The sequence below is a fragment of the Haemaphysalis longicornis genome, unplaced genomic scaffold (genome assembly GCF_048455015.1).
Source record: "Haemaphysalis longicornis isolate Haplotype H1 unplaced genomic scaffold, Haemaphysalis longicornis Haplotype H1 scaffold_16, whole genome shotgun sequence".
NCBI classification, from domain to species: Eukaryota; Metazoa; Arthropoda; class Arachnida; order Ixodida; family Ixodidae; genus Haemaphysalis; species Haemaphysalis longicornis.
In genome coordinates, this window is record NW_027526266.1 from 12,939,273 (window position 1) to 13,011,361 (window position 72,089).

Genomic DNA, 72,089 nt, shown 5'->3' on the forward strand with positions numbered 1-72,089 from the left:
TGTAACATATCCATTTGTGAACGTCAGGTCCAGATTGGGGTAAATAAACTTTCTCGCTGGGCAGATGAAAATGGATTTAAACTTAATCCTTCTAAAAGTACCTGCGTTGTATTCTCAAAAAGGCGGGGCATCCTGCCCGATCCCAACGTAAAACTCTTTGGTGACTCGATTCCAGTAAAAAGAGAACACAAGTTTTTGGGTGTGGTGTTTGACGAGAAACTCTCATTCATACCCCACATAAAACGACTTAAACAAAAATGCCTAAAAACAATGAATATTCTAAAAGTCCTGTCTCACCAATCGTACGGTGCAGACAAACAACTCCTGCTTCGACTTTATGCCGCGTTGGTAGGGTCACGGTTGGACTACGGAAGCGTTGTGTATGGGTCAGCCACAAAAACAGCACTTAAAATGCTCGACCCAGTGCTTCACTTAGGGCTTCGCCTGTCTTGTGGGGCGTTCCGTACCAGTCCTGTCCACAGTCTTTATGCAGAGTGCGACAAATGGTGCTTAGCGTACCAGCGAACTTATGTTGGCCTCCTATATGCCTCCAAAATCTCATCAATGAATAACCATCCCTTTAAACCGGTTTTTAATGATACGTCCACAACTAAACTCTTTTTAAACCGCCCATCTATTGCTGTTCCTTTCTCGCAGAGAGTGAGGGACGAGATGACTATTCATGACGTCTCCCTCTTAGACACATTCAAATCATCTCACACTGATCTTGTAGCACCATGGCATCTTCGTCCTGTGGCATGTGACTTGTCTTTCGTACAATACAACAAGAACAGGACACCAAGAAGTGGGATTTTGCAGCATTTCATGCATCTACAGAATAAATACAGGGCTGCAGAGTTTTTCAGCGATGCATCGAAAACGTCCACTGCGGTGTCTTGTGCTGCGCATGGGCCTAATTTTGAAGCATGTAAAACAATGAATGTTAATACAAGTATTTTTACAGCAGAGGCATATGGCATATTTCTAGTTGTAAGTCACATAGTTGAACATCATATTCCTACATCCGTCATTTATACAGATTCGTTGAGCGTCGTCCGTGCATTATCATCCGGAAAGTCATCAAAAAACCATGTCATTAATCTTATCTTCAAAACGATTATGGTAGCTTATTCTTCAAACCTTGGGTTGACTGTGTGTTGGTTGCCAGGCCACTCTGGCATTGGCGGTAATGAAGTGGCGGATGAAATGGCCGCCAATGCTGCACTCCGAAACACAGTCGACATGGCAACACTACCTTACACAGACCTCAAGCCACACATTAGACACCAACTCCGTAAAACTTGGCAAGCAGACTGGAGCGAACAGACAGACAACAAACTACACGTAATAAAACCACACTTGGGACAATACATTACTAACTCACACAACAGGCACATTGAAGTTACCTTAGCTAGGTTACGGATAGGCCATACGCATGTAACGCACTCGCACCTGCTCACGGGATCTCCAAGACCCCTGTGTAGCAGGTGTGGGGAGGGCCTATCCGTAGTCCACATACTCATACAATGCAAGGCACTTGATACAACACGACACAAACACTTCAGAGAACTCTACAGACAACATATTCCCCTACACCCATCTCTGTTTCTAGGTGACGATGCCATGGTTTCTGTGAAACGCGTTTTTAAATATTTGTCAGATGTTAAGTTTTTAAACCTCAATTCCTATCATGCGTAATCATATCTGGCCCTATACACCAGCCATCACCATTATCTTTATTGATCTTACTATGTCCAGTTTACACATTTTATACATAGCTTTTGTGGTAATCACTTGTTTTCATTAAATAACTTCTCTGGCGCTCTTTGCCCTCGTCGGCCTTGCGCCATTAAACACCAACCATCATCATCTGGTCTGCTGCTGTCGTACTCGTAACAGGAGTTCAAGGACCGACCGCTCCGTTTCTAAGCGAGCTGCCGCTTCGCGATTCGCTTCCCGTTCCGCTGCGCGTTCTTCCCTGAGTCTGGCACGCTCTCTGTCAACAAATTCTTTCAACTCAGTGCCGGAGAGGCCAAATTTCTCCCCTAGGCTCACCAACTTCTCGAGCTCCATTTTTGTCCGTCACACACACCGTAACAAGGCGAGGCTCTTTAAGGTGGAATTAAGAGCAAAGTCCTGCCGTGGACGCCAGATTGTGATGGACTCGTTTGGCCTTGTAGGTGTACGACGCGTAAGAACGGTACTCGAGAAGGTAAGGGAAAAGAAAGTATATTCACAGCGCCACCAGAAAACGAGACAGCGGAAAAGCGGTACAATTGCGAAGCACAACAGCAACAAGTCACTAGTCCGATACCCCTAACCAGCGTTCAATAGAGGGAGGAAAAAAAAACGTTCTCACAGCCGCCTCGACGGTGGATGTTCGGCGACGTCGATGGCGGGTCGTCGCCGGTCCGAGACACGGTCGAGCGCTGGCTGTCTGTCGCCAGCTCTGCCCGAACGAGACGGAAGAAGGTGCACCACGTCCTACGTGGCGGGTGCAGCGCTGGTTCCGCCCTGGGCCGTGATCCCGAGCCTCGGCCAGTCGCACGATCGCGCCCCGGTCGTCTGCGGGTCCCACACGGGTCGGCGGGCCCCGACTCACACGCCTCGTACTACTCGAACGGGATCACAGGAACTGCGGGTTCGCCCCCGTTCCTTGCCCGCTCGTCAGCTCCGAGTCTCCGCTGCTGCCGGCACCGCGTTGCACCTCCAGCCCTTTTCTTCCTCCTCCACGTCTTCGTGCGCCAGCGCGTGGTCCACTTTTTCCAACAATGATGGCCAATCCTCACACTGGCCATTGTGGAATAGCCGGGAATGAAACCGCAGATTAAATGGCAACTGCTGCTACACTCTTGAATTCAGTGGGCATAGCAACACTGCCGTACACAGATATGAAGCCACACATCAGACACCAACTTCACAACACGTGGCAAACACACTGGAGTGAACAGACAGATAACAAGTTACATGTAATAAAACCTCACTTGGGACCATACGCTACTGACTCACACAACAGACACATTGAAGTTACCTTAGCTAGGTTGCGGATAGGGCACACACATGTAACACACTCACACCTGCTCACTAGCTCTCCAAGACCTGGGTGTAGCAGGTGTGGGGAGGGCCTATCCGGAGTCCATATCCTAATCACATGCAAGGCACTCGACACAACAAGACACAGACACTTCAAGGAACTATACAGACAACACATTCCGCTACACCCTTCGTTGTTTTTGGGTGATAATGCCATTGTCTCTGTGCAACGCGTTTTCAAATATTTGTCTGATGTAAACTTTTTAAACCTCATTTCCTATCATGCGCAATCAAAACTGGCCCTATACACCAGCCATCACCATTGCCGTTAATTGATTTTACTGTTATTCTGGCTTTAGTAGCCACTATTTTCTTATAGATACTTATGTTTGGCGCTCTTTGCCCCAGCTGGCCTTGTGCCAAAAAACTCAACCATCATCATCATCAGAATGGGGTGGGGTGCATACGGCAGACATTCTGAGATAATGAATAGTAGCCTACCATTGTCGCTAAAGAAGAAAGTGTATGACAGCTGCATCTTACCGGTACTCACCTACGGGGCAGAAACTTGGAGGCTCACTAAGAGGGTTCAACTTAAATTGAGAACGACTCAGCGGGCAATGGAGCGGAAAATGATAGGGGTAACATTAAGGGACAAGAAGAGAGCGGAGTTGGTCAGGGCGCAAACTGGTGTTAAAGACATATTAGTAGAAATTAAGAAGAAGAAATGGACGTGGACAGGGCATGTAATGCGAAGGCAAGATAACCGCTGGTCATTAAGGGTAACAGAGTGGATCCCTAGAGAAGGCAAGCGTTGCAGGGGGCAGCAGAAAGTTAGATGGGCAGATGAGATCAACAAGTTTGCGGGGATAAATGGCTCACAGTTGGCACAGGACCGAGATAATTGGAGAATAATGGGAGCGGCCTTTGCCCTGTAGTGGGCGTAGATAGGCTGGTGATGATGATGATAATGAATCTTTTAAATGTTTAAAATTCCTTTCTGCACCTTACATAGGTGTGAGGTTATTAAGATGGCCCTGCCGTTGGAAAGCAGCTATTGATCGCCCGTTTTAAAGAAAAGAACCTTTGCATGTTTCGCTGCTGTAGGGACAACGCCGGTGAAGAGCGATTTTCGAAAACCGATAATGAGCTAACGGCATGCCCAAAGCGAGTAGCGTACGAGGGATGCACTTGGGGTATAATTGTTTCCAGCCCCTTTTTGGTATCTAAGTGCAATATAAGGTTTTATACCGCTTTCTCAATCTCTGAAACATCACTCAAACAATCTCTGAAACCTACAAAGTTCAACTCGAAAATGACGGAACAATAGCGTTATCATCAGTAAAGACCTAATTAAAATGTGTGTTGAAATACTTGGATACTACATTACATTGGAGATTATTTGGACTCCTGAAACAATAGATTGGATGAAGTGGTAAATAGCGAAACTGGTATCTAGAACTTACACGGGTTAATTTTCATACCCCTTCAGCTGGCAGTGAAAATAAAAGATTTAGCCTATTATAATTTCGGCATAAAGAAGCTCGTCGCCTTTTCAAAGCGGTCAGTGCCCTAAGCATTCTCGAAATTTCTCCGACGGCGTAAACGGTAAACGTTTAGCGATGCATGTAAAATGTCGCGTTTAATTCAAGATATGTTATGGTACTTTTCTTTGTTTTAACAAAAACGAAGCGGTCAGTATAATATTCAACGACACTCTCTAAGTAATTTCTCAGATTATATACATCGCCATTGAGATTAGCATGACAAAATCGATAAAAGAGGTATCAAGAGCCATGGTTGAGGTCCATAAATGTACGTGGTTTAGGTAATGGACAGAGAATAGAAACAAGAAAAGCTTTGTGGCCCCAGAAACCATCAATTATATCTAAGCAAATAGTCCGTATCTGCCAGGAGTTTACCAAGAGCAGGTCAAGCATTGCATTCAGTCTATTGGGATCACCGACAATCTGAAAAAGACGAATACACCAATTGGATGGCGACCAACTCGCTCACAATTTCTGTGGAACTGCCAGAAAACTTTAAGGAGGCCAAGTCAATGCCTCGGATAAAATTATTAATAAATTATCCCGTTCAAAGTTGTGACTGAGACAAAAAGTGCTTATGTTTTGCAATGTACAATTAGAGAGCGAGATCCCTGGGTAAAAGAGGCCTACAACTAGAGATTGTTGAATTAGTCACCAACATAGTGGTGGCGCCATCATGAACGGTTAGAACGGCGGAAGGCAGCCGGAGGCATTTGCGGTGGAAGAAAATGTCGGAAGGCGTAAAAAAATAGCGGCGTCAGCAACAGAGGTACAGTGCAGAGGCACGATGACGGAGGAGCTGGGCGCAACGTCGATGTCTTCAGCGATGAGAAATTTTTAGGGGCATCACACGAATCGTTGGAAAGAACAGAAAAAAGCACGACTTCAGCACGGGAACAATTATGGGTAGACCTATTGTGGGAAAGAAAGTCCCACTCGAGGATGATGTCGTGACAGCAACTTGGTAGCACGATGAATTGAATGGTATACGAGATTGTTCTGGATGACGACACGAGCAGTGCAGGTGGATAGCGGCTTAATGGGCTTTGAACTGGCCGTGCGTAACAAGAGTCAAGAAAGGGACGTCATGACTTTTTGAATAGAACGGCAGAGGTCGGCGTGGATGAAAGAAACCTCGGATCGAGTGTAGATGAGAGCAATGGAAGGGACACCTTTCAGAATTACGCCGATCACATTTTTAGGCGAGAAATGAGGACTTCTGTGATTCTATGGTGACACAGTTCTTGTCTCCGGAACAGCGGCTTTTAGTTTTCTTCTTCGGCATCAGTGGGGCGGCGACGCATGGGAGACATCGAACAGCGACGTGGAGAAGCTGAACTGCGGCTCGCGGAAGTTGGATGGTCATTTGGCTGAGAGGGTACATACTACGCGACTGGGTGAGGTGCATACGATAGAAAGTAAGGTGTGGCGTAAAAAGCCACCTGGAGATAGCTGGTGGCCGGCGGCAATATGCGGCGGCGACAGTAGCGGGAGACATGACCTGGTGTTCCACATGCGAAACAAATCGGACGACTTTCCTGCGTGCACCATGCACCGGTTAGCTGGGGACTGCTCACCGGGCTTATCGGCGGTCGTGCTAGTAAAGAAGCGCGGACACGGGGCGCTGGTGAAAATGAAGCGGCAGGAAAGGAAGCGGCAGGTGGGTATCCAACAGTTCGGCGAGGAAACGAATCAGGCTGGTGGGATAGCTGTCCTGCTACCGAGGCGTTATGCTGAGCCGCTGGCAGTGCCTCAGCGACCTCTTCCTAGATAACATGCTGACGTGAACGCGCCAGGGTGAAAGGCGGGTCTGAGATGCAAGGAAGGACGGAGACTTGGCGGGCCACCTCTTCGCGAATGAAATATTTGACTCGCGCAAACACCGCAAGGTCCCCTTCATACACTGCGTCCACACTTGACCCGGGCTTTTCCCGAAGACAACCTTGCCGACTGAGGCCTCGCTGCCTTCGCAGCTCGTCAAAACTGGCAAACGTAGATGACGTCAGCGACAGTTCGAGGGTCCGTGGCTAGTAACATCTGCAAAGCGTCGTCATCAACTCCCTTCAAGATGTGTTGGACCCTCTCTGTTTCTGTCATGGAATATTTGACGCGCTTGCCCCGGTCGATGACATCCTCTATGTACCTAGTGAATGCCTCCGTAGCCTGCTGTCCTCGCACGTGTAAAAACTGCTCTGCACGAAGCTTGCTCACCATCGGGCACCCGAAGACTTCGACGAAGTTATAGCGGAAGGAGGACCACGTCTTATTGCGGGATTCGTTATTTTTGTACCACGTTTCCGCGAGGCCGTTGAGAGAGAAGGCGATATTGATCAATTTCTGCTTCGTACGCCATTGATTGTGGTTACTCACACGTTCGTACAAGGAAGGCCGGTACTCAGTATAATTGTCGTCTGTGCCGTTGTATTTGGGTGGATCCCGCTGGAGCTGTGCGCAATAGCAGATGACGGTTGGTGCCGACTACGAAGACTGCTGGATGGATTTGTGGTTCATCGTGGACAGCGTTCGGTTACGTAACTCCAGGGTGGGACCGAAACACCTGACCTCCACCACTTGTAAGGGATATAGTTCACCCTCTGGTAGTGGACCGAAGGTCGTGTATTGGCAGGAGCAGAAGCGTGCTCAGGTACAAGCGTGCAGTCGATTGCCGAACTCCCGCGACGAGCACATTCGGCCACACTTCTTTCGCTGCTGCCACCATGCGTGCATACCGTCGTGCAGAGATTGAACACTATCGCATGGCCCTCTTCCTTGATGTGGCGCATACCCTGATAATGTGATGGCGTTACAAGAGCTGCTCATTAGCCTTGCTACAATATATATAAAAGAAAACTTCGAACAAGGTACAAATCACGATGGTTGTCCACGTTTGAGCAGAGACTTGTCTTCGTATATATATATATATATATATATATATATATATATATATATATATATATATATATATATATATATATATATATATATATATAACCCCATGCCACGATTCGTCTCACCTGCGTCCTCCCGTCTCGTAAGAATATATATATATATATATATATATATATATATATATATATATATATATATATATATATATATATATATATATATATAGTCTGAAAAAATAAAAACTCACACAGAGCGCGAAAAAAATAAGGTTAGTAGAGACAGAGACAAAAGAGAATGACGTAGAAAATAAAAATAAGTTTACTGACGTTTCAGGGAGAGGACTCCCTGAAGAAAGGGAGACTCTGAAGAAAGGGAGTCCTCTCCCTGAAACGTCAGTAAACTTATTTTTATTTTCTACGTCATTCTCGTTTGTCTCTGTCTCTACTAACCTTATATATATATATATATATATATATATATAGATATATATATATATATATATATATATATATATATATATATATATTGTTACGAGGCGGGAGGACGCAGGTGATACGAATGATGGAATGGGGTGAAGCGACCTATTTAAAGAATGGGCATGGCAGCCTTAAGATCGCGCGCGCTTGGGCACAGCCACTTCGTCGTCTTTGTCGTCTCCGGCCGGTAGCGGGTGGGTTACAGGTCTAGTGAGGGAAATTCATTTATATTTTAAATGCGGAGCATCTCCTGCTCCAGGAGATGTCACTGGTCAGTAAGCCATCCGCAGCGCCTCTGATGATGATTGTGGCAGGATTCACATAGGGATTGGCCAACCAGAAAACCCATCACGAGATAGCTGCGCGTTCAACCAACGTTGTCGTCTTCCCGTAGGGGAACTGCTGAAGAAGAAGGAGAAGACAAAGGTGCGAAGAGGAGGGCTTGTACGTTGGTCTCAGCCGGTACACCAACGTCAACAACCTTTACCTCACCAACGCTTAGATGCGAAGCATCTCTTGCTCGGGGTCATGTCAGTTGTCCATGCCCGCCCGCAGCGCATCTCATGATTATTGTGGCAGGATGCCCCTAGGGATTGGCCAACCACGGAATCCATCACGAGATAGCTTCGGTTTCAACCACCGTCGTCATCTTCCCGTAGGGGAACCGCTGAAGAAGAAGGAGAAGAAAACAAAGCTGCGAAGAGGAGGGTGTGTACATTGCAATCCATCACGACATAGCTTCGCGTTCAACCACCGTCATCATCTTCCCGTAGAGGAACCACTGAAGAAGAAGGAGGAGAAGACAAAGCTGCGAAGAGAAGGACGTGTATGTACTCTCAGCCGGTGCAACAACGTCAACAACCTTTACCCCACCAACGCAGACGGAGTCTACCGATTCTACCACAGAGACAACAACATCGACAAGAACATGATGGACGAGTTTCGGCGCCTCGAGAACCACCGCCTACTCACCGTCACACAACAGTACTTGCGTGCCTTTGCCACCGGTGTTGGCCGGGACGTGGAATTACCTCTGGCTCTACTAAACACCAGATCACTCACCATAACGGTAACACAATGGAACCCCACGGAACCCCCATGATGCTTCCCATCCTCAGCGGGGTTCCCCATGGGAAGATGGTGTAGGCTTTTCATTAATAATTTATTTATTTAATTTTTCACTTTTATTTATTGATTGATTTATTTGTTTATTTATTTCTTATATATTTATTTTTGTTTTTTATTTGTTTATTGATTTATTTATTATTACAAGAAACTTCACCTTTGCTTAGGGGTATAGCAGAAGTGGGTGTACAATATTCTGTACTATGAGGAAAGATGATAACGCACAATTGATGTTTTTACCTACGCCCGTCTGAAAAAAGCGATAAATGTCAAATGATTGAAAAAAAAGCAAACAACCACAATGAACAACCAGTAGACAGGTTCAGAGACACCATGCACAGAATGAAGTCGGATGGAAAAACATGTGAGGGGGTTAGCACTAGTGCGTCTGCGCGCCTGTCAAAAAATGTTGCTGTGGCAGTGCACGAACAGTACCAGACAAAGCATTCCACCCCTATATTGTGTGAAAGAAAAAACTGTTTGAATTGTGAGTTGAGGCCAATATTGGTGTGACACTGCGATTGTGATGTCTCCGCGAGGATGCGGGCATCAAATTGTGATTAAGGAGTGAGTGATGTGGCGAATATTCGACAGGATGTAGAGGTTTCAGCGACTATATGCGCCTGCGCGTGGTAAGCAAGGCTAGATTTAGCAACAAAAGTGCAAGGGTGGCCGAAAAATATCTGCTGTATCAACGGCGTATAACTCTAAACGTTACATTTCATTTCATTTATTTGCTCCTTGAAGGCCCGAAGGCATTACTTAAGGAGGGGGGGGGGGCTTGCGCCAAAGTATAAGAATACATACACCGAAAATAACAACAACAAGAAGACTACAATAAAAAGCAACATCAGTTAGGAATAGCGAAACTATTGTAAACATAATTAGAGAGAGAGAGAGAGACAGAAAAAAAGAGAGAACGTGACAACGGGATTTTCACAATCGATTCGGCAGGGGTATTACGTGAAGGCTGAAAGGTTCGCCGTTTCAAGTTTTTTGCGAAATAATTTTCGGTTAGGGCATGAAGCTATGTCTTTGGGTAGAGAATTCCAAATTGCTATTGCGTGAGGAAAGAAAGAACTATTCATTGATAATGTATGGCACTTGATTCTAGAGATTGGGTGACTTTGGTTCTTGTTTTGACAGATCTTGTTTTGACAGATTCGATTTTAAATATTTCGAGCTGCTTGTGCGGGTGCCACAAGGGTGAGGCGTATTCGATAATAGAGCAGAATTATGTCTTCTACATCAGCAATTAGGTACCTTTAAAAGTTCTAGCTAACCTGTTTCTTATATAACGAGGTGGTTGTACGGCTAGATCTCGGATCTAATATAGTTGTATTGCTCATGATAGTTTGTGTCAAAGATAACACGAAGATACTTGTAATTGTTTGTCCTAGAGAGACAGCAGTTGTTAAACCACTAGAAGAACTGAAAAGGAGATAAACATGTACTGAAGGCTAAGATAATATCCTTATGAAAGTTAATTTGCGTGTGCAAGTTCTTGCGCCAGGAATAGAAGCTAGCAAAAGATTCGTTTAGAAGTCGGTGATCCTTTTGTGAGCTTATGACCCTATATAAAGCGTAGTCGTCTGCATAAAGTCGTATACTGAACGTTACATCACTCCTTGGGTCATTATTACATAGAAAAAATCAGTGGTCCAAGGGATGAGCTAGAGCACGAGAAAACCATGAACGGACATCCGCAGAAGAATATTCGGCAAAGTTAAGAGACAGTTTGCGTGTTCTTGGAAAAAATGTATAAATCCCTTGAACATGAGAAGGTTTTCAGTACTGTGTTTCACACAGTAACAGTAAAACTTTGAAGAAACGCTGCAATAAAGAACGCGACACGAGCGAAGGGAACACAGGACGAGCGCTTGCTCACAAATGAAGGTTAATCAGAAAAGACGCAGAACATATCCCCTTCCAGTGAGCAGACGACACATGCGTCTCCAATAATCAGTAGGGAAGAACCCAACAACCACAAAAAACTATAAAACTCTACAAAAACAAAAACAAAGCAGCTTCAACGTCTGCCACAGGGTGTGAAACTCTATTCTTACCAAGATACGCAATCTTTTTCGCGTGTAAGGCAATAGGTTCGTGAGTGACACAATCGTCCCCTCTCGGGCTTATCTTGAACGCCTCAGCTATTTCCCTGGACACAATTTTTCTATACTAGAAAAAAGGCCTGCAACCACCAGGATACCGGGATTTCCTTCAATGCTCCGTGAGATGTGACCACACAGCCTCTTTCAGGGACACTTCATGCCCTCTGAGGCGCAAGTTGGCGTATTTTGTCCTACGCATTCGCTACCGCAAGCCAGTGGACGCGCGTAAAAACAGCCAACATTGCACATGACATGACTCGTTTCGTGTTTCACTCTTCATTCATTCCTGCGTGCGCGATGGTCACCAGAAAATATTTTATCGAGCAAGAACAAACCGTCCAAACTTTGTTTTATGCTGTCAACAGAACCTTAACATTGTACCTGGAACCAACTTTTTTCAACGCGTGTGACATTACTTCTGGCATCCTGTTCCTACCGGCCAATACTGAAAATATATCAACTTAATTATTTTTTTCGTATACTGAGGCTCTTTCTCTGTTCCCTTAGTTTGTGTCACGTTTTTTAGAGTTGCGCATTATGAAGGTGTTGAAAAGCAATATTACCAACTATCCTAGCTTTTCATTCCGCTGGAAGGCCTGTAAATGTGGTATCAATTTGGCTACCGCAGTCCATACTGCAAAATAAACCTGAACCCTTGGTGATAACCACGCTGCAGCTTTCAATTGATGGCGTTTGATTAAAAATACTCCCTTGTATGTTTATAAAAAATTATTCCTCCACCTTCCCTTTCTCCCTTTCCTTAAATCTCGAATTTTTTTCGGGTTGTCGATGATCCTGCTTTGCTGACTGCAATGATTTAACTGCTTTTTTGTAAACTCTAGACGCGTATAGACTATCTTCTTTGATACTGCCGCGAACAATGCATAGGATTTGTTTATTTATGTTCTGTCTTTTGACGCCCGGCTGGTCCAGGCTGTGTTATCTGTGTCCTGTATGAAGCGCATGTTCCATTCTTTCTTGCTGATGCCGCACGGATCATCCCATTTGAGAGGGAGAATGTTTCGCCCAATCACCACTATCCTAGAATTGTCTTAGTTTATCCACAGTGTGTTTCATGTAATTCGACGGTTCGAGAAACACCCACGCAAGAAGATGAATGGCCGCAGAGCAGACGCCGCGGCGTTCGATTCGCCGAAACTCGCTTGCGTACGTCACTTTGTTGACTGCTGCTTGGATGCCTGTGGATTTTTTTAGTTGTTAAGGGAGCACAAATTCAGTCAAACAAACTTGTTTTTCCTTGAAGGCAGCTGCGTCATTTCTGGCCTCGTGACAATATAACTGATGGTACCTTGGACCACAGAGGTGTTCTTGTATCAATTCTCTTTCCATTATCTTAACCATGTACCCTCTTCACAACGTTTCATGACATCAATCGCACTGACGATGCCTCTACTATCGGTACTTTAGCTTGCATTACTCATCACTTTTGTGGCGTAAACCTCCATAGCGAAGTGTATATTCTTATATATTACTTTGCAAGTGTCGTTAAATGTTCCATTGACCGCTTCGTTGCTGTTGAAACAAAGAAAAAGAAACTTAACATACTTGGGTGAACCGCGACCTTTTTCAGGCATCACGAAAAGTTTACCATTTACGGCGTCGGAAAGATCCCGGCAATTCTCCCCGCATTCATCGCTTTTTAAAGGTCAATGAGCGTCTGCATGGCAAAACTAAGAGAGCTAAAAATTTCTGTTTTGCTTCAAGCTGTAGGGGCTATGGAAGACTAACCCACGTTAATTCTGATAATCTGTTTCACCAACTCACACATAATTTACCTGATTTTTTCCTGGAGACCGATTATTCTCCGATTCCATAATAATATAGATGGCCTTGAACGCCTGTTTTAATTCAGTGTTCGCTGACGATAACTGCGTTATTCTCTCATTTTTGAGCGCTTCTTGCATAGCCGATGTTACAGCAGTAGACAAGGGATCCGAATCTTTATTCACAGAAAAATGTGCGAGACTTGGCAATATTTCGAGTCGATCTTTCGTAACCTACATACTTTGCGCATCGCGTTATCCCATTATCATTTTTCGAAAATCGCTCTCCTCTCCACTGGCATTGTACCTACAGTATGGAAACCGTCAAAGGTATTACCTTTTTTTTCAAGTGGGCGATCACAAACTCCTTTCGAACTACAGGCCGATGTCTATAACCGTACACTCAAGTAAGCTCCTCGACCCCGCACGGGGCACCTTGAGTATTCATGGTGACGGTGAGCAGCGACACCGCGGACCCCGAGCTCCCAACATAAGCCGTGTCCAACCGTGGCGATGTGTTTAAAGGTGAAGGGTAGAAGCCGTAAACGGTGGCCGTCGGAGCCTTGGTCAAGCTCCGGCCGATGGGCTCCCTGCCTGTCTACCAGGCAGGCAGCTCCGGGACCTCTTTGACTACCAGGGTAAGGTCAAAGGAGAAAGTATCCCCGTCTCCCTGCTTTCCAATGTATCATATGGCATTTTCCAACCCCCCCCCCAGACGTGATCGGCCCCCGAAAAGGGGCCGCACCGAAGTTTCCTTTCCACCACTTCCTGACTTGAGTCCTCAGAAACCGAATAACTATCCTCGCTTCATCGTGATGGAATCTGTAGACCAATCAAAACCCCTTGCTTCACAGTCGGTATTTCTCATTTCAAAGTTTCTTGACGGTATTGTAGGAAGGTCGTATAAGGCCAAAAAACATCGAACCGGTGAAATTCTTGTCGAGGTCAGTAGCCAGGATCAGGCCAAAAAACTTCTTGCTCAAACCAGCATCGCCGATCTGCCAATCAGAGTCACGCCCCACCGCAGCCTAAACAGCTCCCAGGGCGTGATTTCCGACTATGACCTACTGAATGAAACTGAAGCAGACTTGCTGGAGGGCCTTCGTGGCCAGGGCGTAACAGCGGTCAGGCGAATAACTATACGAAGAGATGATAAACACATACCAACAAAGCACCTCATCCTAACGTTTGACAGGTCGAGCCTTCCGGAATATATCAATGCAGGTTTCGTGCGATGTCCATTCCGGCCTTACATCCCGAAACCGCGGCGCTGTTCCAAGTGCCAACGGTTCGGGCACGGCACGAACTCCTTTCGCGGCCGACTTACCTGCGCGAAATGCGCCCAGCACGACCACGCGTCCGAAAATTGTAACGCGCAACAGTCTCTTTGCATAAACTGCCAGGGTCCACACGCGGCCTACTCCAGGACATGTGAAAAATTTCAACTCGAAAAGAAAATCATAAACATCAAGGTAACCGAAAACATCACCTTCTCAGAGGCGCGGAAGAGGTTCGCCTCCTTCCCTCTGGGCAGGTACGCCGACGCAGCTCGCCGGGGGGCGGAGCGGCGTCTGGTTTCGGAGGGGACCCAGTATCGCGAGTCGGACTTGGTCCCGCCCCCGCCCCCCCCCCCCCTGGGTTGCCTCTGGCAGCCCAACCCGCCTCCGCACCGCTCGCTGAGCCAGCAGCGGTTGTGGTGGCAACCTCTTCCGTCGGGACCGGTGCCGCTCCCGTCCGTGCCTCCCCATCGTCCAGTGCGTTGGAGGGTGCCATGGACACCACGAGCCCCGCACCGGCTCCCACCGCCACCACACAGCCCGTGCCACTTCTGGTGCCTCCGACACCACCGGCGGTGGCGGCTCAAACGAAGGGCCCCCGAAGGGGGGCCAAGTCCGGGGGGCCCGGTTCGACGGGCACACCCAGGACATCAGACGACGAGATGGACGTCGTGCCGTTCTTGCCTGCAACGCAGCGCAAGGAGCGGCCTCCGACGTCCAAGCCTTCAGATAGGCCGCCCAAAAAGCCCAATCCAAGAGTCACAGCCCCGAAAGACGACACATAAACATACACACTCCAGTAGCTCTCACACTAAATAATGGGAATAGAAAATATTGTTCAATGGAACTGCAGAGGCCTTCTGAATAATCTTGACGACGTGTATTTGATTCTGCATACCAATCAGCCAAGTGTAATGTGTGTTCAGGAAACACATTTTAATTCTAAACACACAAATTTCTTGAATAGTTACCTGGTATACAGGAAAGACAGGGATGGCTGCACACACTCTTCTGGCGGTGTGGCCATAATCGTCCGGAAATCCTTAGCATGCCACCCTGTCACCTTGAACACTATCCTTGAGGCTGTAGCAATACGCTTAATAATATTTAATAGGTTGATAACGGTATGCTCCATATACATTCCTCCTGATGTTTCACTTACGAGCTCCGACTTCGAGGCGCTGGTTGACCAGCTGCCCGAACCATACATCCTTACAGGCGACCTTAATGCTCACAACTCTCTTTGGGGCTCTTCCAGAACGGATGCCCGAGGTCGCCTGATAGAAAAATTCCTTACATCTTCTGGAGCATGCCTTTTCAACAATAAACAGCCTACATACCATAACATAGGTCACAACACATACTCATGTCTTGACTTGGCTATTGGCTCCGCAGTTCTCTTTCCTCTTGTCGAGTGGGGAGTGGGAACTGACCCATATGGCAGTGACCACTTCCCCACCTCGGTCACATACATAGGTAAAGGCCCAAGCAGTCCATCTTCCCGTAATAGGTTCAATGAAGCACGAGCTAACTGGAATACATTTACAGAGACATCCAAACTACGCCACACAACCATAACACACCTACACGTTGAAGAAGCTACCCAACTGCTCACGGCGCACATCCTCGACGCCGCCGAAAAGTCCATTCCCCACGCCTCTGGTGCCCCGCCCAACCAGAGGAGGCCGTGGTGGAATGAGGACTGTAGGCGGGCGCGAGAGGCCCAGAACAAGGCGTGGGGTGTCCTTCGTCGGTACCCCACGTCGGGTAACCTCATTTTGTTCAAACGGGCCAAGGCGTTAGGAAAACGTGTGCGCCGTGAGGCAAAACGAGAGAGTTGGCGTTCCTTCATAACATCAATAAACTCCTACACTGACACACGGAAAGTATGGACAAGAATACGCAAACTCAAAGGACAACAAACACACAGCCTGCCTCTGGTCCGCACAACAGGGGACACACTCGAAGACCAGGCTGACACCCTCGCACAACACTTCCAACACGTGTCCAGTTCCGCACACTACACAAACACTTTCATGAAACACAAACAAACGGCCGAAAAGAAGCCTATACTAGATAACAATAGGTCAACATCTTCTTATAACTCAGAGTTTTCATTGCATGAGCTGAGGGCTGCTTTGAGCACGTGTAAACCCTCAGCTCCAGGCCCAGACAACATCACATACACAATGATACAACACCTGCACGCAGACACTCTTCTAACACTCTTACACCTATATAACAAGATATGGCTTTCGGGGCACATTCCAAACTCTTGGAAGGAGGCTATAGTTGTAGCTTTCCTGAAGGAGGGAAAGGACCCGTCATCCCCCTCAAGTTACCGTCCTATTGCCCTGACGAGCTGCCTGTGCAAGCTCTTCGAGAAGATGATAAATCGCAGGCTCGTGTACTTCCTTGAGTACAACGGTCTTCTCGAGAGCTGCCAGGCAGGCTTCAGGGTGGGGCGATCGACGAACGATCAACTGTTAGCTCTCGACTCGTACATCAAGGATGCCTTCGCGTACAAGCAGTATTGTTTAACTGTGTTTTTCGACCTTGAGAAGGCATACGACTCCGCTTGGCGTTATGGGATCCTTAGGGACCTCAAGTCATTCGGTGTTTCGGGTAACATGTTGAACGCTCTTGTCAGTTACTTGTCGGACAGGACGTTCCAAGTAAGAGTCGGTGGTGCACTCTCAAAGGTTAACGTGCAAGAAAATGGCGTGCCACAAGGTGGCGTGTTGAGCTGCACTCTCTTCATAGTAAAAATGAACTCTCTTGGTAAGGCACTGCCACCTACAATCTCTTTTTCCATGTATGTAGATGACGTCCAGATATCCTATAAGTCATGCAATATGTCAATCTGCGAACGTCAAGTCCAGCTTGGTGTAAAGAAACTTGCCGGCTGGGCAGACAAGAATGTTTTTAAATTGAATCCGGTAAAAAGCTCCTGTGTTGTGTTCTCCAGGAAGCGCGGTGTCCATCCGGACCCAGACATTCATCTTAATGGCGTGTCGCTTCCTGTGAACAAGGAGCACAAGTCCTTAGGTGTTGTGTTTGATCACAAACTCACATTCATTCCCCACATCAAGGAACTTAAAAATAAATGTCTCAAAACAATGAATATACTTAAGGTTCTCTCCCACCAATCCTACGGTTCCGACAAAGAACTCCTGCTTCGCTTGTATACTGCATTGGTTGGGTCTCGTTTAGACTATGGCAGTGTGGTATATGGGTCGGCGACTAAAACAGCGTTGCGAATGCTTGACCCAGTGCTACACTTGGGGCTTCGTCTCGCCTCGGGTGCTTTTCGCACTAGCCCTGTCGAGAGTCTGTATGTCGAGTGTGATAAGTGGAGCCTTGAGAACCAACGAAAGTACATGGACTTGCTATATGCTTTTAAAATTTCATCACTGAATAATCATCCTTTTTATCCTGTCATTTAACGATACATCAACATCTATGCTCTTTGCAAATCGCCCATCCGTTGCTGTGCCCTTTTCACTTAGAGTGAGAGAGCGAGCCTCGGATCTAAGTGCTTCGTTTTTAGATGTGTACAGGTCATCCTTTTCTAACAGTTTACCGCCTTGGCAAGTTCGCCCGGTGTCGTGCCATCTTTCTTTTATGAGACTTGACAAAAATCGTGTACCACGAGCTGCAATACTGCAGCACTTTCTGTCTTTGCAGTTTAAATACACATGTGCAGAATTTTATAGTGACGCTTCTAAATCCTCCAGTATGGTGTCGTGCGCTGCTCATGGTCCTAATTTCAATGCAGCCAGAACCATGAGCGTGCACACGTCAATTTTTTCAGCAGAAGCGTATGGGATTTTACTGATTGTACGACACAATCTTGAAACTCAAATTCCCAATTCCATCATCTATACAGATTCTTTGAGTGTTGTTCGCGCACTGTCATCGCACAAGCCCCCCAAAAACCACATAGTTAATCTTGTATTCAGCACTATCATGTCCGTGTATGCACAAAAGCATGAGCTGGTCCTCTGCTGGGTCCCAGGACACGCAGGGATCTCTGGGAACGAGTTGGCAGACGAGAGGGCCGGTGCGGCTGCACTCAGGAACACTGTGGACATTACAACGGTACCCTACACAGACCTCAAGCCACACATAAGACAACACCTGCGCAGAACATGGCAAACACACTGGGACGAACAGACAGACAACAAACTACATGTAATAAAGCCACACTAGGGACGGTACACATCTGACTCACACAACGGACACACTGAAGTCGCCTTGGGTAGGCTGCGGATAGGGCACACCCATGCGACGCACTCGTATCTGCTGACGGGATCTTCTAGACCCCAGTGCAGCAGGTGCGGAGAGGCCCTATCCGTAGTGCACATACTAATCACATGCAAGGCACTTCACACAACACGACACAAACACTTCAGAGAACTCTACAGACAACATATTCCCCTATATCAATCGCTTTTCCTAGGTGATGATGCCATTGTTTCCGTGAAACGTGTGTTTGAGTATTTGTCCGACGTCAAGTTTTTAAACCTCATTTCCTATCACGCATCATGAAATCTGGCCCTATACACCAGCCATGCTCATTGTCGTGTTGTGATTTTACTTTTGTTTTTGCTGATTTTACTTAGTGTTTAAGGTTCCACCCCTATCATCGACTATTGTTTTGGCGCTCTTTGCCCCAGTTGGCCTTGCGCCATAAACATCCAACGATCATCATCATCAAGCTCCTCGAACACAAATATTTAACACATAATGGAGTACCTTGAATCAAATACCGTACTTTCAAAAGTGCAGCATAATTTCCTCCGAGCTTTTACATCGTGACGAAACTGGTAGAATTTATAGATGACATATTTTGCAGCATAGACTATGATAGCCATATACTGTGGTTGCTATATAATTAGACCGTTCAAAAGCGTTTCAAACTGCTATTTATTCTAAATTACTGCGTAAGTAAAGTGCAATACTGAAAAACCCATCCTTCGTTGGATGAACGTCTAACATTCTTTCCGTTTTAATTCTGTTTTTACCTTCTGAATCTTCTAGTACGCTGCCTCTTCTGTGGGTTCTATTAGGCTCTGTTCTTCGACCGCTGCTTGTTGTACTACTGACGAATAACCTTCAAGGTAACGTTAGATGCAGTATACAACTTTATTCAAACAACTGCGTGTGTTATCAGGTAATCCGCTACCAAAATAATCGCCAAATTTAAAAAAAAATGATCTTTTGCTGTCTTGTGTTCGTGGTGAAACAGGTGGCGGCGAAACATTAACATAATAAGACCGTAATGGAAACCTGCAGTACATGCATAGCCCCTTTGCAGTTGTGCTACTCGCTCAACAACTGCTCTCTCTATACGGTAAACAATTACAATAACCTTCATGTTATCTTTAACAACAAACTTTGATGAACGAAAGGCATGTGCTACAATACCGCTAAAGCCATAAAAAACCTTCGTTATTTAGGACGTACGTTAGGAAAAGCTACCAAATGTTTTACAAGACAATAGTCTACTCAAATATAAAATATGCCTCACCCGTATAGAGACCACACAAGCAGTTCTGAATTAACAAAATCGAATCCGTAAACAGACGAGTGATTCAATTTTAATACCGCCGTTGCGGACAATTGTTTTTGCCCACCCTTGCTCTGTTCTTCCTAAGTCTAACCTTGCGTACCATACTGGGACACATAGAGTCAGTACAAGATTTACATTCTGCCATAATTTAACCATATAACTGACGCAGTAATCCTTATTTCCCCTTTTTGAGGCCCTTGTCCCCGCTGAGCCATGACAATAGTAATTTTACACCAATATTTGCCGGAAAACAGTAATTCAAAGATTGATTCTTCCCTCAAACTCGCACAATAATGGGGTGGAATGCTTTGCCTTTGCTTTGCAGTTCATCCGAGGCAATATGTTTTGACGGCCGCACCGACGCAGTTAAGTTCACCCCTTCACATATATTACCCTTCAGCTTCACCTTCTGCTTTATTGTATGGGTTTGTATCAGACCCACTGTGGGTACAATCTCACTGATTTCTACATTGGTGCTTATTTGCTTTTTTGTTTTCAACCAGGGGTAGATACATTACATTGATTGCGTGTTATCCTCTTCCTTCACTGTTCAACACACTGGTAAAGGGATACGTATCCATAGCAATGAGGTACCAGGGAAAAAAAGTCAACCCAAAAGTTAGGTGCTTCCTCAACTGTCAAGATCCCATAGGGGTAAAAAAAAGAAAGTCCGCAAAAAAGATCAGTGAATGCATGTATATGACACGCGTCTGACGATTACTTGTGTTGAAATATAAATTGAAAGATTATTTTAAAATTACGTGAAAGAAACATGCAAGAGCATTACACTTTGGTTGTGGTTCTGGGAAGAAAGTAAGGTGCACATAAAAGCAGCGAAAGAGGTAGTTTCGAGTTCCACTTAAACTACCAAAACACGCATCCAGAGTGCGGACCGAAAACGCGTTTGGTTTTATTGTCGAATGGTTTACCAATTCGGCTATCCGGGCGGCTGTGTTTCCCGTCAATGTCTGGGGTATTTATATTTAGGACAACTATCTCTAATGCTTGAGGGTAGTAGCCAGTTCTACTCTGACATGAGAAGGGGTGAAAAGGACCTTCTTTTTAAACCCTGGGCCGTGATGCGTGCGTCTACAGCCGTTCATGACAAGTCGGCCAACGAGTAACCCTCTTATGTTACCATTCGGCAGGAACGCAGTCAAAACTAAGGACCTCGGTGTGCTTTCCAGAATAATATGGTAAGGAATGAAGGACTAGTTGGGGAAATACAGAAGGAATCGTTAGAAGTCTATAATGCCGAGGAAGGCATAGGGGAGTGTTTGTCTTTTTTTACTAAATGTAGTGAAGCACCAATTTTTAAATTTTATATAGCAAACAGGTGAAGAAAAACATCCGTACAGAGGGGGGACCGAATCCACGTCTTCGGATGTAATCTCGGGTGCCTACCAAATCTGCTGGCTGGGTGCCTGTATTCTCTGTCACTTTCTGGGATATTTAAATTTAATACTATCTCTAACGCTTTAGGGTGTAGGCATTCACTATCAATAGCGACATACAAGCTTGAGTTCCTGACGAAATCGTTTAACCGCTAAAAAACCGAACACAACAAATGCGACAGTACAAACTGTACTGTAAACTGGTTTATATCAATGAGGTGCAAAAGAAATAGATATCATGATGGCGAGACGAACTGTGCGCACGACTCACAAGACGGCTTATTGAAAAATATATGGGCGGTACTAAACCATCTAATATAACACTCGCACAGGGAAATGGACGTGTCACTGGCACAAGCAGTTTCTTTAGCGTTTGTCATAAGCCTCCCACATAATAAAGCCCGTCTGGCTAGGCTTCTTCCTAGAATTTGGGAATTGCAATATATCGGCTCACGCATGCTCTTTAGGCAGTAGGATAAAAGATGGGCAACATGAACTTTTTTTATATTTTGGGGGTGCTCCCTCAACAAGTTGTCAATGCAGCGGCAAGTCAGTATGATAATTTCTCGATGGCTACATACCCTAAGGAGGTGGCAATATATTCATATCTTTCATCAATAGTCCATCTGACATGCCGGCCTGGTGTAGACACAGCTGTTGGAAATTTGGCTTTTCTATAATTCACCCTGTCCTTAGTGCGGGTTAAATACCTGCCCAGGAATAACCCGCAGCACATGCTGGTGTAGATGCATTATCACGAGCGCGCCTGCTCGGCCAATCTGTGCCAATGATGTCGATTTTGTGACTAGTCAGAAAATGTGGGCCCTCATTTTGCTATACACACATGATGACAATGTGAAAGTTACTATGCTGGTTGCATTGGTGAGTTTTTTGTGGGCGTGGCAGCGCAGCGTATTCCTCTCCAAGATATGATGCATGCAAATGAGTCTGGGATCAGTGAAGTTTGTGTCTCTTCTCGCATCCTTCCTAGTACACTGTCAAAATATTTCTTGCACTCATGCTGAAGAAAGCCATACGTATAGAGGAAACTGAGTGCCGAACTGCAAGGCATCGCCCCACATTACCGAAGGCAATAGCTGTTACCACGGAACCCCCAGTCCCCACGAGATGCTCTCAAAATGGCCCCTCAAGAGGGTTCGAAATATCTGATGTAAAAATTAAGGCCAAAGTGGTACGCAGGAGTGTGTGGCGAAGCGGATGTTGGCATCGTCGATTTTGACCCGAAAAACGTCTTCTGGCTCAGGTGGATGGCATGGATGTGTCCCCCACCACTAGTGGTTTTTTCACCAAAAAATAAGCACAAACCTTGCAATTACTGTTGGTGTTCCTCTTTTTTTTAGTTGTTTATATATAACAATTTTTTCAGGGTTCTTCCTTATCCCAAAAGAAACTCGTGCGCACGCCACTGAGTGCTGCGCAAAACGGAATGCACGATTGAATTTTCGCTATTTCCATTGGTTTGTAAGCAAATATGATGGGCAGGTTGAATTGATTCTTTTACTGAAAAGAGCACTCAAACACGACACAGGCACTTCACACGATACAGGTGCTGTTGGTCTGTCTTGAAGTGATCAATAAAACCGAGAAGTAGTAAATCATTCCACAATAAATTGTGGTCTCAAGTGCCAAAACTACACATATTTATTCAGTCACATCAAGGGGTCACAATGCTCAGCGCTCGTCTCACTGTTCTTCCCACCATGCCAACTGTGTCAGAATATTTTAGTACTCGATTCTTTAAAAAAGAAAGATATTGGACAGTGTAAAATCTCAATTGCCTGTTTTCCTCCGATGCGTGGAGCGATGGAAGAACCGGGAGAGAGCCTCAACAGTACATGAAGGACATCACCATGCAGTGCCGCGTGCTGCCTTATGACGTCATGGAGAATATCTGCGACTGAAATAAGTACGTGGGTAGAACCAGAATCCCTATGTTCATGCACCACGACACTTCGTGCCGAGCTGGTTACTACGCAAGCTCCTATGTTCCTTAGGCAGTTAACCTTGATGTGACCTTTTCGCCATTGAGCCCATGAGCAGTAAAATATTAACAGTATGATTAGTAATATTGTTACAGTTATATTTTCACTCTCTAAAATTATGAGTATTATCCAGACGCTATAATCCCCATGCCTCGTGTGAGTCATTGAGCAGTCACAGGTGGACGCGAATTGAGACAACCGGAAATCAAATGAACGACGAGACGAATATCACAAAAACATTAACCGAGCAACAAGTGCGGCGAGACAAACCGTCGAAAAAAATTCTGTAATACAAAGAGGAAATTTTTACCTGCCCAAACAGCAATGGTACTTACACTCAGCTGCGCAAAGACAAATGACGCCGCCGGAAAACCACAACAGCTTTTGGCTCCTCTCCCGTTGTTGGAGACCAGGCCTTTTCACTTTAGACAGCTTTCTAAAATTGCCTCTGAATGTTCTAAATGACCGGGAGCACCGGATCGTATTGTAAGAAGGTTTTCAGATCTCTCCTACAGTGGACAGCGTTATTACACGTTCGCAATCTCGGCGTCTGTAGCGCGCACACGGTATCGGTGCTCCCCATTTGATGGACAAATGCTGGTAAAGTGGCGAGTAGAACAGCACGCCACAGATCACATCACGAAGGCTGCGCACAGTGTTTTAGAAGGTCGAGCTAGCAGACGCCGGGCGCTCCTCCAGAGGTGCGCGCTCACGTGGGCTTGGTCTTTTGTCTTGGTATGTTTTGTGTGAACTTTATACTGAAGAACTGGACGTTTAAAAAGCTCTGCTATTAAAATGATTAAAATGGCCTTAGATAGACGGAAAACAGCAATATTCAGATGTTCAATATGGGCAATAAATGACATAAAAATGTTTACACCTGCTTAAGTTTAGTGACTACTGGCGCGAGTTTTAATTCCACTAAAGCAATACGGGACATAAAGGCCACGGGCTATTTTCCGTAATATAGGTACAGACGAGGCAATGAAAACTTTTCAATGCTCATACGTTTTGCCTACGCAAGCTGTGTGCAAAAAAAGTTTATACCTAAACATTAAGCAGTAGTCTAGAATGCCGAGGAACGTGCATAAAAACGGTTTGAGCGTTTTGCCCGACATTCACCGTTTGTAATGTTAGGGAAGGAAAGGATCAAAACTATGCCTTAGCAGACACCGAGCCCACTCTTGCAGATTACACATTCGATTCTCTATCAATAAAGCTATTCCGATGACAGTGTTCATCAAAACTGTATTTGAAAATTATTGTAATGTAATTGTATTTTATCCTAAGGCGGTTGCTAGTGCTGTTGTAACAACTCAAGGAGCAGAGGACTTTGTTTTTAACACCCACACTGTGACTCGTGTGTAGGCGCCATGTGAAGGGACTTCGGCTGATGCGCAGTGGGCCCTTTTATGCTACACGTAGCACCAACGCTGCTAGAACTTGAATGTAGCTAAGCATAAATGGGAAAGACGAGGCTACTTGAATTATACAAAATGAAAAGCTACTGTCTAAAACAGGGGCAAAAATGGGGAATCAGTTTGATTGATAATTTTTATAACCAAGTTTGCCATTTTTGATCTTATGACAGAAGCGTTTGCAAGAACACGCGCCGAGATTTTAGACACACTGCTCTTGATAAGCCGTAGACACTTGAGTGACGGGTCAATGGTTTGCCAACTGGGTTCACAGAAACCCCAATGTGCCGTACCAGGACACTGGCTGCCACCATCAAGAGTGAAATACATTTTTATTAACATCAGTATCGTGGCAATTGACAGAGATAAACTTGCCCGGGTAGATTTGTACGGCGTTTGATGCGTAACGTGATGCCGTCAGTTGTTTATCACAACTTTATTTCTGCAAACACGCAATGGAAAACCCTTATAAAAATCATAGCGCCCTATATGCTTTCCTAGGCGTTGCAGGCTGCTGTCTTTTATATCTGGATTCGTTGAAACAATCCTCATTTCAAATGACGTAGCCATGATAGGTGACATAAGTTAATCATGTATACGTGTACTAGGTGACTGAGCACGCCTTTAGCCTATTAGGTTCCGTATCACGGCCCTTGTCTACCACAGCTGCTTTATATTGCCCTTAGCACCTATTTAAAAACCCTCACCAATGAACCACTACACAGTAGGGGCCCTTCCGTTTATTTACTTATCAGCTTATTGGTTCTGCGAGAAACTTTACCCTCGGAAACCTCTATCTCACATCTGGAACACTGTCAGGGGCCTTCGAACAGCACAGCAACGTCGGCCTTTCAGTGCTTTGGCGCTTCATCAGAAACGCCGAGAGGTCGACGTAGCGGAGGACTTTTGCTTAAGAATTGTCAATGGTGCAGCTTTGCCAGCCAAGCGGACATACGCGTCGTCCCCGTATCACGCGACTCCTGCATGGACGTCCCATTTTCAATGGCAGAGTTCGATGCGGTGTTACATCTGTGCCGAAGTAGATCTTCACCAGGACCGGATGGAGTGACGTACGCCGCCCTGCGTCACGTCGGCCAAGAAGCCCGTCACACTCTTTTGTATCGGCTGAACCAGTCATGGCAAGATGGTTTGGTTCCTGAGGATTGGAAGGGTAACCGCTTGGTCTCAGTTCTGAAAGCAGGCAAGTCTCCCCTTGACCCGGCATTATATCGTCCTATAGCGCTTGCAAGCTGCATTGGAAAATTATTGGAAAGGATGGTTTTAGGTCGTTTGGAATGGTACCTTGAGCACCGTAAAAGTTACCCCCATGTATGGCTGGATTCCGACGCGGACGTTCATCCACCGACAACGTAATTGACCTTGTCACATCGGTACAGCACAACAAATACCTCAAACGTTTGTCAGCCGCTTTGTTTCTAGACATAAAAGGAGGGTACGATAACGTAATACATGACGCCGCTCTGGGCGGCCGGCAAGATGCAGGAGTCGGTGAACGGACATTTAGATGGATTCAAAGCTTCCTGCCAGGAAGGTATTTTTTCGTTGAGACTTCAGATGGCCCAACATCACAGCACTTTGTTTCTTGTGGAGTCCCGCAAGGAAGTGTGCTTAGCCCTACATTGTTTAACCTCACGTTGATAGGACTTTCTACCGCATTACCAACCAACGTCCACCTCTCCATCTATGCTGATGACATCTGCATTTGGGCATCAAGGGTTTCAGGCCCTCAGATTTGGGCCCGACTTCAGAAAGCCGCAACACTAACATCTCTGTTCCTGCGTCGAAAAGGCCTGGAAATATCTCCGGAGAAATGTGCACCGGTTGCTTTCACCCGCAAAAAAATGTCGCTGTAATAGATTTCTTTAAATGGACAACATATTCCTTAAGTCAAAAGTCACCGTTTTCTGGGAGTTATTGTGGACCGGGATTTATCATGGACTCCTCAAGCTTCATACCTAAAAAAAAAGGCTAACTGCAGTCGTCCAGCTAATGAAGTTTCTGGCCGGAAAGACGTGCGGTGTCTCCGTGCACTCAATGTTACGCCTATACGATGCCCTGTTTCTCGGTGTTTTGCGTTATGGCCTGCCTGTATTAACCAACACATGTAAAACCAACCTACAGGCAATTCGGGCCATACAGGCCCAGGGTCTTCGTACATGTCTCGGTCTCTCGCGTTGAGCCTCAACTGTGGCCACAATTTGCGTTGCAAGGGATCACCCGATTGCAACCCACATGACAGTGGAGACACTGAGGGCACACATTAGGCAACTCACCCGGTTGCCCCATCACCACCTTGCATCCCTGCCTTCAACACTACCGCAGGCATCTTTTTGTAAGGTGGTTGCCGCTCACAGTGGGAGCTTGCCATCCAGCTATGCACCTCCGTCTCGGCCCTCGTCGCCACTTTGGTGCCTGTCGCAGACACTGCACTTAAACATCCCGGGAATAAAAACGAAAGCGGGCCTTCCACCTAGCGGTCTTCAACAGCTATCCCTACTTTTTCTACATGAGGCATACAGAAACGGGGTCCATGTCTACACGGATGGGTCGGTCACCACATCCAGTTCGGCCGGCGCTGTTATGATACCACAAAAGTCGACCGAAATTTATTGTAGGCTTTTAAACTCGACGACGTCAACCGCTTCTGAATTGGCAGCTATTCGGGAGGCCCTTCTATTCATCCAGCGGGAATCGCCAGAAAAATGGGTTGTACTATGCGACTCGAGGTCCGCTGTTCAGTGCATCCAATCTGCCCTCCGCCGCGGCGGCCCATACAAACAACTTGTGGCTGAAATCCGGTGCTTATATGACACATTAGTCAGGCATAGACATGATGTTGTTTTCCAGTGGCTCCCAAGCCACTGCGGCATTACTGGGAACGAACAGGCGGATAGAGCAGCTCATGGCGCCCACACACGTGCAAGATTGACCCGCATCCCTCTATCACCCACTCATGCAGCAAGGTCGCTGTGGTCCGTTGCCCGGGAAGTCACTCTCGCGAAGTGGAATAAACCCGAGTTCTCAAACGCTCGTCTTTACTGGCTCGACCCAGATTTGCAGCGCCACCTACCTAATAACGTGCCACGCTCGGACGTCACCTTATTTTGTCGCCTGTGGCTAGGTGTTGCCTTTACCGGTGCTTACTCCTACACCATTGGAATGGCCAACAGCCCTGCTTGTGATGCGTGCGCCACCGACGAGACGATTGAACACCTTCTGTGCCATTGTGACCGCTTCATAACGCTGAGGCAAGAGCTCTCCACCACACTTCGCCGACTCGACGACCTCCCCTTTACAGCGCAGACAATTTTGTGTCATAGGCGTTGTCCATCACAGGCCGAAACGGCTATAAAATCCCTACTGCCCTTTTTGAAGGACACGGGCCTGTCAGAACGATTGTACGGACATTACTGATTTGCAGTGCCCTTAGTTGCCAATTTTATCCCTGGACCGTATTAGTTTTGTGCATTTTCTGGTTGTGTGCGGTGTTTGTACCGCCTATCTAGTTGCTTGGTCACGCCTTGTGTTTTTTCTACGTTTCTTTCTCTCATTTTCTCCTTTAATATGTATCGCTGTCCTTTCTTTCCCTTTCATTTTCCGTATCCCCTCCCCCCTGAGTAGGGTAGCCAACCGGACAGTATTCTGGTTAACCTCCCTGCCTTTTCTGTACTATTCCTTCCTTCCTATTCTTTCTGCGAGAAATGCAAGGGAAGTTTGCAAAACGAATGTCGGCTTCCACTTTCTATTTTTAAGAATTTAAGGGTTATTGAGTATTTCACATTTGCGAAGCATGATTGGAGATATTTAGAATAGTCAGAATGTTGCTGTCAAGAATCTGCCAAGCCGCTACTAACATTTGTTTTTATTTTAAATGCTTCGCAACTCTGAACAGGTTGCCGTACGTGTCTCAGCCATTAGTTCTTGGGTAAATTTTTCTCGACCTCCACAAACTGTGCCACAGTCTGGTAGCAAGACCACTGGGTGGATAACAAACACCTTTCTCGAAAGCTTGACGACAAATGGCAAAATAAAGAGTAAGCCACAAAAAACCTCTGATAATTTAGTTTTGCCTGTTTGACTTGAAAAAGGCTAACGCGCTTGCGGCTGCTATTCCAGTCACACGTTCCTTAGGATGTGGCATGCAAATTAACGTACAGATAAGTGTGAAAAGACCGATAAAAATTATCATGTCAGAATGTTCTTTCGTGGTATTGTAATGCGTTCGGGGGAAATACAGGTCAAGAAGGGGAAGACGGCAGTAAAAGAGGTCAACGCACGCAGGTTGGGGTGATGTCCCAGGGTTCACATAATGCGCGCGTTTACCGGTCCACTACGGTCGCTTTCTGTTGACCTTAATTGCCACAGGATGTTTTACTCAAAAGAACTTGTGAAGGCAGGTGTTCTGCGCGTTTTTTTATTTGTGCAGAGTTTTTTTATGAAAATATGTCAAATCAGGTACAGATATATAAGGCACTCGAAAATACGTGCATGGTATGTGTCTCACTTTTTTGAAACTATGAAGGCTGTAAGTCTATTTCTGGCTTTTATCTTCATTACGGCTCCGCTGTAAGTACGTTTTTGTTGAGTACAAACTTTGTTCGAGGTGCCTCAAACGCCTTTCTGAGCCAGAAAGCTGTTCAAAAGGGTTGACAAGCAATTAAAGGGCTGATGTTGTGCGTCCACTGTATGCCAGTATACTGAGCTTCGACCGCTGCGTAGACTTTTTCTTACTTCAGCTAACTTTTCCTTATTCAAGAACCTAACCTAAAGTTTACTGTTTACTTGTTTCCACTAGATGCTCAATTACAGGCAAAGGCTTCTTGAAGGCTTGCAGAAAGTGGCAGCAAAGTATTGGTGACGAGACAGGAAGTGAAAATGGAGCAATAAATGTTGGTGGTGTCCCAAATTTGGCGCTCCCTATTTGAAGACGATAGTTGTTCTTGGGCTGCCTAAACCCACAAATTTTGGCCTGCCTGTATGTCTTTTACAAATTAGTCCATCAATATTATGGGACAATTCAACGGCTACGTTCAAGTGTCGGTGCCGTAATGTCATCATAAACACAAACATGTTTCGCTTTCCCACAAGAAATACAGGTCGCGCAGCCTTTGTTTAGGTATATTCGCTTCAATATAAATATTTAGGATGCGTATATGCACGACTTGAGAGGCATAAATTGTTGTTTTGCCTGACTAGTTTTGGCGCTTAAACTGCAGTATTTTAATGCCTAAAAATCCGGCCACTACTCATCAGCAGGCCGTGCGACATACACGAAATGTCCCGTGCAGCTTGCCGGTTTCGACATTGCGGCCGCACAGGCAACACCGTCACAGATGGACGCAATAAGATGGACTTCTGGGGAAGTTGGTATTGTATGCTAAATAAGTAAAGCGCACAAATAAGAAAAACTACAATGGTGGACAACCCGGACAAGCTTCAGTCTCGGTTGTCTTCCTTCATCCTTCGTTTTTGTTTTTGCCGTTTACTCAACTAGAGGTGATTCAGCGTTCTCACTTCCTGCTTCCACCACACAACGGCTGAACTGAAACACTGGCCCGGCTATTGCAAGAAACTCTCACGCGCTATGGAGAGCAGTGTCGTCTCTCCTCCAAACGATGCGTTAGTCACATTGTTATTCTCGTGGGAACAGGTTGGAGGTGGCAGTCTGTGCATCGGCGCCATCGGCGCTTGGCTGCACTCACCTTCACACCGGCTGCGGCATCTCACGTGGTTTCACTTCAAAGTTGAACTGCCAAGAATGCTGAATTTCTATAAACTAGGTCAGTAAGGATTTTAATTAAAAATAATTCCGTTATGAACCAGTGGTATTTCACGCCAGGGGCCACTCATCTTACATCGGAAAAGATTTTGAACACTTCCTTACAGTAAATTATGCTTACATATCGTTTGGTGGCCTCAGGCTGAAGGTGACAGGAGCGATGAAAGGCGATATTCCACTCTCTTACAAAAAAGTACGTTGCCCAGACTTCAAGGTGCCTGGACGTCACACTACGTGAACACCTTAGGAACGTACGACGTGCGCACACAGGACACTTCAGTGCTTAGTGCAAGGGTTGGGCCCTTCGTAAGGATTGTGGCCCTGTTTACGTTGAGTGTGTGGTCATTTTAGGGAACAACATCAGGTTACAGGGAAGATGGTAGAAGAAGCCAAAATGGCACGTCTTGGTGACGCATAGGTCCCTAGACCGTCCCTAAGCCTTTCAGAAAAAGAACTGGGTTATCTGTTCCCCGCGGCGGGGCCACCACGCGTTACATGGCGCCCTCATTTTTGTGTTGCTGTATGCGTAATATATACTGTGGTTTTCTTCATTATGTGCCGTGTATGCTTGTTTACAGGCTTGTTCACGCAGCTCGGCTGTTTTGTGAATACTTAAATAGGTGTTTTTTGAAAGAATTCTTAGTTAGAAGTCAACGCTTGTCCGTGTCTCCACTCATCGTCTTTTGTCCTGTTGCTCGCTGTGTAAGCACTAGTTCAATGAAGAACCACATCGAAAAATACTCACGTTTTTCCAATAAACGGCAAAGGTATTTACAAGGCAATACGAACTATGTATAAGCGGCCATTGTAGTTACAGCGAGGCTGCGCGTCAAATATCATTGTCTTTGCCGGAAAAAGAGGCCAAGCGCTGTGAGCCAGTGTCCGCAACGCCGTTGTCTGGAATGGCACGAATATATTGAAAAATCAGCGTTTTCTCAAAATAGCTATATGTGTGGTACGCATGAAGGATGCGCAGTTCGTAAAATGCTTGTTTATAACGAAGCTTTTGTGCTTTCAGCTTTATCCTGCCTCGCGCGGAGAGATTAGAAAAAAAATGCTGCAGTGTAGTGAAGTTTAGGCACACAACGCATGTCTCCATCATGTTTGTCAATCAGTATGTTTCGGCAGTTTTCATATGCAACTAGTTCACTAGTTGAGTTTGAAATCGTTGTTTAGGACAAGTGTTTTACCGACTGTACTCTCCTGCTCCGGTATTACTAAGAACACCTACGCTTTAGCTGTAGCTTTGTAGATTTTTAGCTTTAGTTTTTAGAGTGTTTGGACATCATTTCGGGCATCGGTAGAGGCTTCCTTTCATTTCCTCTCTAACTATTCTAAATGTGGTACTGGTACCACCCTCCGTTTATTCCTATATGTGGACGGCTGCTTGGTTCGTCACGGTATTACAGCATGCATACCAGAGAGGCGGCACTGAATGTGTGCCGCCAAAGTGGAAGGACTCCTAAGGATACGAACAGCTTTCTGTGCCATAAGAAACCCGCACAAGCTGGCTCTTGCGGTCGAGTACCGTGCTGAAATATCATATCACAGAGGCTATAGACCCTACAGTTTGTCTAAATACGCTGCCAAATGCACATATAATGCCTTGGGTTGTTTCTTACCACAGGTTTTGAATATTTGCACCCCTTTTAAAATTTATTCAGGCATGAATACGTTCCAAGTTTTTTCCAACCTTAAGCTAACTGCTGGAAAATAAGTATGCCTTTGCTTTCCGCAGCTATTATTGGAGAGGCCGCATTACGAGCAGCGTTACCTATGAGTCATACATTTATTAAGTCAAAATGTAAGACAGAGGCCGCACTTTCTAGTTGTTTCTTTATTTTGGTTTCTGCAAGAAAATGCTGGTCCAAGTGCTGTTCACTTCGGTGTAATTCTAAACACAAGATGCGAAAAACAAACTGGTGAAGATTTCGCTTCCCTACTGATGCTGCACGGGAAGTTGCATTCGCTATTGTTACAAATTTTGTCTTTTTTTCGAAAAGCTGTGCCAAACGAGAAAACGTCCGCGTGATATGCCGTGTTATTGAATACTGAGTATCCAAAGCAGGACTACCAAAAGGGTGTGGAATTCAGTAGGATGTATTTGTAGGTACGTTGGATCGGCACAATTACGTTTGCAAAGCCTTTTTAAAGAAAGCGATGGCGTCATAATGCTTGCAGAGTGTTTAAAACAATTCCATGGCTATTATGTTAATATATGGCAAGCCTCAGGAGTGTTTCTTACACATAACACTGGACTTCAAACAGTGTCTTTTGCACCAAACCTTTGCAGTTTGTTCAGCCGAAATATTGTGGGGAGAAACGCGCTTGCCTCACGTAATGCGCAGTGACAGCGCCCGTATAAAATGTGTTAAGATTTTGGCTTCTGTCCACTGTGTGTCTCAGCATAAAAAAGCAACAAATATTTGTAATTCGTCGTTTAAAGATTTGAAACCCGTCTTTTTGTGTTGTCAGGTCCCTAGGCAACGTTATGGTGACTGGTTACTCTTTTGATTCGAAGTGCGGCGGCAATTGGATTGTAAGTATTGCGTTTTGAATATTTTATAAAGAATTCTTAGTACAACTATTCTTTTTCTATGAGGTTGCATTGGTACTATGTGTTGTTGAAACTTGGAAGATACAATGTCGCAAGCATTATTCAGACAAGATCAGGGCTCATGCAGAGCTGTATCTGATGCATTACAAGTGAAAGACAAATAGTTACGAAAACAATTCAGTATGTCTTGAGCTTCGACACAAAAAGAAGAATATAAGCAAAATGTAACACGCGGATTCTGTCGGGGAATAAACACGTGCTAAAGACATATTAGTAGAATTTAAGAACTGATGGGTATGTGCACGCAATGTAATCCAAAGTAATGCTTATTAGGAGTAACATAATGTAATGTAATGCTCAATAAGAGTAACAGCGTGGATCCCTAGCGAAAGCAAGCATGGCAGGGGCGGCAGACAGCTAGATGGGCAGATGGGATCAAAAAGGTTGCGGGGATAAATTGGTCATACCTAGCACAGGATCGGAATAATTGGATATCTATGGGAGAGGACTTTGCCTTGCAGTGGACGTAGATAGGCGGATGATGAGGACATATACGCGGTATCTTATCGTGGCTTAGGAGCAAGGACAGTGGTAGTTATCCAGCACAATAAGCAGCTCACCAGCATAGCCTTACCGGGTAGAACATTCTGCAAGCTGAAGTAGCGCCCAGGGCTATTGCCATAACGCAAACGTTTATCAAAGTCGTAAATAAAAATTCGCAGCAAGCGCGCTGTAGCTTCTCCTGTGGGCACATTCACCGGCCAGCACCCCAAGTAATTGGCCAATATCCCGCAGACAAATACAGCGTTATCATACGCATTAACCCACCCACTGTTCCGTCCGGAGCAAAACGAAATCGCCCAATTTTGGTCTGAGAGGTATTCCGCCAGACCCCTGGAAGCGAGCGTTAGAGGAAGATCCCTTTGATCATATATCACGAGAGAACAAAGCACTTAAGGATAGTACGCATCCCCTACCCTATACAGCATAAACACCTAACGAACTGTAGGAACGTCAGCCCTGTACACTGCGCACTAACACATTTGGCCCACCCACTAAGTGCCCTATATTACACACCATCGTATATGTCGATGTACACCGCTGCTGTGCAGCACCTAGAACCTGTTTAATAGGGCAAGGTCTGTGCGCACGTCCTACTACATTCGCTAAATACCTCCGTTTCTTCTTACGACCTTTGGGAGAGAGGTCTGAACAGCTGCGAATTCAGTGATACTTGAATAAGGCTTGCGTTCGGGCTTGTTCGTATTGTATATCGTTCATCTTAAGCGCTGAAAAAAAACAGGGACCCAGTAGACAAGGACAAGCGCTACTTCCAACTGAATTTTATTGAATCAGGGTGAAATATATTGCAGCAAAAAATACAAGAGATAGAGAAATGGTCACGATTATACACAGAATAAAATAACGGAATCGCTTGCCGCTGTCCGACACGTGTCAGTCATTACCACGACCAGTTCTTTCTCAAGAACGCTGCCTTCTTATCGGACAAGGCTACTGATGCCGTGCTGACACACTCAAAATCGACTAGTTGCATTTCAGCTGCCTCTACTATCTCATGCGTGCGCTGATCAGAGTCGTGAAACAATATCGCTGAGTTTTAAGGGAGTTTAAGGCTAAAAAACCTCAAGGAGTCATTGACTGATGACTCTTCCCCATTGAATCTTGTAATAAATATGTTAACTCTCTCTTCTTTACTCCCCTCCCCACACAAAGGAAATGCTTAGAACCTGTACACGTATCAGGACGAGTAATTGCCCTCCTCTGACGGGTCGTGGTTGCACAAATTTCGCTCGTAAACGCATCGTCGGCTGGTGCGAGTATAAACACACGCATTGAAACTTTTGTCCTTGTGGGTACTGAATAGAAGCACACACGCCCAGACAGTAGGCGGATACTACCACGAAAAAAAGTAAACGTTGAGGCCTGCGAAGAGCAAAGGAACACGAAGAACGTGCCGGATCATTTGCGTAGAGTGAACTGAAGTTTTTGGTTTTCCTGCTGCCAGTTGCTGTGGTGCTCTACACGCACAGCTGAACACAAACCATCAACTCCACGTGGGGCTCTGTACGTTACCTTTAACATTGTAACAGGCATTTTTCTAGGTCTTCGATGTGTTTGAGCTACAGAGAGCTAGGCAGGTTTTGCCTGGGGTAAACCTTATAGAATGAATACTTTATACGGTGCGCTCTTTCTCATGTTATTTCCTCCACATTGATTTTAAAGGCAGCAATTGTGTTTACACTAGTGCTAAATGCGTTGCAAGAACTAAAAAACCCTACATGTCTTTGTTATATATACCCTGAGTCATTTTATTGTGCTTATAGTCAGGTGGTTGTAGAGGAAAAACAGCAAAGTGGTACAGTTGCGATGGTATAATTTGGATGCAAAACATATTATACATCTTGATACGTCAGGTCAAAATGCAGCCCTGAGATTCTTGTATTGCATCAGTGAAGCTTTGCATATTTATAAAGATGTTCATAGTAGTTTGTATATCATTATGGTTGTGTAAAAGGATTTAGTATCTACCGCTCTTTCGGCGCAAATGGGTTATAACTCGAAGTTGTTTAGTTCTGAGTGGAATGAGCTAAATATTTTATAACTTAGGTATTGGTTGGAATGTTTGTTTTAAGAAAAAACGAAGGGTATGTTGTCATTGATGGAGAACGCTCTAGTTAGGGGCAAAGCGGTCTAATGTAAAGAATGCTCAAAAGGTTTTTGTTATTTTTTGTTGATACAACTCCATGCTCTTTTATAGTGCAATTACGATTCAGACTGCGGCCAAAACTGTCGGTGCAAACCTGCCCGAGAAGGCGTAACGCTTGGATTATGCGTCCCCCGGAAGAAGTGAGCTGGACACTCCCTATTGCCACGTTCTATGAAGAGTTTTCAAAAAGATCCTGCCTACTACTGCAATTTTGGGGCAAATATAGGGGGAAACTGCTGGTTTAGCTGAAATAAAGTCATTTTTGCGGAAGCATTTAGGACGCTCGTGTTGTGTGAGCTAACTGAACCAGAACACTCCGCGTGTCCGTCTCTCTGTTGGCCAACTCAACCATACGACTAAAAGAAGGGGAAAGAAGGCTTACAAACGAAAATTATTACCCGCGCAGCCAGGAGAACGCGTGGCCTACCAAAAACACCCCTCAGAGGAAATAGGTGCCGTAACCTGCGGCCGGCTCTAAAGTAACTTTTTTCTTTCTGAAAAGGACAATATCCAACGTGGCACAGTGAAGGCAGATCACTTTTGTTTAACAGTCTCTTTTCAAAAACCCCAATGCCTGTGTGATTCAGGAATGCGTTCAGAAAGCATTTATTGCATAAACTGTTGCAGACGCTTTGATCGCACTTTTGTTGGGATGTGCCACTGACAAGTTTCTTGCTGCCCTTTAAAATTAGAAACATAAAGCGGTCAATGAATCTTGCCGGACTGCTGAAGGATCAATGCAATCCGAATTTTTAATCGAGCAGAAGCTTTTGGTTCCCACATCAGTAAAATATTCCAGAGGTAAAGTTTGATACTGTCCGTAGTGGCTGGGCACACTTATTGCTTCGTTTTGCTAACACCGTGAAGCGGAGCATGCAATTCAAATTTTTAAAGAAACCTCACATTAATCTTCCGAGGGCAGAAAAAGCTTAAGGCTGCTATGCAGTAATAATAGGCGGCAGAGCCACCTTCCTTCGCTAAAAGTGCAGGTAAAAAACACGGGCTATCGTTTCCGAATACATAAACGGGACGTAGCCATTTGCACTGTTTTTATTCATACAAGTACTATGTGTCCGCATAGATTCCACGTACTGGGCCACTGTGTACGGTTAGGAACGAAAGGGTAACAAACATGATACTGGGTGTTCTCCTAGCCCCCACTAAATCAGATGTCCATATAGAGTACAGCAATCATGAAGTGTCAACATTATGTGATCTGTTGTATCAAGAGACTTTGTGTGTAGCATTCTCTACCTTACTCTTTGGGTATTATTGGGTTGCCCTCCATAACTCGACCACACCGCAAAACAAACTTTTGTCAACGTGGCTTTTGACACAGAAAACTGGAAAGGTTAAGAAGAAATATCAGGTATCGACATCCACGAGCAATTCGGCAACTGAAAATTTTGAACTTGCAATGCTCTCTGGATTGACGAGAGCTGTTTGAGGATTTTTTTACAATGATTTTTTAGCAAAACAAAAGGGTAGGCTGCATGGAGGTTTCCAAATACTGTAATAGGTAACCTCTAGGCACACCGTACGCTGCCGTTTACAATTTTCAACTTACAGCGGGGGAGCATAATTGAGAAACAGATAACTTTTGTGAACCCACATAGCAACAAAGAACTGAAACAACTTCGCTGAGCAAGGAGTAGTTCATTACCGTTCGCGGTTGCAGAACATGCATTTTTTGGCGGCGAAGCTGTATAGGAAGTCGTAATTTTCCGTGTTGCAAGCCATGGTCTTACGTAACACCGTCGATGAGTTGACAGAAGCCCGTCTCTCCAGTCAGCGGGTCCGACTAACCAAACGGCCCACGGACGCGTAATACTCACCAAAATAGGATGGCGCATAGAGCCAATACTAACAACTACGCCCATCAACGAGGAATGGAAAGAGGTCATGCACACAAAGCCCCTTCCCCGTAACATTACTCCGGGGAAGGACGATGGCAGGAGAGAGGCAATAGCTCTAGCCATTTCCAAGCAACTATACGGACACCCAGGAGTCCTCTACACCGACGCCTCACTACAGAAAGGCAGCGACCGCGCGGCAGTAGTCGTGACCGACAGGGAGCGGCTAGTTACCAGCGCCGCAATCATGACCAAAGACCCAACGGCGGCGGAGGAAGTGGCCATAACCCTAGCTCTCGTTCAACCGGGGGCAGATGTAGTGGTCACCGACACCAAAATAGCGTACGGCAACTACCGGAGGGGGATGATCTCCTCAGTGGCGGCTGCAATCATCTCCAAGAAACGAGCACCAGGGAGAGCCATAGCGCTCACGTGGGTGCCCGCCCACTCAAAGGTAGCCGGCAACACCATCGCCGACTACCACGCCCGAGCAATGACCCTCCGGGCAGGGCACGACGCAGACACCCCAACTCCAGTGCTCACGTACAGAGATATAACAAGATCATATCGTGAAGAGCGGTGCACCCTCCCTGAGCCACACCGCTCCTTGACTAGGGACCAGCAAACAATACTCAGAAGACTACAGTCGGGATCGCTCACGCACCCCGTCCTGTTACATAGAATGTATCCCGAGAAAGAAGGGGACACGTGCCCATTCTGCAAGAACAACACTGGCACTCTTGCACACATAATCGCAGAGTGCACTAAACCCCAGACACCTCTACCCACCAACCCCTCTCCAACCCCCCACCCTCACACTACGAGCGATGGGAGACCTTGCTGGCCAGCCCCGCCCTGCCGAAACAAGCAAGGCCATTCATCAGCTGTAGTTACCAACAAACATGGGAAGATAGATGCTGGGTATCCTCATTACCAAACAACTAAATATTCAAGAAGCAGAAACTGCTGCCGTCATACTAGCAATCACATGGGCTGAATTCAAGAATAAGGACTCAATAATTATCACTGACTCGACCAGGGCCATAAGCAACTTCATTTGCGGCATCGTCCCAAGGAATGCTAAAAGACTTATCCGAAAAATTCTAAAACAGAACCCCACACTTGTCTCGACTCCCGCCCATCGGGGGCTAGAGGGTAACGAGGCGGTCGATTCTCTTGCGAGGACTACAATACACCGCAGAGACCCGCAACATTCGTACGCCCTCCCTGCTTACTGTCAAGGCACAGACAAATTATCATCCTATAGCCTTCACCGAAGATCAATGACTACGCCACACCCCAGTCTAACTGCTGAAGAAGCGAGAAATCTTAAGAAAATACAGACGAACACCTACTTACATAATACCACACTATCACTATGTTCCCAGTAAAGTATAATGAGGACTGTAAGCAGTGTCACGAGAAGGCCGATTTATTCCATACAGTTAAGAATTGCCCAGTTACTTGGGACAGAAACAGCCACGAAAGCTCATTAGAGTCCTGGGAGGAAGCCCTGTCCAGCTCGGACCCTACACAGCAGCTTCCGCTGCCTAGTAGGGCCAGGGATGGCCAAGTAGCTTCTGGCGTCCTGGAATGTGGATCCCACCCTTGATTTCACCCCCTTTTCCATCACCCCTTTTCACTAAATAAAGTTTACTACTACTACTACTACTACTACAGCGCACGCAGGGAGGTCATCGCGAGGCACGCAAATGCGAGTGTTCGGCATTTTCTTGGTTTTCTTTTCGGGTGGTCGCCGCGAGGGCCGTTCTCACGTGCGCGCACTACGCAAAATCTTCGTATTTTTAAATGCGGAGTAGTAGTAGTAGTAAACTTTATTGAAGCCCCAAAAGGCGGCGGCACCTTTAAGTGCCGGATGGGACCGGTTCCCTGTTCACGGGACCCGTATGCTGCCAACAGCTCCTGGCCCCTGGCCGCTAGCACGAGTTGAGTCGGCAGGGCGGGGCTGGCCAGCAAGGTCTCCCATCGCTCGTAGTGTGGGGGTAGGGGGTTGGAGAGGGGGGTGGGGGGTAGAGGTGTCTGGGGTTTAGTGCACTCTGCGATTATGTGTGCAAGAGTGCCAGTGTTGTTCTTGCAGAATGGGCACGTGTTCCCTTCTTTCTCGGGATACATTCTATGTAACAGGACGGGGTGCGTGAGCCATCCCGACTGTAGTCTTCTGAGTATTGTTTGCTGGTCCCTAGTCAAGGAGCGGTGTGGCTCAGGGAGGGTGCACCGCTCTTCACGATATGATCTTGTTATATCTCTGTACGTGAGCACTGGAGTTGGGGTGTCTGCGTCGTGCCCTGCCCGGAGGGTCATTGCTCGGGCGTGGTAGTCGGCGATGGTGTTGCCGGCTACCTTTGAGTGGGAGGGCACCCACGTGAGCGCTATGGCTCTCCCCGGTGCTCGTTTCTTGGAGATGATTGCAGCCGCCACTGAGGAGATCATCCCCCTCCGGTAGTTGCCGTACGCTATTTTGGTGTCGGTGACCACTACATCTGCCATCCGGTTGAACGAGAGCTAGGGTTATGGCCACTTCCTCCGCCGTCGTTGGGTCTTTGGTCTTGATTGCGGCGCTGGTAACTAGCCGCTCCCTGTCGGTCACGACTACTGCCGCGCGGTCGCTGCCTTTCTGTAGTGAGGCGTCGGTGTAGAGGATTCCTGGGTGTCCGTATAGTTGCTTGGAAATGGCTAGAGCTCTAGCCTCTCTCCTGCCATCGTCCTTCCCCGGAGTAATGTTACGGGGAAGGGGCTTTGTGTGTATGACCTCTTTCCATTCCTCGTTCATGGGCGTACTTGTTAGTATTGGCTCTATGCGCCATCCTATTTCGGTGAGTATTACGCGTCCGTGGGCCGCTTGGCTTAGTCGGACCCGCTGACTGGAGAGACGGGCTTCTGTCAAGTCATCGACGGTGTTATGTAAGCCCATGGCTTGCAACACGGAAAATTACGACTTCCTATACAGCTTCGCCGCCAAAAAATGCATGTTCTGCAACCGCGAACGGTAATGAACTACTCCTTGCTCAGCGAAGTTGTTTCAGTTCTTTGTTGCTATGTGGGTTCCCAAAAGTTATCTGTTTCTCAATTATTCTCCCCTGCTGTAAGTTGAAAATTGTAAATGGCACCGTAGGGTGTGCCTAGAGGGTACCTTTTTCAGTATTTGGAAACCTCCATGCAGCCTACCCTTTTGTTTTGCTAAAAAATCATTGTAAAAAAATCCTCATACAGCTCTCGTCAATCCAGAGAGCATTGCAAGTTCAAAATTTTCGGTTGCCGAATTGCTCGTGGATGTCGATACCTGATGTTTCTTCTTAACCTTTCCAGTTTTCTGTGTCAAAAGCCACGTTGACAAAAGTTTGTTTTGCGGTGTGGTCGAGTTATGGAGGGCAACCCAATAATACCCAAAGAGTAAAGTAGAGAATGCTACACACGAAGTTTCTTAATACAACAGATCACATAATGTTGACTCTTCATGATTGCTGTACTCTATATGGACATCTGATTAAGTGGGGGCTAGGCGAAAACGCAGTATCATGTTTGTTACCCTTTCGTTCCTAACCGTACACAGTCGCCCAGTAAGTGGAATCTATGCGGACACATAGTACTTGTATGAATAAAGACAGTGCAAATGGCTACGTCCCGTTTATGTATTCGGAAACGATAGCCCGTGTTTTTTACCTGCACTTTTAGCGAAGGAAGGTGGCTCTGCCGCCTATTATTACTGCATAGCAGCCTTAAGCTTTTTCTGCCCTCGGAAGATTAATGTGAGGTTTCTTTAAAAATTTGAATTGCATGCTCCGCTTCACGGTGTTAGCAAAACGAAGCAATAAGTGTGCCCAGCCACTACGGACAGTATCAAACTTTACCTCTGGAATATTTTACTGATGTGGGACCAAAAGCTTCTGCTCGATTAAAAATTCGGATTGCATTCATCCTTCAGCAGTCCGCCAAGATTCAGTGACCGCTTTATGTTTCTAATTTTAAAGGGCAGCAAGAAACTTGTCAGTGGCACATCCCAACAAAAGTGCGATCAAAGCGTCTGCAACAGTTTATGCAATAAATGCTTTCTGAATGCATTCCTGAATCACACAGGCATTGGGGTTTTTGAAAAGAAACTGTTAAACAAAAGTGATCTGCCTTCACTGTGCCACGTTGGATATTGTCCTTTTCAGAAAGAAAAAAGTTACTTTAGAGCCGGCCGCAGGTTACGGCACCTATTTCTTCTGAGGGGTGTTTGGGGTAGGCCACGCGTTCTCCTGGCTGCGCGGGTAATAATTTTCGTCTGTAAGCCTTTTTTCCCATTCTTTTAGTCGTATGGTTGAGTTGGGCAACGAAGAGACGGACACGCGGAGTGTTCTGGTTCAGTTAGCTCACACAACACGAGCGTGTTAAATGCTTCCGCAAAAATGACTTTATTTCAGCTAAACCAGCAGTTTCCCCATATATTTGCCCAAAAATTGCAGTAGTAGGCAGGATCTTTTTGAAAACTCTTCATAGAACGTGGCAATAGGGAGTGTCCAGCTCACTTCTTCCGGGGGACGCATAATCCAAGCGTTACGCCTTCTCGGGCAGGTTTGCACCGACAGTTTTGGCCGCAGTCTGAATCGTAATTGCACTATAAAAGAGCATGGAGTTGTATCAACAAAAAATAACAAAAACCTTTTGAGCATTCTTTACATTAGACCGGTTTTCCCCTAACTAGAGCGTTCTCCATCAATGACAACATACCCTTCGTTTTTTCTTAAAACAAACATTCCAACCAATACCTAAGTTATAAAATATTTAGCTCATTCCACTCAGAACTAAACAACTTCGAGTTATAACCCATTTGCGCCGAAAGAGCGGTAGATACTAAATCCTTTTACACAACCATAATGATATACACACTACTATGAACATCTTTATAAATATGCAAAGCTTCACTGATGCAATACAAGAATCTCAGGGCTGCATTTTGACCTGACGTATCAAGATGTATAATATGTTTTGCATCCAAATTATACCATCGCAACTGTACCACTTTGCTGTTTTTCCTCTACAACCACCTGACTATAAGCACAATAAAATGACTCAGGGTATATATAACAAAGGCATGTAGGGTTGTTTAGTTCTTGCAACGCATTTAGCACTAGTGTAAACACAATTGCTGCCTTTAAAATCAATGTGGAGGAAATAACATGAGAAAGAGCGCACGGTATATCAGTTCACTCTACGCAAATGATCTGGCACGTTCTTCGTGTTCCTTTGCTCTTCGCAGGCCTCAACGTTTACTTTTTTTCGTGGTAGTATCCGCCTACTGTCTGGGCGTGTGTGCTTCTATTCAGTACCCACAAGGACAAAAGTTTCAATGCGTGTGTTTATACTCGCACCAGCCGACGATGCGTTTACGAGGGAAATTTGTGCAAGCACGACCCGTCAGAGGAGGGCGATTACTCGTCCTGATACGTGTACAGGTTCTAAGCATTTTCTTTTGTGTGGGGAGGGGAGTAAATAAGAGAGAGTTAACATATTTATTACAAGATTCAATGGGGAAGAGTCATCAGTCAATGACTCCTTGAGGTTTTTTAGCCTTATACTCCCTTAAAACTCAGTGATATTGTTTCACGACTCTGATCAGCGCACGCACGAGATAGTACAGGCAGCTGAAATGCAACTAGTCGATTTTGAGTGTGTCAGCACGGCATCACTGGCCTTGTCCGATAAGAAGGCAGCGTTCTTGAGAAAGAACTGGTCGTGGTAATGACTGACACGTGTCGAACAGCGGCAAGCGATTCCGTTATTTTACTCTGTTTATATCCGTGACCATTTATCTATCTCTTGTATTTTTGCTGCGATATATTTCACCCTGATTCAATAAAATTCAGTTGGAAGTAGCGCTTGTCCTTGTCTACAGTGTCCCTGTTTTTTTTCAGCGCTTAAGATGAACGATATACAATACGAACAAGCCCGAACGCAAGCCTTATTCAAGTATCACTGAATTCGCAGCTGTTCAGACCTCTCTCCCAAAGGTCGTAAGAAGAAACGGAGGTATTTAGCGAATGTAGTAGGACGTGCGCACAGACCTTGCCCTATTAAACAGGTTCTAGGTGCTGCACAGCAGCGGTGTACATCGACATATACGATGGTGTGTAATATAGGGCATTTAGTGGGTGGGCCAAATGTGTTAGTGCGCAGTGTACAGGGCTGACGTTCCTACAGTTCGTTAGGTGTTTATGCTGTATAGGGTAGGGGATGCGTGCTATCCTTAAGTGCTTTGTTCTCTCGTGATATATGATCAAAGGGATCTTCCTCTAATGCTCGCTTCCAGGGGTCTGGCGGAATAACTCTCAGGCCAAAATTGGGCGATTTCGTTTTGCTCCGGACGGAACAGTGGGTGGGTTAATGCGTATGATAACGCTGTATTTGTCTGCGGGACATTGGCCAATTACTTGGGGTGCTGGCCGGTGAATGTGCCCACAGGAGAAGCTACAGCGCGCTTGCAGCGAATTTTTATTTACGACTTCGGTAAAAGTTTGCGTTATGGCAATAGCCCTGGCCGCTACTTCAGATTGCAGAATGTTCTACCCGGTAAGGCTATGCTGGTGAGCTGCTTATTGTGCTGGATAACTACCACTGTCCTTGCTTCTAAGCCAAGATAAGATACCGCGTATATGTCCTCATCATCAGCCTATCTACGCTCACTGCAAGGCAAAGTCCTCTCCCATAGATATCCAATTATTCCGGTCCTGTGCTAAGTATGAAAAAATTTATCCCCACAACCGTTTTATTCCCATCTGCCCATCTAGCTGTCTGCCGCCCCTGCCATGCTTGCTTTCGCTAGGGATCCACGCTGTTGCTCTTAATGAGCATTACATTACATCTTAATGAGCATTACATTACATTATGTTACTCCTAATAAGCATTACTTTGGATTACATTGCGTGCACATACCCATCAGTTCTTAAATTCTACTAATATGTCTTTAGCACGTGTTTATGCCCTGACCGAATCCGCTCTCTGACCCGTAGCACCACGTGTTACATTTTGCTTATATTCTTCTTTTTGTGTCGAAGCTCAAGACATACCGAATTGTTTTCCGTAACTATTTGTCTTTCACTTGTAATGCATCAGATACAGCTCTGCATGAGCCCTGATCTTGTCTGAATAATGCTTGCGACATTGTATCTTCCAAGTTTCAACAACACATAGTACCAATGCAACCTCATAGGAAAAGAATAGTTGTACTAAGAATTCTTTATAAAATATTCAATACGCAATACTTACAATCCAATTGCCGCCGCACTTCGAATCAAAAGAGTAACCAGTCACCATAACGTTGCCTAGGGACCTGACAACACAAAAAGACGGGTTTCAAATCTGTAAACGACAAATTACAAATATTTGTTGCTTTTTTATGCTGAGACACACAGTGGACAGAAGCCAGAATCTTAACGCATTTTATACGGGCGCTGTCACTGCGCATTACGTGAGGCAAGCGTGTTTCTCCCCACAATATTTCGGCTGAACAAACTACAAAGGTTTGGTGCAAAAGACACTGTTTGAAGTCCAGTGTTATGTGTAAGAAACACTCCTGAGGCTTGCCATATATTAACATAATAGCCATGGAATTGTTTTAAACACTCTGCAAGCATTATGACGCCATCGCTTTCTTTAAAAAGGCTTTGCAAACGTAATTGTGCCGATCCAACGTACCTACAAATACATCCTACTGAATTCCACACCCTTTGGTAGTCCTGCTTTGGCTACTCAGTATTCAATAACACGGCATATCACGCGGACGTTTTCTCGTTTGGCACAGCTTTTCGAAAAAAAGACAAAATTTGTAACAATAGCGAATGCAACTTCCCGTGCAGCATCAGTAGGGAAGCGAAATCTTCACCAGTTTTTTTTCGCATCTTGTGTTTAGAATTACACCGAAGTGAACAGCACTTGGACCAGCATTTTTTTGCAGAAACCAAAATAAAGAAACAACTAGAAAGTGCGGCCTCTGTCTTAAATTTTGACTTAATAAATGTATGACTCATAGGTAACGCTGCTCGTAATGCGGCCTCTCCAATAATAGCTGCGGAAAGCAAAGGCATAGTTATTTTTCAGCAGTTAGCTTAAGGTTGGAAAAAACTTGGAACGTATTCATGCCTGAATAAATTTTAAAAGGGGAGCAAATATTCAAAACCTGTGGTAAGAAACAACCCAAGGCATTAAATGTGCATTTGGCAGCGTATTTAGACAAACTGTAGGGTCTATAGCCTCTGTGATATGATATTTCAGCACGGTACTCGACCGCAAGAGCCATCTTGTGCGGGTTTCTTATGGCACAGAAAGCTGTTCGTATCCTTAGGAGTCCTGCCACTTTGGCGGCACACATTCAGTGCCGCCTCTCTGGTATGCATGCTGTAATACCGTGACGAACCAAGCAGCCGTCCACATGTAGGAATAAACGGAGGGTGGTACCAGTACCACATTTAGAATAGTTAGAGAGGAAATGAAAGGAAGCCTCTACCGATGCCCGAAATGATGTCCAAACACTCTAAAAAGCTAAAGCTAAAAAGCTACAGCTAAAGCGTAGGTGTTCTTAGTAATACCGGAGTAGGAGAGTACGGTCGGTAAAACACTCGTCCTAAACAACGATTTCAAACTAAACTAGTGAACTAGTTGCATGTGAAAACTGCCGAAACATACTGATTGACAAACATGATGGAGACAAGCGTTTTATGCCTAAACTTCACTACACTGCAGCATTTTTAAATGCAGAGCATTTCAGTAACTCACGATGTCACCCGCGTTGGCGTCCGTAGTCCGCACGCTCACTGCACATGCGCGTCGAGTCGAGGCGAAAGCGAACACTCTCTCGCGAGGGGCATTGGATTGGATTCGAACACTCTCTCGCGAGGGCATTAGATTGGATTCGATTGGATTGGCTTCGATTAGATTGGATTGGCTTGGCTTGGCTTGGCTTGGGTTGGATTGGATTTGGATTGGATTGGATTGGATTAAAGTGGATTGTGTTGGATTGTGTTGCGTCATAGCCGCGGCACGTTGCGTCATGGCCGCGGCAGACGCGCTGGGGCCGGCGCATGTGCAGTACTCTCTCTTCCGCAGTTTCCTCTCCTTCGGGCGCGCTGCGCATATAACCGGTGTGCCGTTCTCCGGCGAAGCAACATCCGCGCTTGGCTCAAACACCTAGGGTCCACGCCGTTTTACAAGTACGCCAACGTCTTCGACTGGGACCGGCTTACGCAGTCCCTTCAACGTATATAAGCGGCGGAGCGCGCGTTTGGAATTCAGTCAAGGGCGTCTTTGCTTGGCTTTCGCTTGACGTGATGCTTTGCTTGCCTCGAGTAGATGCGACGCATTTACTCGAGTTCCCCCCGTGGGAAGATGCGGGCGGCTTTTTTTCTAATCTCTCCGCGCGAGGCAGGATAAAGCTGAAAGCACAAAAGCTTCGGCCTAAAGAAGCATTTTACGAAGTGTGCATCCTTCATGCGTACCACACATATAGCTATTATGAAAAACGCTATTTTTCAATATATTCGCGCCATTCCAGATAACGGCGTTGCGGACACTGGCTCACAGCGCTTGGCCTCTTTTTCCGGCAAAGACAATGATATTTGACGCGCAGCCTCGCTGGAACTACAATAGCCGCTTATACATACATCTCATTTCCTTGTAAATACCTCTGTCATTTATTGAACAAGCGTGATAGTTTTTCGATGTGGTTCTTCATTGAACTTGTGCTTACACAGCGAGCAACAGGGCAAAAGACGATGAGTGGTGACACGGACAAGCGTTGACTTCTAACTAATAATTCTTTAAGAAAACAACGATTTAAGTATTGACTAAACAGCCTAGCTGCGTGAACAAGCCTGTAAACTAGCAGACACGGCACATAATGAAGAAAACAACAGTATATATTACACATACAGCAACACAAATATGGGGGCGCCATGTAACGCGCGGTGGCACCACCGCGGGGAACCGATAACCCAGTTCTTTTTCTGAAAGGCTTAGGGACGGTATCGGGACCCATGCGTCACCAAGACGGGCCATTTTGGTTTCTTCTACCATCTTCCCTGTAACCTGATGTTGTTCCTTAAAATGACCACACACTCGTCATACACAGGGCCACAATCCTTACGAAGGGCCCAACCCTTGCCCTAAGCGCTCAAGTGTCCTGTGTGCGCACGTCGTACGTTCCTAAGGTGTTCACGTAGTGTGGCGTCCAGGCACCTTGAAGTCTGGCCAACGTAAGTTTTTCGTAAGAGAGTGGAATATCGCCTTTAATCGCTCCTGTCGCCTTCATCCTGAGGCCACCTAACGATATGTAAGCATAATTTACTGTAAGGAAGTCTTCAAATTCTTCTTTTGCGATGTAAGATGAGTGGTCCCTGACGTGAAATACCACTTGTTCATAAAGGCATTATTTTTATTTAAAATCCTTACTGACATAGTTTAGAGAAATTCGGCATCCATTCCAGTTCAACTTTGAAGTGAAACCACGTGAGATGCCGCAGCCGGTGCGAAGGTGAGTGCAGCCAAGCGCCGTAACTGGCGCCGATGCACAAACCGCCACCTTTAACCTGTTCCCACGAGAATAACCACGTGACTCACGGATTCTTTGGAGGAGAGACGACACTGCTCTCCATATCGCCTGGGAGTTTCTTGCAATGGCCGGGCCAGTGTTTCGGTTCAGCCGTTGTGTGATGGAAGGAGGAAGTGAGAACGCTGAATCACCTCTACTTGAGTAAACGGCAAAAAAACGAAAGATGAAGGAAGGCAACCGGGACTAGGGCTTGTCGTGGTTGTCCTCCATTGTTGTTGGTCTTATTTGTGCGCTTTACTTGTCTACCATACAATACCAACTTCTCCAAAAGTCCGCCATTGGGTCCATCTGTGACGGTGTCGCCTGTGTGGTCGCAATGTCGAAACCAGCAAGCTGCATAGGATCATTTCGTACATGGCGCGCGGCTTGCTGATGAGTAGCGGCCGGAGTTTTAGGCATTATTATACTGCGTTTTAAGCGCCACAATTAGTCAGACAAAATAACAATTTAGGCCTCTCAAGTGGTGCATATACGCATCCTAAAGGGACCCCGAAAAGCTTTGTGAAGGTGGCAATCAAATGCATTCAGGTGGTAGAACCCATAACGGGGGATTTTTGAGCCAAGTGTGAGCCCCATACGTTGTACAGATAATTTGTAAACAATTTTTGAAGATCGCCTTTCTCGGCCGATGAGCGCGACGTAGCAGCGAGCCGACCGCGGGTGACGCAACGGCGATCGCTGCTGACGCAACGGCGAAGGCGCCCCCTGATTCGCCCAATCGCCGGCAAGGTCGGCTGCCGGCGGCGTCACTGTCATTGGCTTCCGGCTGCTCTTCCTCCTTCCTGCGCGATCCCAAGGCAAAGGCGGGTCCGCAGTGATTGACGCGAGCCTAGGCGCAGGAATGTAGCTAGCTGCTTTGAAGGAGGCAGAGAGGGAGGAGGAGTCGATCGGCAAGTGGGGAGAGGTGCATTTAATTGCTTCTGGCGCAGCTAATACTGAATGTAGATCAATAATTCCAACGGCATTGCATCGCTATATTGGTGCTACGTGACAATACAGGCCTTTTGTAACTTTTACAGAAGGCTTTTCTGGGTCCCTTTAAATATTTACATTGAAGCAAATATACCTAAACAAAGCTGCGCGACCTGTATTTATTGCGGGAAAGCGAAAAATGTTTGTGTTTATGACGACATTACGGCACCAACAGTTGAACGTAGCCGTTGAATTGTCCCATAATATTGATGGACTAATTTGTAAAAGACATACAGGCAGGCCGATATTTGTGGGTTTAGGCAGCCCAAAAACGAATATCGTCTTCAAACAGGAAGCATCAAATTTGGGACATGACCAACAGTTATCGCTCCATTTGCACTTTCTGTCTCTTCACCAATACTTTGCTGTCACTTTCTGCAAGCATTCAAGAAGCCTTTACCTGTAATTGAGCATCTAGTGGAAACAAGTAAACAGTAAACTTTAGATTAAGTTCTTGAATAAGGAAAAGTTAGCTGAAGTAAGAAAAAGTCTACGCAGCGGTCGAAGCTCAGTACACTGGCATACAGTGGACGCACAACGTCAGCCCTAATTTGCTTGTCAACCCTTTCGAACAGCTTTCTGGCTCAGAAAGGCATTTGAGGAACCTCGAACAAAGTTTTTACTCAACAGAAACGTACTTACAGCGAAGCCGTAATGAAGAGAAAAGCGAGAAATAGATTTACAGTCTTCATAGTTTCAAAAATTGAGACACATACCATGCACGTATTTTCGAGTGCCTTATATATCTGTGCCTGGTCTGACATATTTTCTTAAAAAACCTCTGCACAAATAAATAAACGCGCAGTACACCTGCCTTTACAAGTTCTTGTGTGTAAAACATCCTGTGGCAATTAAGGTCAACAGAAAGGCGACCGTAGAGGACCGGTAAACGCGCGCATTAGGTGAACACTGGGACATCACCCCAACCTGCGTGCGTTGACCCCTTTTACTGCCGTCTTCCTCTTCTTGACCTGTATTTCCCCCGAACGCATGACAATACCAGGAGAGAAATTTTTGACATGATAATTTTTATCGGTCTTTTCACCTATCTGTATGTTAATTTGCAGGCCACATCCTATGGAACGTGTGACTGGAATAACAGCCGCAAGCACGTCAGCCTTTTCCAAGTCAAACAGGCAAAACTAAATTATCAGAGGTTTTTTGTGGCTTACTCTTTATTTTGCCATTTGTCGTCAAGCTTTCGAGAAAGCTGTTTGCTATCCACCGAGTGTTCTTGCTGCCAACCTGTAGCACAGTTCGTGGAGGGCCAGAAAAATTTACCCAAGGACTAATGGCTGAGACACGTACGGCAACCTGTTCAGAGTTGCGAAGTATTTAAAATAAGAACAAATGTTAGTAGCTGCTTGGCATATTCTTGACAGCAACATTCGGACTATACTAAATATCTCCAATCATGCTTCCCAAATATGAACTACTCAATAACCCCTAAATTCTTAAAAAAAAGTGGAAGCCGACATTCCTTTTGCAAACTTCTCATGCATTTCTCGCAGGAAGAATACGCTGATAAGTAACTAAGCGAAAGGGCCCCTACTGTGTACTGGTTCATTGGTGAGGGTTGACTAAATAGGTGCTAAGGGCAATCTAAAGCAGCTGTGGTAGACAAGGGTCGTGATGCGGAACCTAATAGGCCTAAGGCGTGCTCAGTCATCTAGTACACATATACAGGAATAACTTATGTCACTTATGTCATATGAAATGAAGATTGTTTCAACGAATCTATATATAAAAGACAGCAGCCTACAACGCCTAGGAAAGCATATAGGGCGCTCTAATTTTTATAACGGTTTTCCATTTCGAGTTAAAAGAAATAAAGTCGCGAAAAACAACTGACGCCATCATGTTACGCATCCAACGCCGTACAAATCTATCTGGGCAAGTGTATCCCTGTCAATTCCCACGATACTGATGTTAATAAAAAGGTATTCTACCCTTGATGGTCGTAGCCGGTGTGCTGTTACGGCACATTATGGTTTCGTGAGCCCAGTTGGCAGACCCTTGACCCGTCACTCAAGTGTCTACGGCATGTCAAGAGCAGTGTGTCTAAAATCTCGGTGCGTGTTCTTGCGAACGCTCCTTTCATAACATCAAAAATGGCAAACTTGGTTACAAAAATTATCAAACTGATTCTCTATTATTGCCCCTGTTTTAGACAGTAGCTTTACATTTTGTATAATTCAAGTGGCCCCGTCTTTCCCAATTATGCTTAGCTATTTGCAAGGCGAGAGGCTCGGTTCTAGCAGCGTTGGTGGTACGTGTAGCATAAAAGGCCCACTGCGCATCAGCCGAATGCCCTACACACTGCGTCGACACACGAGTCACAGTGCCGGTGTTAAAAACAAAGTCCTCTGCTCCTTGATTTGTTACAACCGCACTAGCAACAACCTTAGGATAACATACAGTTACATTACAATAATTTTCAAATACAATATTGATGAACACTGTCACCGGAATAGCTTTATTGATAGACAATCGCATGTGTAATCTGCAAGAGTGGGCTCGGTGTCTGCTAAGGCATGGTTTTGATCCCTTCCTTCCCTAACATTACAAACGGCGAATGTCGGGCAAAACGCTCAAACCGTTTTCATGCACGTTCTTCGGCATTCTAGACTACTGCTTTTTGTTTAGGCATAAACTTTTTTTGCACACAGCTTGCGTAGGCAAAACGTATGAGCATTGAAATGTTTTCATTGCCTCGTCTGTACCTATATTACGGAAAATAGCCCGTGGTCTTTATGTCCCGCATTTCTTTAATAAAATTAAAACCCGCGCCAGTAGTCACTAAACTGAAGCAGGTATAAACACTTTTTGTCATTTATTGCCCATATTTAAAATCTGAATACCGCTCTTTTCTCTTTATCTGAGGCCATTTTAATCGTTTTAACAGCAGAGCTTTTTAAACGTCTAGTTCCTCAGTATAAAGCTCACACAAAACATACCAAGACAAAAGACCAAGCGAACGTGAGCGCGCACCTCTGGAGGAGCGCCCGGCGTCTTCTAGCTCGACCTTCTAGAACAGCCTACGTGACGTGATCTGTCCCGTGCTCTTCTACTCGCCAGTTTACCAGCATTTGTCCCTCAAATGGGGAGCACTGATACCAAGTGCGCGCTACACACGCCGAGTTTGCAAACGCGTAATAACGCTGTCCACTGTGGGAGAGATCTGGAAACCTTCTTACAATACGATCCGGTGCTCCCGGTCATTTAGAACATTCAGAGGCAATTTCGGAAAGCTGTCTAAAGTGAAAAGCCGTGGTCTCCAACGACGGGAGAGGAGCCACCAGCTGTTGTGCTTTTCCAGCGGCGTCATTTCTCTGCGCAGCTGAGTGTAGTTACCATTGCTGTTTGTGCAGGTAAAACATTCCTAGTTGTATTGCAGAATTTATTTCGGCTTTTTGTCTCGCCGCACTGGTTGCTCGGTTAATGTTTTCGTGATAATTGTCTCGTCGTTCTTTTGATTCCCGGATGTCTCAATTGGCACCCACCTGTGACTGCTCAATGACTCAAACGAGGCATGGGAAGTATAGCGGCTGGATAATACTCATAATTTTGGAGAGTGTAAATATAATTATAACGTTATTACTAATGATACTGTTAATATTTTACTCCACATTGGTTCAATTGCGAAAACGTCACATCAACGTTAACTCCCTAAGGAACATAGGAGCTTGCGTAGTAACCAGCTCGGCACGAAGTGTCGTGGTGCATGAAAATAGGGATTCTGGTTCTACCCTCGTACTTATTTCAGTCGCAGATATCCTCCATGACGTCATAAAGCAGCAAGCGGCACTGCACGGTGATGTCCTTCATGAACTGTTGAGGCGCTCTCCTGGTTCTTCCATCGCTCCACGCATCGCAGGAAAACAGGCAATTGAGATTTTACACTATCCAATATCGTTCGTTTTTAAAGAATCGAGTGCTAAAATAATCCGACACAGTTGGCATGGTGGAAAGAACAGTGATACGAGCGCTGACCATTGCGACCCCTTGATGTGACTGAATAAATGTGTGAGGTTTTGCACTTGAGACAACAATTTATTTTGGAATGATTTACTACTTCTCTGTTTCTTTGATCACTTCAAGACAGACCAACAGCACCTGTATCGTCTGGAGTGCCTGTGCCGTGTTTGAGTGCTCTTTTCCGTAAAAAAATCAATTCGACCTGCCCATCATAATTGCTTACAAACCACTGGAAATAGCGAAAAATCGATCGTGGATTACGTTTTGCGCAGCACTCAGTGGCGTACGCACGAGTTTATTTTGAGATAAGGAGTAACCATGGAAAAATTGTTACATATATATAAAACAACTAAAAGAAAAAGAGGAACACCAACAGTAGTTGCAAGGTTTGTGCTTATTTTGGGGGGGAAAAAATAGGGGACACATCCATGCCATCCACCTGAGCCAGAAGATGTTTTTCGGGTCAAAATGGACGATGCCAACATCCACTTCACCACACAATCCTGCTTAGCACTTTTGCCTTAATTTTTACTTCAGATATTTCGAGCCCTGTTGAGGTGCCACCTTGAGAGCATATCGTCGGGGACTGCGGGTTCCTTGGTAACCGTTATTGCTTTCGCTAATGTGGGGCGATGCCTCGCAGTTCGGCACTCAGTTTCCTGTATACGTATGGCTTTCTTCAGCATGACTGCAAGAAATATTTTGACAGTAGGCAGGATGCGAGAACAGACACAAACTTCATTGATCTCAAACTCATTTGCATGCATCATATCTTGCAGAAGAATACGCTGCGCCGCCACGCCCACAAAAAACTCACCAATGCAACCAGCATAGTAAATTGCACGTTGTCATCATGCAAGTATAGCAAAATGAGGGCTCACATTTTCTGACTAGTCACAAAATCGACACTAATGGCACAGATTTGCCGAGCAGGCGCGCTCGTGATAATGCATCTACACTAGCATGTGCTGCGGGTTATTCCTGGGCATTTATTTAACCCGCACTAAGGACGGGGTGAATAATAGAAAAGCCCCATTTACAACCACTGAGTCTACACTAGGCCGGCATTTCAGATGCACTACTGATGAACGATATGAATATATTGCAACCTCCTAAGGGTATGTAGCCATCGAGAAATTATCATACTGACTCTGCGCTGCATTGAAAACTTGTTGAGGGAGCACCCCCAAAATATGAAAAAGTTCATATCGCCCATCTTTTCTCCTACTGCCTAAAGAGCATGCGTGAGCCGATATATTGCAATTCCCAAATTCTAGGCGGAAGCCAAGCCAAACGGGCCGTCATTAGTTGAAGGCTTATGACAAACGCTAAAGAAACTGCTTGTGCCAGTCACACGTCCATCTCCCTTTGCGAGTGTTATATAAGATGGTTTGGTACCGCCCATATCTTGTACGAAAAGTGGTCTTGTGAGTCGTCCGCACAGGTCGTCTCGCTATCATGATATCTATTTCTTGCACCTCATTGAAATAAAACAGTTTACAGTACGGTTTGTACTGTCGCATTTGTTGTGTTCGGTTTTTTAGCGGTTAAGCGATTTCGTCCGGTACTCAAGCTTGTATGTCTCCATTGATAGCGAATGCCTACACCCTAAAGCGTTAGAGATAGTCTTACATTGGAATATCCCAGAAAGTTACAGAGAACACAAGCACCCAGCCAGCAGATTTGGTAGGCACGCGAGATTACATCTGAAGACGTGGATTCGGCCCCCCTTCTGGACGCATGTTTTTCTTCACCTGTTTACTCTATAAAATTTAAAAATTGTTACCTTCACTACCCGTAGTTAAAAAAAGACAAACACTCCCCTATGCCTCTCTCGGAATTATAGATTTCTGACGATTCCTTCTGAATTTCCCCGACAAGTCCTTCATTCCTTACCATATTATTCTGGAAAGCACAGCGAGGGCCTTAGTTGTGGCTGCGTTGATGCCGAAGGTAACATAAGAGGGTTTCTCATTCGTCGACTTGTCATGAACGGCTGTACACGCAGGCGTCACGGCCCAGGGGTTAAAAACACGGCCCTTTTCACCCCTTCCCTTGTTGTCAGAGTGGAACTGGCTACCACCCTCAAGTATTAGAGATAGTTGTTCTAAATATAAATACCCTGGAAACTGACGGGAAACACAGCCTCCCGGATCGGAGAATTGGTAAAGCATTCAACAATAAAACCAAGCGCGTGTTCGGTCCGCACTCAAGATGCGTATTTTGGTAGTTTCCAGTGCAACTCGAAACTACTTTTTCGCTGCTTTTATGTGCACCTTTCTTTCTTCTCATGCTCTTGCATGTTTATTTCACGTTATTTTAAAATTATCTTTCACTTTATATTTCAACACATGTAAATCGTCAGATGCGTGTCATATACGTGCATTTACTGATCTTTTTTGCGGACTTTCTTTTTATTACCCCTAAGGGATCTTGACAGGTGAGAAGCACCTAACTTTTGGGTTGACTTTTTTTCCCTGGTACCTCATTGTTATGGATACGAATCTCTTTACCAGTGTATCGAACAGTTCAAGAAGAGGATAAGACAAAATCGATGTAATGTATCTACCCCTGGTTGAAAACAAAAAAAGCAAAGAACCACGAATGTAGAAATCAGTGAGATTGTACACCCAGTGCGTCTGAGACACACCCATACAATAAAGCAGAAGGTGAAGCTGAAGGGTAATATACGTGAAGGGGTGAACTTAACTGCGTCGGTGCAGCCGTCAAAAACTATTGCCTCGGATGAACTGCACAGCAACGACAAAGCATTCCACCCCAAAATTGTGCGAGTTTGAGGGAAGAAACTATGTTTGAATTACTTCTTTGAGGCAATTATTGGTGTAAGATTACTATTGTCGCGGCTCAGCGGGGACGAGGGCCTCAAAAAGGGGAATCAGGGATCACTGCGTGAGTTATATGGCAAATCTACGGCAGAATGTAAATCTTGTATAGGCTCTATGTACGCAAGGGTAAACATAGGAAGAACAGAGCATGGGTGGGCAAAACCTATTGTCCGCAACGGCGGCATTGAAATTGAATCACTCGCCTGTTGACGGATTCGATTTTGTTAATTCAGAACTGCTTGTGTGGTTTCCATACGGGTGAGGCGTATTCTATATTTGAGTGGACTATCGTCTTGTAAAACAGCAATTTGGTACATTTGGTAGCTTTCGCTAACGTACGTCCTAAATAACGAAGGTTTTTTATGGCTTTAACTATATTGTAGCACATGCCTTTCATCCATCAAAGTTTGTTGTTAAAGATAACATGAAGATACTTTTAATTGTTTAGCGTATAGAGAGAGTAGCTGTTGAGCGAGTAGCAGAAGTGCATAGGGGCTATGCCTGTACTGAAGGTTACGATTATTGTCTTATTATGTTAATGTTTCGCCGCCACCTGTTTCACCACGAACACAAGACAGCAAAATATATGTTTTTGGAAATTTGGCGATTGTTTTGGTAGCTGATTACCTGATAATAGACGCAGTTGTTTGATTAAATTGTATACTGCATCTAACGCTACCTTGAAGGTGATTCGTCAGTAGTACAAGCAGCGGTCGAAGAACATAGCCTGGTGGAACCCACAGAGGAGGCAGCGTACTAAAAGACTCAGAGGAATAAAACAGAATTAAAACGGAAGGAATGTTAGAAGTTCATCCAACGAAGGATGGGTTTCTCAGTATTGCACTTTACTTACGCAGTAATTTAGAATATATAGCAGTATGAAATGCTTTTGAAAGGTCTAAATATATAGCATCTACAGTATATGGCTATCTACATCTACAGCATCTACAGTATATGTAAAAGCTCGGCGGAAACTATGCTGCACTTTTGAAAGCACGGTATTTGATTCAAGGCACTCCATTATATGTTTAATATTTGTGTTCGAGGAGCTTACTTGAGTGTACGGTTATATACATGGGCCTGTAGTTCGAAAGAGTGTGTGATCGCCCACTTGAAAAAACGGCAATACCTTTGTCAGTTTTCATACTGTAGGTACAATGCCAGTGGAGAGCGATTTTCGAAAAATGGTAGTGGGATAACGCGATGCGCAAAGTATGTAGGTTACGAAAGATCGACTCGACATATTGCCGGGTCTCGCCCATTATTCTGTAAATAAAGATTCGGATCCCTTGTCTACTTCTATAAAGGCCCAACCACAAGCACGCGTAAAACCGACGTACTCGCGCAACGACGTAAACCGGCGTAAGCGCGTAAGGAACCGGCGTACTCCGGCGTACGCCGAATGTATTGGTACGCGCTTGTTACTCCCAAGTCAGAGCCCGCCAGACATCTACGCAAACTTTCGGGCGCACGGCGTTGACGTAGACCTTTGGCGGTGATGTTATCGGCGGTCAGGTCCCATAACAGGACAGCGAATTGGTAAATAAGGTAACTTCATTATTATATTGCGATAAAACGAAGTAATTTGTAAAATACGGAGACCAAACAACTGAACAAAACAAGCGAACCAACGAGCATTTATGGGAGCAGGGCAGTTTACGCCAAATGTAGCGGAGGGTTTTGTGCCTGCCAAATATGCATGCCAATCCTTAACGTTTTTTAATGTTGTCCCAAGAACTGTTTTAGTTATTTCTGTAATAAATATACGTATTTTTTGTGAGAATAGGCATTATTTTTTTTATTTGAGTTAAAATGTAGTTGAACTGGTCGCCACAAAGCTGAGTCCGGAGTAGTCGAGCCACGCTGCGCGGCGCATTGGTTTACGTGCGTGTTTCGGCGACATGTGGTTACTCGCCCTCTCCGACGTCGTCGGTCGGCGTAAAGACAGCGGCGTATGTCGCCACAGGCGTACGTCGTTGCGCGAGTACGTCGATTTCACACGTGCATGTGGCTGGGCCTTAACATCGGCAATGAAAGGATGGCAAGAAGCACTCAAAATTGAGAGAATAACGCAGTTATCGTGAGCAAACACTGAATTAAAACAGGCGTTCAACGCAATCTATATTATTTGGGAATCGGAGAATAATCGGTCTGCAGGAAAAAATCAGGTAAATGAAGTGTTGGTTGGTGAAACAGATTATCAGAATTAACGTGGGTTAGTCTTCCATAGCCCCTACTGCTTGACGTGAAAAAGAAACTTTTAGCCCTCTTAATTTTGCCATGCAGACGCTCATTGACCTCTAAAAAGCGATGAATCCGCTGAGAATTGTGGGGATCTTTCCGACGCCGTAAATGGTAAACTTTTTGTGATGCCTGCAAAAGGTCGCGGTTCACCCAAGAATGTTAAGTTTCTTTTTCTTTGTTTCAACAGAAACGAAGAGGTCAACGGAACATTCAACTACACTTGCAAAGTAATATATAAGAATATATACTTCGCTATGGAGGTTTACGCCATAAAAGTGATGAGTACTTCAAGCTAAATTACCCATAGTAGAGGCATCGTCAGTGCGATTGATGTCATGAAACGTTGTGAAGAGGGTACATGGTTAAGATAATGGAAAGAGAATTGATGCAAGAACACCTCTGTGGTCCAAGGTACCATCAGTTATATTGTCACGAAGCCAGAAATGACGCAGCTGCCTTCAAGGAAAAACAAGTTTATTTGACTGAATTTGTGCTCCCTTAACCACTAAAAAACTCCACAGGCGTCCAAGCAGCAGTCAACAAGTGACGTACGCAAGCGAGTGTCGGCGAATCGAACGCCGAGGCGTCTGCTCTGCGGCCATTCATCTTCGGGCGCGGGGTGTTTCTCCAACCGTCGAATTACATGAAACCCACATTGGATAAAGTAACACTATTCTAGGATAGTGGTGATTGGGCGGAACATTCTACCTATAAAATGGGATAATCCGTGCGGCATCAGCAAGAAAGAATGGAACATGCGCTTCTTACGGGACACAGATAACACAGCCTGGACCAGCCGGGCGTCACAAGCAAGAACATAAATAAACAAACCTATGCATTGTTCGCGGGAGTATCAAAGAAGATAGTCTATATGCGTCTTGAGTTTACAAAAAGCAGTTAAAGCATTGCATTCATTAAAGCAGGATCATCGACAACCTGAAAATGTTCGAGATTTAGGGAAAGGGAGAAAGGGAAGGTGCAGGAAGAATTTTTTATAGACATACAAGGGAGTACTTTTAATCAAACGGCATTAATTGAAAGCTGCAGCGTGGTTATCACCAAGGGTTCAGGTTCATTTTGCACCATAAACTGCGGTAGCCAAATTGATACCATATTTACTGGCCCTCCAGCGGAATGAAAACCTCGGATAGTTGGTAATATTGCTTTTCAACACCTACATAATGCGCAACACTAAAAAACGTGACACAAACGAAGGGAGCACAGAAAGACCCGCACTATACGAAAAAAATGATTAAGTTTGTATATTTTCAGTATTGGACGGTAGGAACAAAATGCCAGAAGTAATGTCACACGCGTTGAAAAAAGTTGGTTCAAGGTACAATGTTAAGCTTCTGTTGAACGCACAAAACAAAGTTTGCACCGTTTGTTCTTGCTCGATAAAATATTTTCCAGTGACCATCGCGCAGGCAGGAAGGAATGAATGAAACACGAAACGAGTCATGTCATGTGCAATGTTGGCTGTTTTTACGCGTGTCCACAGGCTTGCGGTAGCAAGTGCGTAGGACAAAATTCGCCAACTTGCGCCTCATAGGGCATGAACTGTCCTTGAAAGAGGCTCTGTGGTCACATCTCAGGGAGCATTGCAGGAAATCCCGGTATCGTGGTGGTTGCAGGCCTTTTTTCTAGTATACAAAAATTGTGTCCAGGGAATTAGCTGAGGCGTTCCAGATAAGCCCGAGAGGGGACGATTGTGTCACTCACGAACCTATTGCCTTACACGCGAAAAAGATTGCGTATCTTGGTAGGTATGGAGTTTCACACCCTGTGGCAGTCGTTGTAACTGTATTGATTTTGTTTTTGTAGAGTTTTATAGTTGTTTGTTGTTGTTGGGTTGTTCCCTACTGATTATTGGAGACGCATGCGTCGTATGGCCACTGAGAGGGTATATGTTCTTCGTCTTTTCTGATTAATCCTTCATTTGTGAGTAAGCGCTCGTCCTGTGTTCCCTTCGCTCGTGTCGCGTTTTTTTATTGCAGCGTTTCTTCAAAGTTTTGACGTGCATTTGATACCGTCATTCCTTCTGAATTACTGTGTGAAACATAGTACTGAAAATCTCCTCATGTTCAAGGGATTTATAATTTTTTTTCCAACACACGCAAACTGTCTCTTAACTTTGCTGAATATTCTACTGCGGATGTCCGTTGATGGTTTCCTTATAATCTAGCTCATCCCTTGGACCGCTGATTTTTTCTTTGTAATAATGACCCAAGGATTGATGTAACGTTCAGTACACAACTTTAAGCAGACGACTACGCTTTATATAGGGTCATAGGCTCACAAAACGATCACCCAGTTTTCAACGAATCTTTTGCTAGCTTTTATTCCTGGCGCTGCTGACGCAAATTAAGACGCATAAGACCAATATCTTAACCTTCAGTACAAGTTTTTCCTTTTTCAGTTCTTCTAGTGCTTTAACAACTGCTGTCTGTCTAGGGTAAACTATTAGAAGTATCTTCGTGTTATATTTGACGCAAACTATCATGAGCTAAACAACTATACTAGATCCGAGATCTAGCTGTAAAACCACCTCGTTATATAAGAAACTGGTTAGCTAGAACATTTAAAGGTACGTAATTGATGATGTAGAAGACAATTCTGCTCTATTATCGAATACGCCTCACCCTTGTGGCACCCGCACAAGCAGCTCGAAATATTTAAAATCGAATCTCTCAAAACAAGATCTATCAAAACAAGAACCAGTCACTCAATCTCTAGAATCAAGTGCCATACATTATCAATGAATAGTTCATTCTTTCCTCACGCAATACCAATTTGGAATTCCCTACCCAATGACATAGCTTCATGCCCTAACCGAAAATTATTTCGCAAAAAACTTGAAACGGCGAACCTTTCAGCCTTCACATGATACCCCTGCCGAATCGATTGTAAAAATTCTGTTGTCACGTTCTCTCGTTTTTTTCTCTCGCTCTCTCTCTCTCTCTCTCGTATTTATGTTTACAATAGTTTCGCTATTCCTAACTGATGTTGCTTTTTATTGTAGTCTTGGTGTTGTTATTTTCGGTGTATGTATTCTTATACCTTGGCGCCAGCCCCCCCCCCCTTAAGTAATGCCTTCGGGCCTTTAAAGGGACACTGAAGTGATTTTTAAACAATGCGGGATTACGAGTGCAAATTGTAGTCCGCAGTCCCTAGGCCCTGTTTATAGAAAATAGAATAGAAATAGAAATAGAAATATAGAAAAAACAAAGGGATTTTGGTTTGGTGAATGGGGTGCGAAACCGTCCTTATTTGGTGGCATTACTTGGGATAACGACGCACTTCAATACCTAGGTGTACCTTTGCACCAAATACGAAACACCGGGCCTCATTGGTCATTGGCACTCCAAAAAGTCAAGCGAGCCTCTCAGGCATGGATGGGGCGAGAACTTTCTGTGTTTGCGCGTGCGCACGTTTGTAATGTCTTCTTTGTCGCAAAGCTTGTTTATGTGCTGCAAGTACTCCACTGTGCGCGTTCTAAAGTACAAGCTCTACATAGAGTTTTTGCAGCATTTGTGTGGGGCTCCCAATGGGAACCTATGCGTAGGGACAATTTGTTTCTTCCATTAGTGTCTGGGGGTGCTGGGCTGATACATTTGTTTGTACACCAGCTTGTATCTCGGTTTTTCTTCTATAAGGTGACGCATCATCCACTTCTGCTCAACGTTATTCAACAGCGCATAAGTTTTCATTTACCGTTTTTGCTTGTCTCCACTGGTGAAGTCAGTACGAAGCCGCCTAGGGGGTTTTTAAAGGAGGTGGTTGACACCTTCAATTTCCTTGCTGCGAGGTTTTCCCTGCAATATCTGTTTACCCTTTCCAGGAAGGCTTTGACGAACACTTTATTAGAGAATCTGTTCCCAGTGCCGGTTTATCGCCAGCCTTACATTGGCCACCATAACGACAGTGTTTTGAAGCGGGTCACACGTATGTGTCTTCCTCCAAATGCAAAAACGTTTTTCTTTAAGCTGCATACATCAACACTCCCAGTGAAAACATGGTTGCGCGAGAAAGGAGTGTCTATTCCTTGGTCTGGCAATTGCCGTTTATGCAATCAACCTGAAACCATTGATCATTGTTTTGTTTTGTGCCCGGATGGGGTGTTTTTCTGGGATGTGTTGCAACGAACTCTTAAAAAGGACATGGACATTACCCCTTATACAATTCGGTTCTTGCCTTTTAGAGATGTTACTCGAGTGCGCTTTGATATGTTTGTTGTGATCGGATTGTATAGCTTGTGGAAGTGCCGCATGACGGACAGGCACGCGGAACCCCCTCGCCCAATGAAGTCCATTTTTCGGGAGCAAACTGCGTTGGTGCGGAGCATTTCTGCGGCGCAAAGTGACCCACCAGAATGGCTGCATCTGTTGGACGCGTGCGTCTGTTTGCCAGAGTTTTAACGGACGGCTTATTTTAGCTGCAGTGATGTGCATCTTCTTGGATGACTCCTAACTTTTGTAGGCTGTATTAAGGGCAGTTTTCCATGCAGTAAAGAAAAAAAAATCTCGCCCGTGGCCCTGTGGTTTGGTGCGCTAGGTACATCATCGCAAGTGTTTTGCCCGTCACAAGTTCGAATCCCTGCGGGCACAAGCTTTTTTTTTATAAGGTAACTTTTTCGTTTTTTGCGGATGTTTTCTATACTGAATGCGCCTTTTTTTGGGCCCCAATGTTCACTGCTCTACGAACTAGTCCGCAGAACTCGCGCAGCCTGGCACTGGCGCGCTAGCGAGTTCTCGTTGGCATGTTGTTGCCATAAGCACCGAGTGCTTGCGGGCAGTGGGCACAGGCCAGAATCAACCGACCCTTGGCTTTGTGCGAACACGTTTTTACGATACAGGCATGAGTGAGGCAAGCTCCAAATATGGGGAAAAAGCGCATGCAGTTGTGCGTCTGCGGGGACGCGGAGGGCGTTTCATGCACGCGTAGGCCTCGGCTAGTGAATGTTACGATTTCAAGCCATCCTGGGAGGCTTATCTTATGCATTTTACAGCCGACAACATGGCAGAAGCGCGGTACTACGATGACTGGGATATTGAGAATGCCCATGCAACGACGCCATGGGATGTCAAACATGTTGTTTTACAGAACCGAAACCGAAACCGAAACTTGTTTGATTGCTAACCTTGGGCATCGTCCAATCACGGTGCCCCCTCCTCTCAACGTCACAGCTTAGTTGGTGCGGCCGCCGCAAACCGCGCATGGTAGTTTTTCTTCTTTCGCGCTTTGTAAAATAATTACCGATTTGTCAACCGGATAAACGATGAAAAGTGTGCTAATTTGAGCCAGTCTATGCAGTGCAAGCAAAAACGGGAGCTTGACAAATTCACTTCAGTGTTCCTTTAAGGAGCAAATAAATGAAATGAAATGAAATGAAATGAAATGAAATGTTTGGAGTTATACGCGGTTGATACGGCAGATATTTTTCGGCCACCCTTGCACTTTTGTTGCTAAATCTATCCTTGCTTACCACGCGTAAGCGCATATAGTCGCTGAAACCTCTACATCCTGTCGAATATTCGCCATATCACTCACTCCTTAATCACGTTTTGATGCCCACATCCTCGCGGAGACATCACAATCGCAGTGTCACACCAATATTGGCCTCAACTCACAATTCAAAGTTTTTTCTTTCGCACAATATAGGAGTGGAATGCTTTGCCTGGTACTGTTCGTGCACTGCCGCAGCAAAATTTTTTGACAAGCGCGCAGACGCACTAGTGCTAACCCCCTCTTATGTTTTTACGTCCGACTTCATTCTGTGCATGGTGTCTCTGAAACTGTCTACTGGTTGTTCATTGTGGTTGTTTGCTTTTTTTCAATAATTTGACATTTATCGCTTTTTTCAGACGGGCGTAGGTAAAAACATTAATTGTGCATTATCATTTTTCTGCATTGTACAGAATATTGTACACCCACTTCTGCTATACCCTTATGCAAAGGTGTACTTTCTTGTAATAAATAAATAAATCAATAAACAAATAAAAACCAAAAATAAATATAATAGAAATAAGTAAACGAATCAATCAATCACTAAATAAAAATTAAATAAATAAATAAACTATCAATTAAAAACCTACACCATCTTCCCATGGGGAATCCTGCTGAATATGGGAAGCATCATGGGGGTTCCGTGTGGTTCCATTGTGTTGCCGTTAGGGTGAGTGATCTGGTGTTTAGTAGCGCCAGAGGAAATGCCACGTCCGGGCCCACACCGGTTGCAAAGGTACTGTTGTGTGAATGTTAGTAGGCGGTGGTTCTCGAGGCGCCGAAGCTCGTCCATCATGTTCTCGTCGATGTTGTCGTCTCTGTGGTAGAATCGGTAATCTCCGTCAGCGTTGGTGAGGTAAAGGTTGTTGACGTTGGTGCACCGGCTGAGAGTACGTACACGTCCTCCCCTTCAGAGCTTTGTCTTCTTCTCGTTCTCCTTCTTCAGAGGTTCCTCTACGGGAAGATGATGACGGTGGTTGAACGCGAAGCTATGTCGTGATGGATTAGCAATATACACAATGTACTCTTCGCAGTTTTGTTTTCTTCTCCTTCTCCTTCTTCAGCGGTTCACCTACGGGAAGATGACGACGGTCGCTGAACGCGAAGCTATCTTGTGATGGATTCCGTGGTTGGCCAATCCCTAGGGCCATCCTGCCACAATCATCATCAGATGCGCTGCGGGCGGGGTATGGACAACTGACATGACCCGGAGAAAGAGATGCTTCCCATCTAAGAGTTGGTGAGGTAAAGGTTGTTGACGTTGGTGTACCGGCTGAGAGCAACGTACACGCCCTCCTCTTCGCACCTTTGTATTCTTTTTCAGCAGTTCCCCTACGAGAAGATGACAACGGTGGTTGAACCCGCAGCTATCTCGTGATGGATTTTTTGGTTGGCCGATCCCTAGGGGCATCCTGCCACCATCATCATCAGAGGCGCTGCGGACGGCTTACTGACGAGTGACATCCCCTCGAGCAGGAGATGCTCCGCATTTAAAATATAAATGAATTTGCCCTCAGTATAGCTGTAACCAACCCGCTACCGGCCGGCGAAGTGGCTGTGGCTGTGCCCAATCGCGCGCTGTGCCCAAGCGCGCGCGATCTTAAGGCCGCCATGTTCATTCTTCTTTAAATAGGTCGCTTCACCCCATTTCATCCTTCGTCTCATCTGCGTCCTCCCGCCTCGTAAGAATATAATATATATATATATATAAATATATATATATATATAAATATATATATATATATATATATATATATATATATATATATATATATATATATATATATATATATATATATATATATATATATATATATATATATATATGAATATATATATATGAATATATATATATATATACATATATAAATATATACAAATACATATATATATATATATATATATATATATATATATAGATATATATATATATATATATATAAGACAGAAAATAAGGGTTGGCAGTCAAGAAAACCTCGGAGAGCAAAGGGGAGGTTGTGGTGGGTCATAGAAAGAGATGAAGAATTTTTTGAGTCGAAAAGAAAGTGGTGAAAAAATGCCCGCCGGGTGGGATCCGAACCCACGGCCTCCAGAATACCGGTCTGGTGCGATAACCACTACGCTACCGGCGGGGCTGTTTCCCCAGCACTTTCTCGGGTATTTATGTTAAGGTATTTTTGTTTCCTGTACTTGGGGGTCACCACTTATTTTGTGTCTTATTTTCACGAAGCCCCTCATTTCCCATTTTCTGATTCGCTATATATATATATATATATATATATATATATATATATATAGATCTTTCGTCTCCTGTGAAGGATACTGGTAAACTTTCACAGGAGACGAAAGATCTAATCAGGAAACGGCAAACCATGAGAATCTCCACCGCAGCTGACAGAATAGAACTAGCGGAGCTTTCAAAGTTAATCAATAAGCGTACGACAGCTGAGATATGGAAGTATAATATGGAGAGGATCGAATACGCTGTAAAGAACAGAGGTAGCCTGAAAGCAGTGAAGAGACGTCTTGGCGTGGGGAAAATCAGATGTATGCACTTAAGGATAAGCAAGGCAATGTCATCACAAATAGGGATAAAAGAGTCACAGTGGCCGAGGAGTTCTATACGGATCTGTACAGTAGCCGGGACATACAGGATAATGCCGAACGAGACAGTACTTCAGAGGAGATAGACATCCCACAAGCAACGACCGAAGAAGTAAGGAAGGCTTTGAAAGAAATGAAAGGGGGCAAAACACCTGGTGAGGATCAGATAACAGCAGACCTCTTGAAGGATGGTGCCGAAACTGTACTTGAAAAACTGGCAAACCTGTATACGCAATCCCTAATGACCGCAATGGTACCGGAATCTTGGAAGAACGCGAACATCATCCTAATCCATAAGAAAGGGCACATGAAGGACTTGAAAAATTACAGGCCGATCAGCTTACTGTCAGTCGTTTACAAGGTATTTACCAAGGTAATCGTTACCCGAATCTCTGCAACCTTAGATTTCAGTCAACCTAAAGAACAAGTAGGGTTCCGTAAAGGTTATTCAACAATGGACCATATTCACACGATCAATCAGGTGATAGAGAAGTACGCTGAGTATACTGAACCCCTATATATAGCCTTCATAGATTATGAGAAAGCATACTCAGCCGAAACCCTAGCAGTCATTCAGGCATTACGGAATCAGGGGTAGATGAGCTTTATGGAAGAATACTAGAGGATATATACAATGGGTCTACAGCTACCATCATCCTCGATAGGGAGAGCAGTAAAATACCTATAAGGAAGGGTGTCAGACAAGCAGACATAATCTCTCCAATGTTATACACAGCATGCTTACAAGAAGTATTCAGAACGTTGGATTGGGAACAGGTGGGAGTAAGGGTTAATGGAGAATACCTCAGTAACCTCAGATTTGCTGATGACGTTGCCTTGCTAAGTAACTCGGGGGACGAATTGCAAAGCATACTTTCCGCACTGGGCGAACAGAGTAGAACAGTGGGCCTGAAAATTAATATGCAGAAAACTAAAGTAATGACCAATAACCTCGGAACAGCACAGCAGTTTGAGATAGGTGGCGAGGCAGTGAAGTGGTATGCGAATATATCTACTTAGGCCAAGTTGTGACCCCAGATCCCAACCATGAGGTAGAGATAATTAGAAGGATCAGAATGGGGTGGGGTGCATATGGCAGACATTCTCAGATAATGAATAGCAGCCTACCATTGTCTCTGAAGAAGAAAGTGTATGACAGCTGCATCTTACCGGTACTCACCTACGGGGCAGAAACTTGGAGGCTCACTAAGAGGGTTCAACTTAAACTGAGAACGGCTCAGCGGGCAATGGAGCGGAAAATGATAGGTGTAACCTTAAGGGACAAGAAGAGAGCGGAGTGGGTCAGGGAGCAAACTGGTGTTAAAGACCTATTAGTAGAAATTAAGAAGTGGACATGGGCAGGGCATGTTGTGCGAAGGCACGTTAACCGCTGGTCATTAAGGGTAACAGAGTGGACCCTAGAGAATGCAAGCGCTGCAGGGGGCGACAGAAAGTTGGATGGGCAGATGAGATCAAGAAGCTTGCGGGGATAAATTGGTCACAGTTGGAACAGGACGAGGTAATTGGAGAATAATGGGAGAGGCCTTTGCCCTGCAGTGGGCGTAGGTAGGCTGATGATGATATATATATATATATATATATATATATCGCACCAGACCGGTATTCTGGAGGTCGTGGGTTCGGATCCCACCTGGCGGGCATTTTTTCTTCACTTTCTTTCTTTCTTTCCAAATTCTTAATCTGTTTCACTGATCTACCACATCCTCCCCTTTGCTTTCCGAGGTTTTCTCGACTGCCAACCCTTATTTCTATATATATATATATATATATATATATATATATATATATATATATATATATATATATATATATATATATATATATATATATATATATAGGGAGTAGTAGAACTTTGAAGATGGTAGAGAACACAAGAGAAGAAAAACTTCGAACAAGGTAAAAGCACGATTGTGGCCTACGTTTCAGCAAAGAGAACTTGCTTTCCTCAGGGCAATCTCTCGCCTGGCAGGCAGGGTTTATATAGGGGTAGGACCCCAGGTGAAAGGAGAGGGAAAGATGGAAGGGAATTTGAGCAAGCTGATTGGTTTCGGAGTGTGTCGGGGGAGAGATTGAGGGGCCAAGAAGGTTGTCTAGTTTAAGCCGCGAAGTAGGTCACACGGAAGTCAGCTGGTGGTTGATATTCGTGGAATTTTTGGACAGAAAGGATGAGAGGGTGCTTATTGACCCGCCGCGGGGTATAGGAAAAGGATCTCAGAACCGCCGGAAGCAGACCAGGCGGTGAGGGTGGGGTCCTTATCAGAAACTATCTGCAAGCCTCAGGTCAAAAGAAAAGATAGAGACGGGGGAAAACTAACTAGGTCAAGAAAAAAATAAAAAAGGAGAAAAAAACAGGGAGGGAAACCACCTAGACCCACACACAAAAGAAAAAGCAATGGCCCGGCAACTGAAATGGCACGTGTCACCCACGGCAACATTCCTGGTACAGGCCTGTCCTGAAACTCAAAAACGAAAAGATAAAGTTAGAGTGACATACGGGGCACGAGACCACGCGGAGTAAAAAAAAAAAAGGAGAAATTAAATAAATAAAATTGAATTCCAAAAGCAAAGGTTGGAGGCATGAGGGCGAGTATTAAGCTAGACACTAAGGAAAGAAAAAAAAAAGGAAAAAAAAAATTAGGTGACCAGGTACAGAGCAGAGTGAACGGTCATAGTCTTTGGATGAGGTATATGCACGAAAATGCCTAATGCTGTATTCCCGGTGAATATCGCAAGGATTCCAAGTTGCCCTTAGACGCATTAATTCCAGCAGGTTCCATGGAGTTGAATTTGTGAATTAAGTAGGATTCTCGGTATTTCCTGTCCCTAGGGGACTTAAAATTTGACTGAAGTATATATACCTTAAGGTCATCAAAATTGTGGCCTGGTTGGTTGAAATGCTGCGCTACAGCTATGGAGGATTTGCTAAGAGTATCTGCCCGGTGACCATTAAGTCGTAGGCTCATAGGTTGGCTCGTTTCGCCTATATACTGTTTGTGGCACATTGAGCATTCCAACATATACACAATGTTGGATGAAGTGCACGTAAAACTTGAATTAATCTTGTGGACATAGTTACTGGCTGTGCTTTTTACAACGCAGTCTGTTTGCAGGTGCCGACAAGTCTTGCATCTGGGGCGGGAGCAGCTGGCTATGACTGGTTGCTTTGAAGGCCCTGTTTTAGCATGCACTAAAATATCTTTTAGATTCCTGTTTCTCCGGTAGGTAACCCTTGGTGCTTCCGGGAAAGTCTTTTTAAGTCGGTCATTACTGGCTAAAATGGGGTAGTACTTCCGCAGTATATTGTTTACGTTTGGGAGGGCGTTTGAAAATTTAGTTATTAGGGCAGGTGGCCTGCCGCTTTCGTTTTGCCGCTGTTTCTTGAGAACGTCATCCCTTTTGAGATTAGACACACGTTGGTACGCCTGGTCGAGCGAGCTTTCGGGGTGGTTCCTGTTCATAAGGGTGGCCTTTAGTTCATCTAGGTGCTCTACGTAGTCACTGTCATCACTGCATACTCTTCTAAGCCTGGTGGCTTGTCCTACAAAGATCCCTTGTTTGCAGTGTCTGGGGTGATGGCTTTTATAATCTAGGTACTGCTGCCTGTCTGTTGGCTTTCTAAAAAGCGTGGTTTTAAGTTTACCGTTGTCTAGAATGACGGTAGTATCTAGGAAGTTCACTTCTTTTTCAGAATACTGGCAGGAGAATTTAATAGTCGGATGCGAAGAATTGAGATGGGATATAAACGTTTCTAGAGTCGCGCGACCGTGTTCCCAAATCATAAAGATGTCGTCTATGTAGCGGAGGTAAACCTGAGGTTTATGCGGAAAAGAGCTTAATAGGGTAGCTTCAAGTTGCCCCATGAAAATGTTGGCATAGGTCGGTGCGAATGGAGTACCCATGCTAGTTCCAAAAACTTGCAAAAAGTAAGAAGAGTCAAATTCAAAATAATTGAGAGTTAGAACTAGTTTTAACAAAGTTATGTACACTTCTGGTGCATGTTGGTGCGGGTTAACTGATAGAGATTTTGAAATCGCTTCAATTCCTTCGGCGAACGGAATGTTTGTATACAATGCAGCAACGTCAAGAGTAACAAGGAGGGTTCCACTGGGTAGGTGCCCGCCCACATTTATCTCTTCTATTATGCGGAGGAAGTGGGGGGTGTCCTGAACGAATGAAGGAAGAAGAGCCGGAATGTCAGATAGGTGATGATTCAGAAACAGAGATAGTGCTTCGGTTGGGGTATTGTTATTCGAAACTATGGGTCTGCCAGGAATGTCGGCAGTGAACAATAAGTCTACGGGGACTTTATGGACTTTTGGGAGGAGGTAAAAACGTCCTGCATGCTTATTATTCGGTTTCATGAAATTTAAGTCAGTAGTCGTTATTAATTCTCTAGATCGTAGATCTGTGAGGGTCTGAAGGATTTTTAGGCTGTATTCCTGGCTGGGATCGTTATCTAAGGGCTTGTAGTGGCAAGGGTTATTGAGCTGCCTATAAGCTTCATCTTTGTATTTTCCCATAGGCAAAACAACTACACTCCCACCTTTGTCGGCTGGCTTTATGACTATGTCGGTTCTGGCTGATAGGCAATTCAGGGTAACTTCTTCCGACGGAGTTAGGTTCTTGCGCTTGTTTGATCGCTTAGTTGTTGCCAAAATTTCTCTTGATACTGATTTTAAGTACAGATCCAATTCTGGAGATTGATCTAAATCTGGAGTCCAAGTGCTAGGAGGGTGGAGGGTGCGTTCGTTAATGTCAGGTTGGTCCTGCTTCTCCGAAAAAAACTCGCTTAGTCTCATTCTCCGAGAAAATTCAGTGAGATCTTTGTGTAACTCGTACTCATTCACACTGTTATTTGTGGGACAGAAAGTTAGACCTCGTTCTAGGATACCTTTTTCGTCGGCCGTTAGTGTTTTGGAAATGTCAATAACGTTGCTGGGGCAGGTAGCGAGAGAGCTAGTTTTTTCTATAGGATTATTGGCTGGGGGAGGAGGTTCTATTAAAGCGATCTCTGTATCGAGGGGGGACATTACATGACCTAGTGCTTCATAGTCGCGGCTGTTGAGAGGCTGATCTCTTACAGTACATGCTGCATTTTGCGAGGGAAGTTGGTCACGCCGAAACTTAACCGCTTGCTTATTGCTAAGATCATTTTCCTTACGTTTTATGAAAATATTGAGATCTAGTTTCTCCTGCTCGGTTAGTGGAAGAGCTTCAATCTGGTCGTTGAAGAGGCTGCTTTGGCTAGTACAGTGTTCTCTAAGAATTTCTAGGAGGGAAAGAGAAGCATTATTCAGAATATCTTGCCACCTGGCAGGTAGTTCAGGAGGGAGCTCACCAAGGGCACATCTAACTTTTAGGCGGAGGCCTTTGGGGATCTTTTTGCTTTGGAGATACAAGGAGTACGTTTTTAGATGAAATCTGTAGTTGGTTTGTTTGCCGGCTAGTTTTCGAGCTTTGAGGAAAGAGCGGGATTTAGGGGTTGGAGCATACGGCCTACTCGGTGGTAGTCATTTGTGTTTGTTCCGAGCAGACCTCCGGGGTGACACTTTTTTGCTTGGAGTCAGTAGTTTAGGGGGGCTGCTAGGGGTGAGGTCCACATCGATGCCTGTTTGGGTGCCTGTTTGCGTTATACTGCGTGTTGGGGTCTGCGTGAACCATGAGCGTGTTGTCTTTGGTGGGTCGGGTTGTTGTTCGCTCACGTGCTGTACAGCTGGTGTTGCGGCCACGTCCACGGTTTGTG

The 72,089-nt window shown here is 45.1% G+C and overlaps 2 long non-coding RNA genes and 1 other non-coding gene across 3 annotated transcripts; 1 reads left to right on the forward strand and 2 right to left on the reverse strand.

The window, feature by feature from the left end:
- Positions 1-29,172: 29,172 nt before the first annotated feature.
- LOC144166112 (uncharacterized) lies at positions 29,173-36,181 on the forward strand. Its single transcript, XR_013321578.1, has 3 exons — positions 29,173-29,222; positions 32,911-32,974; positions 35,772-36,181. It is a non-coding gene; the product is annotated as an uncharacterized LOC144166112 (long non-coding RNA).
- Positions 36,182-41,978: 5,797 nt separating this feature from the next.
- On the reverse strand, positions 41,979-49,852 carry LOC144166113 (uncharacterized). Its single transcript, XR_013321579.1, has 3 exons — positions 49,791-49,852; positions 44,840-44,903; positions 41,979-42,191 (listed from the first exon to the last, which is right to left on the reverse strand). It is a non-coding gene; the product is annotated as an uncharacterized LOC144166113 (long non-coding RNA).
- A 15,928-nt stretch (positions 49,853-65,780) lies between these two features.
- On the reverse strand, positions 65,781-65,853 carry Trnat-ggu (transfer RNA threonine (anticodon GGU)). The gene has a single exon. It is a non-coding gene; the product is annotated as a tRNA-Thr (tRNA).
- Positions 65,854-72,089: the final 6,236 nt, after the last annotated feature.